The sequence below is a fragment of the Oncorhynchus keta genome, chromosome 30, assembly GCF_023373465.1.
Source record: "Oncorhynchus keta strain PuntledgeMale-10-30-2019 chromosome 30, Oket_V2, whole genome shotgun sequence".
NCBI lineage: Eukaryota > Metazoa > Chordata > Actinopteri > Salmoniformes > Salmonidae > Oncorhynchus > Oncorhynchus keta.
This window is the reverse complement of record NC_068450.1, coordinates 49,945,671-50,016,867: the sequence shown is the minus strand read 5'-3', so window position 1 is coordinate 50,016,867 and position 71,197 is coordinate 49,945,671. Positions and strand designations below refer to the sequence as shown.

General features: G+C 43.2%; 3 protein-coding genes across 3 annotated transcripts; all 3 read right to left on the bottom strand.

Annotated features, from left to right (window-relative positions):
* Nucleotides 1-11,567: 11,567 nt before the first annotated feature.
* On the bottom strand, nt 11,568-26,162 carry LOC118363661 (cysteine and tyrosine-rich protein 1-like). The gene is made up of 4 exons (XM_035744746.2): nt 25,606-26,162; nt 22,218-22,317; nt 20,721-20,881; nt 11,568-11,915 (listed from the first exon to the last, which is right to left on the bottom strand). Exons 1-4 carry the CDS (start codon nt 25,685-25,687, stop codon nt 11,782-11,784), a joined length of 477 nt encoding a protein of 158 aa, XP_035600639.1. The 5' UTR covers nt 25,688-26,162; the 3' UTR covers nt 11,568-11,781.
* Nucleotides 26,163-28,121: 1,959 nt separating this feature from the next.
* Nucleotides 28,122-35,397, bottom strand: LOC118363660 (A disintegrin and metalloproteinase with thrombospondin motifs 1-like). The gene is made up of 8 exons (XM_035744745.2): nt 34,262-35,397; nt 32,827-33,170; nt 32,449-32,581; nt 31,841-32,298; nt 31,160-31,346; nt 30,684-30,862; nt 30,307-30,482; nt 28,122-30,080 (listed from the first exon to the last, which is right to left on the bottom strand). Exons 1-8 carry the CDS (start codon nt 34,884-34,886, stop codon nt 29,342-29,344), a joined length of 2,841 nt encoding a protein of 946 aa, XP_035600638.1. The 5' UTR covers nt 34,887-35,397; the 3' UTR covers nt 28,122-29,341.
* Nucleotides 35,398-38,783: 3,386 nt separating this feature from the next.
* On the bottom strand, nt 38,784-69,289 carry LOC118363659 (A disintegrin and metalloproteinase with thrombospondin motifs 5-like). Its single transcript, XM_035744744.2, has 8 exons — nt 67,963-69,289; nt 57,741-57,873; nt 56,906-57,073; nt 56,236-56,519; nt 49,108-49,291; nt 48,637-48,812; nt 44,942-45,117; nt 38,784-42,067 (listed from the first exon to the last, which is right to left on the bottom strand). Exons 1-8 carry the CDS (start codon nt 69,052-69,054, stop codon nt 41,404-41,406), a joined length of 2,877 nt encoding a protein of 958 aa, XP_035600637.2. The 5' UTR covers nt 69,055-69,289; the 3' UTR covers nt 38,784-41,403.
* Between the last annotated feature and the right edge of the window lie 1,908 nt (nt 69,290-71,197).

Genomic DNA, 71,197 nt, shown 5'->3' with positions numbered 1-71,197 from the left:
TTTGCACACTCTTGGCAATCTCTCAACCAGCTTCACCTGGACTGCTTTTCCAACAGTCCTGAAGGAGTTCCAAGTGCTGAGCACTTGTTGGCTGCTTTTCCTTCACGCAGTGGTCAAACTCATCCCAAACCATCTCAATCCGGTTGAGGTCGGATGATTGTGGAGGACAGGGCATCTGATGCAGCACTCCATCACTCTCCTTCTTAGCCCTTAACAGCCTGGAGGTGTGTTGGGTCATTGTCCTGTTGAAATATATATGATAGTCCCACTAAGCACAAACCAGATGGGATGGCGTATCGCTGCAGAAAACTGTGGTAGCAATGCTGGTTCAGTGTGCCTTGAACACTAAATAAATCACAGACGGTGTCACCAGCAAAGCACCCCCACACCATCACACCTCCTCCTCCATGCTTCATATTGGGGAACCACACATAAGGAGATCATCCATTGACTTACTCTGCGTCTCACAAAGACACGGCAGTTGGAACCAAAAATGTATCATTTGGACTCATCAGACCAAAGGACCGATTTTCACCGGTCTAATGTCCATTGCTCGTGTTTCTTGGCCCAAATCTGTCTCTTCTTCTTACTTCTTCCCCCACATTCTGAAATGGCATTTTTGTCCCCCCCAGTTTTATTATTGGAATGTGATGAGGATGTCTCCGATCGGTAGGGTAGGTTGTTTCGATAAACTTGATAAACACTCCACTTCAACTGGATATCCCCCCACTCTACTCCACTCCACTCTACTCCACTCTACTCAGCAAATTGGATGCAGTTTATCACAGTGCCGTCCGTTTTGTCACTAAAGCACCTTATACTACCCACCACTGCGACTTGTATGCTCTAGTCGGCTGGCCCTCGCTACATATTCGTCGCCAGACCCACTGGCTCCAGGTCATCTACAAGGCCATGCTAGGTAAAGCTCCGCCTTATCTCAGTTCACTGGTCACGATGGCAACACCCATCCGTAGCACGCGCTCCAGCAGGTGTATCTCACTGATCATCCCTAAAGCCAACACCTCATTCAGCCGCCTTTCGTTCCAGTACTCTGCTGCCTGTGACTGGAACGAATTGCAAAAATCGCTGAAGTTGGAGACTTTTATCTCCCTCACCAACTTCAAACATCAGCTATCTGAGCAGCTAACTGATCGCTGCAGCTGTACATAATCTATTGGAAAATAGCCCACCCATTTTCACCTACCTCATCCCCACAGTTTTTATTTATTTACTTTTCTGCTCTTTTGCACACCAATATCTCTCTCTACCTGTACATGATCATCTGATCATTTATCACTCCAGTGTTAATCTGCAATACTGTAATTATTCGCCTACCTCCTCATGCCTTTTGCACACATTGTATATAGACTCCCCCTTTTTTTTAATTATTTTTTTTATACTGTGTTATTGACTTGTTAATTGTTTACTCCATGTGTAACTCTGTGTTGTCTGTTCACACTGCTATGCTTTATCTTGGCCAGGTCGCAGTTGCAAATGAGAACTTGTTCTCAACTAGCCTACCTGGTTAAATAAAGGTGAAATAAAATAAAAAAATAAAAAACTTCTAAAACCAACGTTACACCCCTGATCATTATATTAATTCACAGTAATCTGTTAAATGCTTTTTCAGTCCTTCATCTTGCTTTAATAGTGGGGAAAGGTACAGAAAAAAATGTGTGCGGGAGTTTTCCTGTGTGTGGGAGTGGTGTATCCAGGGAGATAACTAATTTTCTAAAATGTAATTAATTGTGTTTATGCTGCCATCTATTGGAATAAATTATTAATTGCAGTAATACAGAATAAGTGTATATCCTTACTAATGACGTAATTACTAAAAATGACAAATTATATAATGCTGTAGTTCTTTTTATCAGTTAAAAACATAAAATAACCATTTATAGCATAACAATATACAATGAAACTGACAAACCAAAAACACCATACATTTAGTTAATTATATAAAAAATACTGCTCTTAGAACTTTCAGACTAAGAGAAATAAGGGGGAAATAAGAAATAAGAAATAAAAAATAATTTCGCCAAGTATCTCACAATGTGTATATTTAGATTTTTTAAAGTCAGACACCATTTTAATCAGGAAAATCACCTCCTTCTAATGACATACGGTTGGGCAGTGTACTCTGCTGTCATCGATCGCTAGATTAGAAATAGTCAGAAATGGCCTTTTTTCTCTCTACCTCTTTGTTATGCCGACATAAGCACACTTGGCACCATAAAGTCGAGGATGTTTACTTTCTACACAAGTTGTTATTTTTCAGTTTAATCCTAAAAACAGATTGTAGTTGTAAAATAAAAAGGTGGACATTTTTTGGTGCCATTTAGGGAAAATGAAATTCTAAGGATCACTCCAGTCAGTAGAGGATCAGCGATGGTTCGTTTAAATTAATTTGCTATGGCCTCGCGCTGGTGTTGCAGCACAACCAGTTCTTTGGCCATTTTTAAGCCTTGGGTGAGTTTTAACTCGTTCTATTGTCCAGCCTACTAGGACACAAATACATATTGGATGCAGCTATAGTGTTAATAGCTAACTCGTGTCTGACTACAACACTGTACTAACTGGCAGCAACAAACTGAAACCAACCCATGGCCATAGCAAAACATGTCACAGTTGGTTGCATAGTGTAACGGTGTCACCGGTCTAAATCTAATCCAATCTAAAGCCAGTCAATCTTCATCTGTAAATCATAGAATTAGCTTCCAAATGAGATCGTTATTTCTCTAGCTATATTTATTATTGAGGTATGATGACAATCGTTGACCCTGTTTTTCTGTTAGACAAAGTACATAGTTGGGTGCCAGACTTAAACAAAATAAACAATTTAACTTTATTCAACTCGGCAAGTCAATTTACAATGACGACGGCCTACCCCGGCCAAACCCTAACCCGGATGACGCTGGGCCAATTGTCCGCTGCCCTATGGGACTCCCAATCACGGCCAGTTGTGATACAGCCTGGAATCAAACCAGGGTCTGTAGTGCCGCCTCAGGCACTGAGATGCTGTGCCACTTGAGAGCAAAATTGATTGAGCCGACATATGCAGCATTAATCATAAACACACTTCCCGCTAAAGCGGGAACATTGCCTTTAAATTTCAATCACACTTAGCTGAACTTCTTCAAAGTGGATTTAATAAATCTCAAAGCTTCCTCTGGAATCTCACCATACATCTATCTGCCTGTAGAAGTCAACATGCAGGAGATTTGTTTGTTGTGACCGAGTGGGGGGGAAAGGCTGCAGGCAAGGTTCTGACTGATGGGTGTGTCAAACCACATCCCCAAGTCAACTCACGTTTGGTTTCTGTCATGGCTGCCAGCATTTCTTGAGGAGCAAGCCAAAAAAGAGGCCAAATCAGCAGTTGCAGTTCCCCTTTAAGGCTGACATGTTTGAGAGCATATAGAAAATGGACTTAGTGCTTTATGACTAAGTTTTTGAGAAAATTTGGCCACCTGCCTTCTGTCTGCTTCGCTTCCTGTGCCCCTTTGTTTCTTTGGTATAGTTTGTATGTTTTTCTAATGATTTTAAGTAGCATGGTTATTAAGTTAAAAGTAAAGAGGAAATGGTATATGGAAATTAAGCATTCTGACTGAATTGTGAAAATGTTAAACTTGATTACTGAAACAGTGACTTGAAAACCAAGACATGAAAATAAATGTTGAAAACTGTCCTGTTAGTTGTTTGCCTCTGCTTCACTCTGCTTGCTCAATCTAGTCCCTATAAAACCTGTCACTTTTCTACCTTCTGACACTTGGCGTAACAAGTGCAGGGTCTGAGCCATTGAGTGGGCAGTTGTGGAGCAGGGGCCAGTTTTGTTTTCCTTTTACGGTCTTGTGTTTCTGTGTCCTCTCAGGTTCTGCAGTCTCTCCCGTGGTTGTCTGGGCGCAGCTGGGGCAGAAGAGGAACCAATCCCTGCTAGTCTATGAGACTTTGTGCGACCTAACTGGCCTGGCGTGTTAAGGTGCCCTATAAGTGAAGACTGAGCAGCTCTGTGGACATGGCTGAAGGATGTGTGTGGTCTGATGAAGCTGAGGGGGAAGTTCCAGCTAAGAGGACAGGATAACACTGCCATGGGGGCCCACAGAGAGCTTGATGGAATGGTCCACTCAAAGTGGGTGAGCGATGGGGCTGAAGCGACCAAGATGGGGCCACCTGATACCCCAGGTCTACCAGGAGAGAGGAAACAGTGGATGGAGACGACAACAAGAATGGCCCTGGCTGCTCTAGGGCACCATGTGGGAGAGCTGCTAGCTAGAAGGTATTGGAGACCTTTATGTTCAAGGGGACTTTGTTTGTTTTGAGTAAATATGGGGGGTTTATTTAAAAAAGTGCTTTTGCTAACCGGTGTGTGAAACATAATGTGTCATTTTGCAGTGTTTTCACTCACTCTGCGAGGAAACTCTCATTTTAAAGTGGGTGAGAATGTCACAGGAGTCACTACTTTACATGTGTAACAATCAAGCATTCCTATTGGATGGTTAACGTGTCAAGTGATTGAATTGTGTATTTAAATCCCCCTTCCCCACAGGAAGGGGTGTAGTCCAGAGGCATGGTGGATCCTTGTTGCAACAGAGCTTTTGACCTGCCATTGGCATTAAACAAAGCCTGTGTGTACATGCATGCTGATGATTCAACCATATACGTGTTAGCAACCACAGCTAATGAAGTCACTGAAATTCTTAACAAGGAGTTGCAGTCAGTTTTGGAATGGGTGGCGAGTAATAAACTGGGGTTGAACATCCCTAAAACTAAGAGCATTGTATTTGGTACAAATCATTCCCTAAGTTCTAGACCTCAGCTGAATCTGGTAATGGTGTGGCTGTTGAACAAGTTGAGGAGACTAAATACTTGGTGTTGCCTTAGATTGTAAACTGTCATGGTCAAAGAATATAGATTCAATGGTTGTAAAGATGGAGAGGTCTGTCCATACGAAAGCGATGACACCAGACTCAAAAAAGCAAGTCCTGCAGGCTCTAGTTTTTGCTTATCTTGATTATTGTCCAGTCATGTGGTCAAGTGCTGCAAAGAAATACCTGGTTGAGCTGCAGCTGGCCCAGAACATAGTGGCATGTTTTTTTATTTAACTAGGCAAGTCCGTTAAGAACAAATTCTTATTTATAATGACAGCCTACACTAGCCAACTGCACCACCCTACGGGTACTGCCAAACACCACTGGTTGTGTTACAGCCAGATGGCCCAGGGTATCTGCAGTGATGCCTCCAGCATTGAGATGCGGTGCCTTAGACCACTGCACCACTTGGGAGCTCAATATTAGAACAGTTAATTCCCATAACGGGAGTCAAACCTGGGCCACCTGGGTGAAAACCAGGAATCCTAACCGCTAGACCATATGGGAACCAATCATGTCTTGCTCTTCATTGTAATCAGAGGGCTAATATAAATACTATGCATACCAGTCTCTATTGGCTAAGAGTTGACGAGAGACTGACTGTGTCACTTATTTTTATAAGAAACGTGAAAATTGTTTGCATAGTCAACTGAGACACAGCTCTGATACACACATTTACCCCACCAGACATGCCACCAGGGGTCTTTTCACAGACCCCAAATCCAAAACAAATTCAACAAAGCGTACTGTATTATATAAAGCCGTTATTGTATGGAACTCCTTTCCATCTCATATTGCTGAAAAGAACAGCAAACCTAGTTTAAAAAAACAGAAAGCAATTCCTCTCCCCCTTTTGACCTAGAAATTGTGTGTATGTATTGATATATATATCGGCTATGTGTGCCGTTTTTAAATGTATGTAGTTCTGTCGTTGAGCTGTTTTTGTCAATTAATGTTCTGTATAATGCTATGTTTTGTGTGGACCCCAGGAAGAGTAGCTGCTGCTTCCGCAACAGGTAATGGGGATCCTAATAAAATACCAAATTAAGCTTCAATCAACTCTGCCTCACGCCCCACCACTACAGAGTTTAGTTAGCTTCTTAGTTAGCTGTAAAAGGTGTTAGTGTTATTAGCGCTAACCAGCTAATCTGCCAATGCCACAATGGATATCGAAGATGCCGCCAAGCCCAGCAGCAATGATGGTGCTGAGCTCCAGAGCCCCCCCATTCACATATGCCGCCAGGATAATGGCTCCACAGTCCCCTCCACCCCTGACTGTTCCTGACAATCTTGGAAGAGGAGCCAGCCCAGATTAGCCTAGAATCCTACCATAACAACATGTTTTCTGTCCAAAAACATTAATTTAATATCAACTGCTTCATAGGAGGAGAGTGGCTGGAATACTCAGTTACTGCAGATGCTGTATTTTTGTTCCAATGTCGAAAGTTCTGTATTGGGTCCATTGCTAATGCAGACAAGGCCTTCACCCAAAGCGGGTATTCTAACTAGAAGCATGCTTTTGATGAAACCAAGGGATTCGCTAGGCACGCATCAAGCATAGAGCATTTGCAATGCACTGCACTGTGGAAAGAAAAACTAATTGTATTCAGTTGCATTCACATAGGCTGTTTGTAATAGGTGAATTACCCCATCTATCTTGTAGCCTATATTCATTGGCAAATAGGCCTTGCTTTACTGTTTAAGGCGCTGTCCATTGTGCTGATACAGTGCAGCGGAGATGGGTTTATAGATTTTGCGCCAACCTGTCACTTCAAAAGCACTCAATGGTCTCAGAGTTTTGGCATTTTAACTTTGTTTGTGGTATAGCGTGATATAATGAGAATTCAATATATTTCCAATGCAAGAACCCCCCCCCCCCAAAAAAAGTGTGTCCCCTCACCGATTTCAACTGTCCCCTTAGTCACTTTAACTTGCCGCAGGGTCTGTGCTGTATGACTGGGAGAATCTCAATGCCCTTTTCTGAAATAGACTTGGTCAACTCCTGCGTCCTCTCTCCAGTCCTCTCTAGCCTCCTTTTGAAAAAGGTCTAAAGGTAATTGAGGAGGCCGCTAGGAGAGGGATCGTGGACGAAGATGCGGTTGTTTAAAATCAGACTCTCCTTTTCCAATCGCGCGTCATAAATGTATAAAGTGATAGTTGTGCAAGACATTTTATAGATAAAAGGATCATTAGCATATTGTTTTTAAATGGTTGCATGCTTTTCTACTTCGAGTAAACAATGGCTGATTCAAAGGGGGTGTAAAAAGATTTCCAATCTCTTCCGCGAAGGACTCAGGTTGTGCTTCCTCGCCAATAGCAGGCTATTGAGGAGGGGACCGTGTTCTGTTTTTCCACTAATGAACTGAAACATTCCTCGACCACTTATCGGTTTCCGGCTCACTGAGGAGTTTGCCCAAAGGAGAACTCCAATTGCATACTCATGTCCTCTCTCCTCACCTCCTCAAAGAGAAAAAGGGTGTACAGAAATGAAGCATTCTAAGTGAATTGTGAAACGAGTTGAGAATGTGTTGAAACTTGATTACAGAAACGAAACCATGTCTTATGAAAATAAATGTTGAAAACTGTCCTGTTTATTGTCTGCCTCTGCTTCACTCTCCCTGCTCAACCCAGACCAACCCTAGAACCTATTACATTTCCAGGCCTAGCAAAGGCAGATGGTAACCAAATGGTAGCATAGCCTACATTTGGTGACTAGCTGTGTACATTGCCTTGTTATCCAATTTAATTGATTGTTCATTATCTCCTCTGAGAGAAATCTGAGAAAAGTTAGGGGTTGGCTACCTACCATGAAACAAGGACATAGGTCTTTAAAAAAAGTTATCTTTAGGGTTTATACAATTTCGTATAAGTGGGCTATAGATTCCAGTTTCTACGTAATGAATCATTATTTCTTATTACGGATTTACAAATGATCTGTAAACAAACTATTTACACAGGTATTCCCATTTTCAGTACATAAATGCGTATGAGTTAGGGACGGATCAACATTTACAGAATGGTTACCCGGAGGAAAATGGGAGAGGGTCATGCTTTTTAAATGTCAGTCAAGGGGAGGGTTTAGTATGTTTTAAATCTAGTCCAGGGGAGGGTCATGTAATTTGTAATTGATTAGATTTAAATATTTCTCAGTGTTTTAGAATGAGTTGCTTATTCGGCTATATATCGATGTGTGTCTTATCTCTGATTCTCCATTGGGCGTGCAATATCAATTGCGCCTATAGGCTATTTAGTGTGGTCTCAATCCAATTATCCATGGCATATAGTCTATAGGCTAGGATGTGCATGCTCGGAGAAGCACAGAGCAAAGGAGAGCGCGAAGATGAGAATGAGAACCGGAGATCCACTTTGATACTACCATAATTTAATTTATTAAAAAATATATGTTTCTTGCACATGATGTATTTATTAGAGTTATTGACCTCACAATAAGCCAGATTTGAATAAATTACATTGTGGTGCTGAACCTTGAAGCAGCAGACCCTGCACAATCAATGGACAGCTCATTGTGCAAATTCGAGTAGGCACAATTCATTTCAATAGTCTTCATTTTTAATTAGACTTTACTAACAAAAGAGGGATTTGAGTATTTCCATATTGACTGGTGTACTGACTTTAGATGTTTTCTTGGGTATTTATTGAGGCAGAGTAGACAATATGACTTGGAAACTTTAATTTAACTTTAATCCTGCACATGTTCATAGTGACAACATATAAACACTGAAAGATTGTTGAGAAACATCACCATCACAGGATTAATTTCATCATTAACCCATCATTCCCCAGTCTTCCGAGAGCAGGTCAAGACCTGTCTTCACTGTGCACATACAGATAAGATAGCCTTGATCAGAGTAGGGTGAAGTTGCCCCTAGATGCTGATCTGGACAATAGCGCCGGAGGGGGGTGGCTGCCATTTTACGGGCTCCAAACTAAATGTTAGTTTTTTTTGCGTTGTTTCTAACGTTTCTGCGTTATTTTGTGGATAATGTTGCTGCTACCATCTCTTATGACTGAAAATACTTCTGGATATCAGAACAGCGATTACTCACCTCGAACTGGACAAAAATGGAGTGATAGGCTTCCTTCTTCAAGATCCCTTTTACCATGTACAAATCTCCCACCACCAAAGCACCCCCAGACCATCAAATTTCCTCCACCATGCTTGACAGATGGCGTCAAGCACTCCTGCAGCATCTTTTCATTTTTTTATGCGTCTTGTTCTTCTTTGTGGTCTGAACACCTCAAACTTAGATTAGTCTGTCCATAACACTTCTTTCCCCATCTTCCCCATGTCCAGTGTCTGTTCTTTTGCCCATATTAATCTTTTCTTTTTATTGGCCAGTCTGAGAGATGTCTTTTTCTTTGCAACTCAGAAGGCCAGCATCCCGGCGTCGCCTCTTCATTGCTGACGTTGAGATTGATGATTTGCAGGTACTATTTAATGAAGTTGCCAGTTGAGGACTTGTGAAGCATCTCTTTCTCAAACTAGACACTAATGTACTTGTCCTCTTGTTCAGTTGTGCACCGGGGCCTCTCACTGCTCTTTATATTCTGGTTAGAGACAGTTTGCGATCTTCAGTTTCTTGGCAATGTCTTACATGGAAGACATTTGATAAAATTTGATTTGATTTGATTTGGAATAACGTTCATTTCTCAGAACAAGAATAGTGTGACGAGTTTCAGAAGAAAGTTTCTGGCCATTTTGAGCCTGTAATTGAACCCACAAATGCTGATGCTCCAGATACTCACCTAGTCTAAAGAAGGCCAGTTTTATTGCTTCTTTAATCAGAACAATAGTTTTCAGCTGTTCAAACATAATTGCAAAAGGGTTTTCTAATGATCAATTAGCCCTTTAAAATTATAAACTTGGATTAGCTAACACAACATCCCATTGGAACACAAGAGTGATGGTTGCTGATAATGGCCCTTGTACGCCTATGTAGATATTCCATTTAAAAAATCAGCCGTTTCCAGTTACAATAGTCATTTACAACATTACCAATGTCTACACTGTATTTCTGATCAATTTGATGATATTGTAAATGGACAAAAAAAATGTAATTTTCTTTCATAAACAAGAACATTTCTAATTGACCAAAACTTTTGAACCGTAGTGTACATATCCCAACCAGAAGTCAAGGATCCGCATTGAGCTAAACTCTAGAGCTGCCGCTTTCAAATAGTGGGACACCAATCCGACACTTAAGAAATCGCACGATGCCCTCAGACGAATCATCAAACAGGCAAAGCGTCAATACAGGATTAAGATTGAATCCTACTACACTGGCTCTGACACTCGTCGGATGTGGCAGGGCTTGAAAACTATTATGGACTACAAAGGGAAACCTAGCCATGAGCTGCCCAGTAACACAAACCTACCAGACAAGCTAAATCCATTTTATGCTCGCTTCGAGCCAAGCAACAGTGAAGCATGCATGAGAGCACCAGCTGTTCCGGAAGACTGTGTGATAATGCTCTCAGTAGCCGATGTGAGCAAGACATTTAAACAGGTCAACATTCACAAAGCTGAATGTTGGGCCAGACGGATTACGAGGACATGTACTCAAAGCATGCTCGGACCAACTGTCAAGTGTCTTCACTGACGTTTTCAACCTCTCCCTGACCGAGTCTGTAATACCTACATGTTTCAAGCAGACCGCCATAGTCCCTGTGCGCAAGGAAGTGAAGGTAACTTGCCTAAATTATTACCACCTGTAGCGCTCATATCGGTAGCCATGAAGTGCTTTGAAGGCTGGTCATGGCTCACATCAACAGCATCCTCCCAGACACCCTAGAACCACTCCAATTTGCCTACCACCCCAACAGATCCAGCAAAACACAACACCATCATTAAGTTTGCTGATGACACAACAGTGGTAGGCCAGATTACCAACAATTATGAGACTGCCTATAGGAGGTCAGAGGAGGAGGTCAGTACCGGTTCCCCCCATATATAGCCTCGTTATTGTTATTTTATTGTGTTACCTTTTATTATTTTTTACTTTAGTTTATTTGGTAAATATGGTTTTCTTTCTTGAACTGCATTGTTGGTTAAGGGCTTGAAAATAAGCATTTCATGGTAAGGTATAATACCTGTTGTATTCGGCGCATGTGACAAAGTTCGATTTAGATTTTAGATCAGTTTTGTACTATCTCCACTAATAGTTAAGGTTAGGATTGGGGGAGGGGAAGCTGATACGACTGTATATCTGCACCTAGGGGAAACTTCACCCCGGACACGTATGTTTACCATCCTATTTCTATAGTATAATTCATAGTTTTACACAGTTTTCCTAGCCTGGTCCCAGATTTGTTTGTGCTGTCTCGCCATGTCCTCAGGTAATTTCCACATGAAGCAATTGGCAATACAGCACAAACGTATCTAGGACGAGGCTACAGTACTCTCCTTTGCCTTGTAGAAATAAGATAGGGAAGAGCACTGACCTGAAGGAAAGCCAGCTAACAGGCATCTCTACCAGAGAAATGGTACAACAGAGATCCACATCTTCAAATAAAGTTATGTACTTTGTTCCCCCACTCAATTCATTATCATGAGTCAAATACAACTAAAGTGGTATTCACCCCTGAAAAGCTGATCAGTTAGATTGATGTAGGGGTGGTGGTCAAATAGTCAAAAGTGGATCAGTCCACAAAGTCATTTTAAGTGATTGAGGTTCACCCCCCGAAACACCAGTCAGTTCAATTGACCCAATCACACCCACAAGAAGAGGTCAAAGTGGTCCAGTCCACATGCAGTCATTTTAAGTGATCCAGAGGTTCGAAAGGAAATGCTTACAGTCTCATCTTTCTCTGCTAGAACACTGCATAAACTTAATCCAAGATGTGCTCCTTCAGAAGGGCAAGTAGCCTGGGCAGGATTCTCCATTTTGTCTTCAAGTCATTTGCGATTACAGCTCGGATACGGAGGGGGAGGTGAGTAGCTGTCTATCCTGGGTGGGGTGGGGGTGTAGGGAGGGGGGCGCATGGCCGAAGGGTACATCTCATAGTCATAGGTGTAGGGGGGTGGGGGTCCTGGAGAAAGAGAGAGAGGCAGACAGACACAGAGAGAGAAAAGTGTTTATCATCAGTAGTTGCTGGATAAAGAAAGATTATGCACACATACAACATACAAGTACAACAGACCCTGCCATGTCATTGTATCTGTTTTGATGGGCTTTAGAAACCAGTGAAGCCTGCTGAGAAGAGGATAGCTCATAGTAAAGACTGGAATGGAGTCAGAGGAGGCTGGGAGCAGCTATAGGAGTACAGGCTCATTGTAATGGCTGGAATGGAGTTTTTGGAACCGTATGAAACACAAAGACAACACCAGACTCCACTGGAGTCAATGGAATGATTTCAACCAATGGAAACGACGTTTCGATACCATTCCATTGTCTCCATTCCAGCCATTATTATGAGCTGTTCTCCCCTCAGCAGCCTGCATTGGTAGAAACATTCTAGACTTCAGTATGTGTTGGTCATTGGTGGAGGAGCAATGTCCTCTAGTGATGGAATCATTGCACTGCAGGGAAACGGGTCAATTGGTTTTCGGCTCAGCCGGTTAGTGGAGGCGCAGTGGTTAAGGCCAGTATTCATAAAGAGTCTCATAGTAGGAGTGCTGAGCTAGGATCAGTTTGCCCTTTTAGACCATAATGAATAAGATTAGGAAATACACACCAAGCAGTGTCTAAGGAAGGCCTGAAAAATTACCAAAGACTCCAGCCACCCGTTCTCTCTTCTTCCATCCGGCAGGCGGTACCAGAGTATCAGGTCTCGTACCAACAAGCTCCGAGACAGCTTATCCCACCAAGTAATGAGACTTCTACACAGATAGACAATAGCTGCCCACCCCCACCAAGGACTATATCCGCTGAATGTAGAGTACCAGTCAAAAGTTTGGACACACCTACTCATTCAAGGGTTTTTCTTTATTCTTACATTGTAGAATAATAGTATAGACGTCAAATCTACAAAATAACATATGGAATCATGTAGTAACCAAAAAAGTGTTAAACATATCAAAATATATTTTAGATTCTTTAAAGTAGCCACCCTTTTGCATTGATGACAGCTTTGCACACTCTTGGCATTCTCTCAACAAGCCTTACCTGGAATGCTTTTCCAACAGTCCTGAAGGAGTTCTCACATATTCTGAGCACTTGTTGGCTGCTTTTCGTTCACTCTGCAGTCCAACTCATCCCAAACCATCTCAATTGGATTGAGGTCGGGTGATTGTGGAGGCTAGATCATCTGATGCAGCACTCCATCACTCTCCTTCTTGGTAAAATAGCCCTTACACAGCCTGGAGGTGTGTTGGGTCATTGTCCCGTTGAAAAATATATGATAGTCCCACTAAGCACAAACCAGATGGGATGGCGTATCGCTGCAGAATGCTGTGGAATCCATAATGGTTAACTGTGCCTTGAATTCTAAATAAATCGCAGACAGTGTCACCAGCAAAGCACCCCCACACCATCACACCTCCTCCTCCATGCTTCACATTGGGGAACCACACAAATGGAGATAATCCGTTCATTTACTCTGCGTCTCACAAAGACACGGTGGTTGGAACCAAAAATCTCTCATTTGTACTCATCAGAACAAAGAATAGATTTCAACCGGTCTAATGTCCATTGCTCACATTTCTTGACCCAAGCAAGTCTCTTCTTATTTTTGGTATCCTTTAGTAGTGGTTTCTTTGCAGCAATTCAACCATGAAGGCCTGATTCACGCAGTCTCCACTGAACAGTTGATGTTGAGATGTGTCTTTTACTTGAACTCTGTGAAGCATTTATTTGGGCTGCAATTTCTCAAGCTGGTAACTCTAATGAACTTATCCTCTCCAGCAGAGGTAACTCTGGATCTTGCTTTCCTGTGGTGGACATAATGAGATCCAGTTTCATCAGAGAGCTTGATGGTTTTTGTGACTCCACTTGAATAAACTTTTTAAAGTTCTTGAAATGTTCCTATTTGACTGACCTTAATGACTTAAAATAGTGATGGACTGTCATTTCTCTTTGCTTATTTGAGCTGTTCTTGCCATAATATGGACTTGGTCTTTTGCCAAATAGGGCTATGTTCTATATACCAACCCTACCTTGACCCAACACAACTGATTGGATCAAACATTAAGAAGGAAATAAATTCCACAAATAAACTTTTAAGAAGGCACACCTATTAATTGAAATGCATTCCAGGTGACTACCTCATGAAGCTGAGAATGCCAAGAGTGTGAAAAGCTGTCATCAAGGCAAAGGGTGGCTACTTTGAAGAATCTCAAATATAAAATATATTTTGATTTGTTTAACACTGTTTTGGTTACTACATGATTCCATATGTGCTATTTCATAGTTTTGATGTCTTTCCTATTATTCTACAATGTAGAAAATAGTAAAAATAAAGAAAAACCCTTGATACTGTACTGTATGCACACTCACAGGTCTCTACCCACACCCACACACTAACAACCACATTCATACACTCGCAATCACGCACACTTATGCTGTTGCTATATTGGTTACTCTTATTATTATTTATCCTGCTTACAAGTCCCTTTCTCGTAATCCCTGCCTACATGTACATATCTACCTCAACTACTCCATTATCCCTGCACATTGTACATTTGGTACTGGCACTGACCCTGTGTATAGCTTACAGTCTTATGTTTTGTTATTCCTTTATTTCTCTGTTTTTTTTTGTTATAGTATTTTGATACCGAATACTGCACTGGGCTTGCAAGGTAGTAACCCTTCCTACTCACAGCCCCTGTCATCCTGTATACGGGTTGAAAATGGCATTGATAAGCGCCTGCAGTGGCTGTACAGTAACATGCTATACATGATGTCAGAGCTCAGGTTCTCCTCTTCACAGCGTGTATGGGTTTTGACTGACAGCAGTTATAAACTTGAGCACTGACAAGAAGATCCTCCCATTCCTCCCTCTAATTGTGCTACTTTTGCACATTTGTTGTTGTCTGTGTGAGGGAAATGCTGTAAATAGAGAGGAGTGGATGTGTTCTGAAAGATGAGACATTGAGGATTATAATAAATACAGCTTTGATGTCATACAAGGAAACCACAGACCCGTGAGTACAAATGTGCACTTAATTTTTCCATATTTGGAAACTCATGTAATTTTCAGTATCAACGTTTGTGACCACTATGTTTGATTCACAGTTACAAGGATGACATGCATTAAACCCTGGGTTGTCCTGAACAGATTGGGCCTATGTTTGTCATATTATATAAATAAATATCCACAGAACATGCACCTTTTTTAACATTCAATCTACCTGCAGTGAAGCTGCTTAGCATTTACATTACTTTCAGTCATCTCGCAGACATTCTCACCCAGAGCGACCCACAGGAGCAACCAGGGTCAAGCGCCCCGCCCAATAGCACAAGAATAGATCCCTACCCAGTAAAATCGGGGACCCGAACCAGCAACCTCTCGGCCACCGGCCCAAGCTCTCAAATGCCAGGCCTCCAACCATCCAAGATCCCCCCACAGATCCCCTCGAGAGCTTCCCCTCACCATCCAAGAAACCTCCCATAAGTTCCCCTCAAAAAACCTCCCCCCACCCCCCATCTCTATCCCCCCTAAGCCACCATCCCCCTCCAATCCAACCAAAACCACCACCGACCCAATACGCCAACAACAAACAAAAAGAACAAAAGAGAGAAAAGAACTAAAACAAAGAACAACAACAGAAAACAAAAATCATGACAGCAAGGCCAACTGTATGCATTTGTGTGCATGTGTGGCACTATTTACATTTGTGTATGTGTGTGTGTCCGTGCACGTGTGTTCGTTTCAATGCAAGTGTGTGTATGCATGAGTACATGCATACAAGTGCTTGCATGGCATCAGTCTTAGGAAAACAGGCATTTGATGTAACAATGTTGCTTTTTAGTTCCAGTTAAACATGCGCTAATGACTCCATTCTATGTGCATCAAAATTACAATCTGCTTGCCTGAAGTGCCTTTTGAAAGCCTGACATGGTAAGATTGTATTTTATAACTTAGCTAATGACGGGGCACACACTGGTTGAATCAATGTTGTTTCCACGTCATTTCAATGAAAGAAAAGTAAATGTAAATTGCACATAAAATGACCTAGTTTTTTCCCGTGGAATAAATGTTGTGGATCTTAATGTTTTTCCTCATAAACCTGGAGTTAATCCTAATCCATAATCCTAATCGGACCAACATTTTATTATGTTTGCAATCGCAACAAATAATCAAATCAAATGTATTTATGTAGCCCTTCTTACATCAGCTGATATCTCAAAGTGCTGTACAGAAACCCAGCCTAAACCCCCAAACAGCAAGCAATGCAGGCGTAGAAGCACAACCAAGGATCATCAAACGTTGTGCTATAAATTCTCGGACAACCCAAAGATTCCTAGATGCCCTTCCAGACTCCCTCCACCTACCCAAGGACGTCAGAGTACAAAACTCAGTTAAACCCCTAACTGGGGAACTCAATTTAACCTTGCGTAATACCCTAGATGCAGTCGCACCCCTAAAAACATTTGTCATAAGAAACATCTCCCTGGTATACAGAAAATACCCAAGCTCTGAAGCAAACTTCCAGGAAATTGGAACAGAAATGGAGCTACATGAAACGGGAAGTCTTCCGACTAGCTTGGAAAGACAGTACCGTGCCGTATCAAAGAGCCCTCACTGCTGCTCAATCATCTTATTTTTCAAACTTAATTGAGGAAAATAAGAACAATCCCAAATGTATTTTTGATACTGTCGCAAAGCTAACTAAAAAGCAGCATTCCCCAAGAGAGGATGGCTTTCACTTCAGCAGTGATAAATTCATGAACTTCTTTGACAAAAAGATCATGATCATTAGAAATCAAATTACAGACTCCTCCTTAAATCTGTGTATTCCTCCAACACTCAGTTGTCCTGAGTCTGCACAGCACTGCCAAGGGAGACACTCAAGTTTTTAATACTATATCTCTTGACACATTGATGAAAATAATCACGGCCTCTAAACCTTCCAGCTGCATACTGGACCCTATTCCAACTAAACTACTGAAAGAGCTGCTTCCTGTGCTTCGCCCTCCTATGTTGAACATAATAAATGACTTTCTATCCACCGGATGTGTACCAAACTCACTAAAAGTTGCAGTAATAAAGCCTCTCTTGAAAAAGCCAAACCTTGACCCAGAAAATATAAAAAACTATCGGCCTATATCGAATCTCCCATTCCTCTCAAACATTTTAGAAAAAGTTGTTGCGCAGCAACTCAATGCCTTCCTGAAGACAAACAATGTATATACGAAACGCTTCAGTCTGGCTTAGACCCCATCATAGCACTGAGACTGCACTTGTGAATGTGGTAAATTACCTTTTAATGGTGTCAGACTGAGGCTCTGCATCTGTCCTCGTGCTCCTAAACCTTAGTGCTGCTTTTGATACCATCGATCACCACATTCTTTTGGAGAGATTAGAAACCCAAATTCGTCTACATGGACAAGTTCTGGCCTGGTTTACATCTTATCTGTTGGAAAGATATCAGTTTGTCTCTGTAGATGGTTTATCCTCTGACAAATCAACTGTACATTTCGGTGTTCCTCAAGGCTCCGTTTTAGGACCACTATTGTTTTTACTATATATTTTACCTCTTGGTGATGTCATTCGGAAACATAATGTTAACTGCTATGCGGACGACACACAGCTGTACATTTTGATGAAACATGGTGACGCCCCAAAATTGCCCTCCCTGAAAGCTTGTGTTTCAGATATAATAAGGAAGTGGATGGCGGCAAATGTTCTACTTTTAAACTCGGACAAACCAGAGATGCTAGTTCTAGGTCCCAAGAAACAAACACATCTTCTGTTGAATCTGACAATGAATCTTGATCGTTGTACAGTCATCTCAAATAAAACTGTGAATGACCTCTGCGTTACTTTGGGCCCCTGATCTCTCTTTTGAAGAAAATATCAAGACTGTTTGAAAGACAGCTTTTTTCCATCTATGTAATGTGGAAGGACCACTAGAGGGCAGGCAGGGCTCACGGATAGTAGCCCAACAAGGAATGGGAGGCAAGGTAGCCAGAGGCAATTAAGCACAGCTGACGGTACTAATGACATATTCTCCTTCCCCTATAAGAGTGAGTATGGAACCTGCAGAGAGAAGGGGGAAAAAACTATCTCTGGAAGATGGCCACCGAGACAGAGGAGCCATCCATGAAGAACCATTAAGACGGTGGCAATCCTGTGACTTTTATTGTAGTTTAAAGATAATCGTATTGTGTTCCTGTTTGATCTGGAGAAGAAGATGTATGTTTTGTCCTTGGGAGATATTCATTGATTATGTTGGAGTGTTTGTGTTGACCAAATACCCTCAATAGAGAACTGTGTTTATTCAAGAAAACCTACTCCTGACTCGTTTATTCCACCTTCCCGCTTTAGAGTGATGCCCAATTACTTGGTCCGCTCACAGTAACATTGCAAAAATCTGAAACTTTCTGTTCAAAAGTGATGCAGAAAAAGGAATCCATGCTTTTGTTACTTCTAGGTTAGACTACTGCAATGCTCTACTTTCCGGCTACCCGGATAAAGCAGTAAATAAACTTCAGTTAGTGCTAAACATGGCTGCTAGAATCTTGACTGAAACCAAAAAATGTGATCATATTACCCCCGTGCTAGCCTCTCTACACTGGCTTCCTGTTAAGGCAAGGGCCGATTTCAAGGTTTTAATGCTTGCCCCTACCCATCTTTCCAATTTGGTCTTGCCATACATACATACACGTACGCTATGGTCACAAGACGTAGGCCTCCTTACTATTCCTAGAATTTCTAAGCAAACAGCTGGAGGCAGGGCTTTCTCCTATAGAGCTCAATTTTTATGCAAATGATCTGCCTATCCATGTGAGAGACGCAAACTCAGTCTCGACCTTTAAGTCTACATTTTAGACTCATCTCTTCAGTAGGTCATATGATTGAGTGTAGTCTGGCCCAGGAGTGTGAAGGTGAACGGAAAGGCACTGGAGCAATGAACTGCCCCTGCTGTCTCTGCCTGGCCGGTTCCCCTCTCTCCACTGGGATTCTCTGCCTCAAACCCTATTACAGGGGATGAGTCACTGGCTAGGAGGGGTGCGTCACTTGAGTGGGTTGAGTCACTGTGATCTTCCTGTGCGGGTTGCCCCCCCACCTGGGTTTGTGCCGTGGGGGAGATCTTTGTGGGCGATATATCAGCCTTGTCTCAGGATAGTAAGTTGGTGGTTGAAGATATCCCTCTAGTGGTGTGGGCTGTGCTTTGGCAAAGTGGGTGGGGTTATATCCTGCCTGTTTCGCCCTGTCCGGGGGTATCGTCGGACAGGGCCACAGTGTCACCCGACCCCTCCTGTCTCAGTCTCCAGTATTTATGCCGCAATAGTTTGTGTCGGGGGGCTAGGGACAGTTTGTTATATCTGGAGTATTTCTCCTGTCTTATCTGGTGTCCTGTGTGAATTTAAGTAAGCTCTCCCTAATTATCTCTCTTTCATTCTTTCTTTCTCTCTGAGGACCTGAGCCCTTGGACCATGCCTCAGGACTACCTGGCCTGATGACTCCTTGCTGTCCCCAGTCCACCTGGTCATGCTGCTGCTCCGGTTTCAATTGTTCTGCCAGCATATATGGAACCCTGACCTGATCACTGGACGTGCTACCTTGTCCCAGACATGCTGTTTTCAACTCTCTAGAGACAGCAAGAGCGGTAGAGATACTCTGAATGATCAGCTATGAAAAGCCAACTGACATCTACTCCTGTGGTGCTGACCTGTTGCACCCTCTACAATCACTGTGATTATTATTATTTGACCCTGCTGGTCATCTATTAACATTTTAACATCTTGGCCATGTTCTGTTATAATCTCCACCCGGCACAGCCAGAAGAGGCCACCCCTCATAGCCTGGTTCCTCTCTAGGTTTCTTTCTAGGTTCCGGCCTTTTTAGGGAGTTTTTCCTATCCACCGTTCTTCTACACCTACATTGCTTGCTGTTTGGGGTTTTAGGCTGGGTTTCTGTACAGCACTTTGACATCAGCTGATGTAAGAAGGGCTCTATAAATAAATTTGATTGATCAGTCTCGTGTAAGGTGAACTGTTTTGTCCTCACCTTTGGTCTGATAATTTCCCCCTAATCTCCAAAATGTTCTCTTTCAATTGCTATCATGCTAAAGCATATGCTTTTTATAGTTATTCTTAAATAGATATTTATTTGGCCTTATCCATATTGGCCAATTTACACAAGTATAAGGGGTTAAAGGACCAGTGCAGTCAAATGTGATTTTCTTGTTTTATATACTGTATATTTCCACACTATGAGGTTGGAATAATACAATGAAATTGTGAAAATGATGATAATGCCCTTTTAGAGTGACATTTCTGGGATCTTTTAAGAAGAAACATGGGACCAACACTTTACATGTTATGTTTATCTTTTTGTTCCGTGTAGTTAATAGACCAATAAGAAAGAGAGTTCCAAACCTCTCTGACAATAACAGATCGTTTTCAAGTTTCCCCTCCCCACTCAGACCACTCCCAGACAGTCGTAGCAAAATTCTTGCTTGAGATATTGCTCTTTGCTAAGAAGCTAATTTTGTTTATTTTTTTTGCCATTTGAATGGAAAAACAATCACATTAAGGTACTTAATTGTTGATATTGAGATAAAAATGGCTGGATTGGGATTTAAGCATTTCACTGTATTTGTGCATGTGACTAATAAAACTTTAAACCATATGGACTCTGAGAGCTGGCCTAGGATCAGTTTAGCCTTTTGATCATAATGAATAAGATTATATGGACAGGAGGGACCTGATCCTAGATCAGTCTTACCTGGGTAGCCCTGGGACACAGTGTTGATGTAGGAGGTGTTGAACACATCCACCCGGGCCCCGCGCCCATTCTTCACACACATGCACACACACAGGAAGAAGGCCGCCAGCGCTCCCATCAGAAACACCACACCAAACACGATGCCCGAGATCGCCGTGCCCCTAGAAAACGTACACACAAACACACGTTTGTCACTTTGACTGAATACTCCCCTTTTCATTCTAGTTTGTGGCTGCTGGTAAGTCATCTCATCCAATTAATCTTCTCACAAATCAATTCTGCACAGAATTTCAATTCACCTCCCTACCTCCTTAAAGAGTTAAAGAGTATCTTAAATAAACCCCAAGGCCACCCCTCCCCCCAAAAAGGCTATTTTTTTTTAAAACGACTTTGTTGAGGGAAAACGTACTTGCTAAGATTGTGATATGTTGTTGTCTCACCTAGCTATCTTAAGATGAATGCATTAATTTAAGCCGCTCTGGATAAGAGTGTCTTCTAAATTACTCAAATGTAAATGTATGATGTGACTTAATTGAAAAGTGAATTGACCCAAAGTTTGGGTCATATTCACTAGACACCAAATGAAAAAAAAACCTGACTGAAACAGGGAGGGTAGGGTCTACCTGGAAACGTGCAATATGAAACATTTCAGTTTTTATTGCTAAATGTTTTGCTACAGTGTGCTACAATGAATACAAACAACCCTGCTCTATAGAGAAGCAGTGCATTTTGGGATAGGGCCATCTAGGGCTGAGAAAAAGGCTGGGAGCAGCTGCCTGTAACATACACCGGACCAAACATGTCTGTGGGCAACCATGGAGATCTGCTCAACCATCGGATTATATGACTCAGACCTGTGTGTATGTGTGTGAGTATGTGTCTGTGTTAGCGTGAGTGTGTGTGTACATATATGTGTGCTTTTGTGTATGTATGTGGTCAAACTCCATTTAAAAGGCTGTGGAGAAGCTGTAGAAAGAGATGACATATCTCTCCTGAAACAAGGAACCATTATTCCTCCCCGTTACCTTATGACAACCATGGCCTTGAAAGAGCTACATTATATGGATAGAAAAAAACGAGTCGACATTCAATGGGTCTATTCAATAGCACTATTTTTTGTGAAACCTCCACTTATTTAGCATCAACTTTATGAGTCAAACTGTGAATTTGGGAATTTTAACTGTGACATGAATTAACGTTGCATGCCTACACAACACTTTAATATCATGAGTATCTTCATTGGTGGACTGTAGCAGGTAGCATGTGTTATACTCTGGTGAGAAAGAGGACAGAGAAAGTGAGAGGCCAGCTCTCTTGAGCCAAATGACGGTCAAACCTCTCAGAGGGGTCATGCGCTGCATTTGGAAAGGGCAGGTGGTGAAGTGGTAGAGAAGTGATTTTGTGTGTGTGTAGTTGGGGAGTGTGTGTTTATAGATGGAGGGTGACTGAGCATGTGTGTATGTATAGGTGACATTGTGTGTGTGTGTGTTTACTTACGAGAGGACATCTCCCATATAGGCGTAGTAGGAGCAGCAGAAAGGGGGAGAGCCTTCACAGCAGTACTCCACACAGCCATCACACTGGGCCTCACTGTGACCTGCAGGAGAGATGCAATACATTATGTGGAGAGGCCATACACACACACCTACCTCTACTACGGACATATGCACACACTCACTCTCTGCATCTAACATGCTGAGAGAAACGTAGAGTGTGCTCTTTGGAATCAAGATTTCCAAAACCCTTTAAATGGACAAAATCACAATGCTGTGTTCATATTACAAAAGGTTAAAAACATAATGGAAAGCAGCTACGGCAGATACACTTAAAACTTTGTCTTTCGCTTAATTTAACCTTTTCTAAACATGGAAATGTCACTAAAATCAAGGCTTTTTAAAGAGTAACTTAGCTAGAGCAAAACAACCATATTGCACATAAACTCACAAAACAAGAATTTGACTTTAACTTCCTGACTGATGTCTTGAGATGTTGCTTCAATATATCCACATAATTGTCCTACCTCATAATGCCATCTATTTTGTGAAGTGCACCAGTCCCTCCTGCAGCAGAGCACCCCCCACAACATGATGCTGCCATCCCCGTGCATCACGGTTGGGATGGTGTTCTTCGGCTTGCAAGCCTCTTTCCTTTTTCCTCCAAACATAATGATGGTCATCATGGCCAAACAGTTATATTTTTGTTTCATCAGACCAGAGGACATTTCTCCAAAAAGTACGATCTTCGTCCCCATGTGCAGTTTCAAACCGCAGTCTAGCTTTTTTATGGCGGTTTTGGAGCAGTAGCTTCTTCCTTGCTGAACGGCCTTTCAGGTTATTGAGATATAGGAGTCATTTAACTGTGGATATAGATACTTTTGTACCGGTTTCCTCCAGCATCTTCACAAGGTCCTTTGCTCTTATTCTGGGATTGATTTGCACTTTTTGCACAGAAGTACGTTCATCTCTTGGAGACAGAACATGTCTCCTTCCTGAGCGGTATGACGGCTGCGTGGTCCAATGGTGTTTATACTTGCGGACTATTGTTTGTACAGATGAATGTGGTACCTTCAGGCGTTTGGAAATTGCTCCCGAGGATGAACCAGACTTGTGGAGGTCTACAATTGTTTTGCCGAGGGCTTGGCTGATATCTTTTGATTTTCCCATAATGTTAAGCAAAGATGCACTGAGTTTGAAGTTAGGCCTTGAAATACATCCACAGGTACACCTCCAATTGACTCAAATTATGTCAATTAGCCTATCAGAAGCTTCTAAAGCCATTACATAATTTTCTGGAATTTTCCAAGCTGTTTAAAGGCACAGTCAACATAGTGTATGTAAACTTCTGACCCACCTGAATTGTGCTAAAGTGAATTATAAGTGAAATAATCTGTCTGTAAACAATTGTTGTAAAAATGAATTGTGTCATGCACAAAGTAGACTATAGTTTGTGTGGAGTGGTTGAAAAAGGAGTTTTAATGACTCCAACCTAAGTCTATGTAAACTTCCGAATTCAACTGTAAGTGGAAATATATAGTCCTTATAGAGGGTTTATGAAGGCTTCATTAAGCCTTAAAGGGTATTCATCCTGTAGAGTGGGACCTAATCCTAAACCGATAAGCACACAACACCACACATCAAAAAGGGTTATAACAATAAGATGAGTTGTGTGACAACAGGGCTATGTGAATGGAGATCATACAAGAAATTTCCGAAAATATTTTCTTTATATGAAAGCGTATACTTTTAGTCAACTACACTATTCACTAACTTCACCTGTGTTCTTTCTCTCTGCACTAGTCTAAACCTGCAGATACCTCTCTCTCACCAAAGCTTTGCCCTTTTGTATAGCCTGGTTTTCAGTGGTTTAGTCAGCCTTGGTTGGGTGGAGAGTGTGTGTGTGTGTAAATCTTCTCTCTGTGTGTGTATATATATATATATATATATATATATATGTGTGTGTGTGTGTGTGTGTGTAAAAAAAGGCATTTCTCTTTTCTCACTAGAACTGACTTTGCTGATAAATACATTGTTGAGGGAAACTGTACCTGATACGATTGTGATGTGTTGTCTCTCCTAGCTACAGTATCTTAAGGTGAATGCACTCATTGTAAATTGCTCTGGATTGGAGAATCTGCTAAATTACTAAAATGTAATCTAAAAATGTGTAAACCTGTGTATAAACCCTCTGTGTATGTGAGCACGACAAAGATGAAGCACTGAAGGTTACAGCCACTCTGAGGCTTTGGAGAGCTGGTGGTGAGAGTCCTTCAGTGGAGAGACACACGGATATGTGACTTGAAATGAAGGGGATGGCTCGGGGAGAGGGGTCTCAAAATGAGAAAGCACTTGAAATAAAGGACATTTGGAAACACTACTTGTGATTTTGTATTTGATAATTTTTTATATAGTATTTGAACACACACGGTCTGTCTAAAGGATGTGTGTCCTATATCTCACTGTTTGCCCTCCTCAACAACCACATAATTTAACCCAGACACAGCCCTGCTTTTTCTCAATCTTCAAGCATACTGCCACAAATTACTGGTGTGTGTGTGTGTTCAATGATTTTCATCTTCATTCCAGCTTTGTTCAAAAACTGGTGTATTTTCAACAGATCCCTCACAAAAGGATGGCATATTTTGTTTTCCAATCCTGAAAAGGCGTGTGTGGGCCTACAATAGTAATCTTGAAACAGAGTAGACATCATTTGGGTACATCCCTCTTCCCTATATACAGTAGTGCACTACTTGTGACCACAGCCATTTGAGCCGCAAACATATTCCTCCCTGTGAAGTGTGGAGTGTAATCACTTTGATTTGCATGTCATCGATGGTAACGATGGTAGTCTATATGGGTGGTCCCTTGAGGTCTAGCTCCTTACCTCAGGGTCCTGTCGCTTTTTACGCTGGGGACAATGGCAGTATAGTTCTGCGACTAGTGCTGAGCAAGGCCCCCCCCCGCCACACACACACACACACACAAGCTCGCACACACTTTTTCTTCTACTATGTATATCACTTCAGAGTTTTGATATAAGGTTTTATGCATATTGTTTGAGATTCAAACTCAATTTAGCCTTTTTTTATTGTAGGGGTGGCGATACATACGGTAAACTACAGCACTTTTATTTATCGAGGGACTCTTTGAGTACATGAACGCTAGTGTGTCTAAGTTAATGATCGGCTACATTGAGGCAATGTTTTATTTAGATAGCTACCATTCGTTTACGTTGTGAAACCATCCATGCATTGGGTTGATGAGTTCACATTCACAATGAGCCTAATAAAAAAGTAAACCATTGTTAAAGGAACACTTCTGTTGATAATAACACATTTGAAGACGATAAAGCATCCTAGAGAACCAGGGACAAATGAACGAACTCTTACCGGCAAAAACACAAAGTAGGAGAGAGTCCCGTAGGAACTTCCACCCCGCTGCCTCCGTTCTTTCCATATCGACTGATAACATAGGCCTACTTGTTATAAATGTTGCTCACAGTTATTCCCAAACGATAAAGTCCGTGTTTTTCATTAATATGCGCCCACGAAGAAGACTATGGGATATATTCGCTCACCGAAACATCGCTGATATGCGCAATCAATTGAGTTCTCTAAAAAGTTTAATCGAAGAGAGCCATGAACGCAAATTCATGGATCTTTGCTCCAGTCATTAAAATGCTTAAATCAGAATGAAAAGTCTCATTCGTTTTTTCTTTCATGTGTTCGTATCTCTAAAAGTGTTTCCTTCAGTCTTTCCTCGTTGTTTTCTTCTGTTCCCTTTTTCCTTGGAGTGGGTCCTAGCGCTTCCCCTCCCCCCCAGCAGCTATTTTCTCAAATTACTGTTGACTGGGTGGGAAAAGGGATGGAAGTACCTCGATAACATTTGCATCTCTCCGACATAAAGGACGCCACCGCACCCACTATCACGACCACTTTGAAAATGAAAAATAATAATAATAATAATATATTGGTCTATGTCGTGTATACACACATCTCAGGATCAGAGGAAACTAACTTGTTTTAAACACTGTTTACCAACGCCCCTAGTCAGAAACCAAAACATATCCACCCGCCCCTCTCAATATGTCATACAAAACATCCATGAACCTCTATTTTAAATGTCCAAGGAGCAAGAAGTTTGTTTGATATAACTTAGAACTAAACGATTTCATCTCGTAAAATGTAGGCTAAATGGGTTGCTCAAGCTTGTAGGATTGAATGACCTCCCTCTCAAATACCATCTTTAATCAACCTAGGCCTATTTACTCTGTGTGACAGTCAAACATGGTTATGCCTTAATATAGGGCCACTCATTCTGCATAAAATACTAATTGTTTTAGGTGAGAACAGTCTAGCATCTCTTTATTACGAATATATCCTAATTCTAATAAAGACAGAATAAGCTTGAATCGCGGTTTTGGATTTGCCATGATGCATGAAAGGAGAGCTTGGATACATAGATAGATTCATTCTAAAATGTAATGCATTCGTTATAGTTAACGTTTCCTCTAGGTGCAGATCTAGGATCAGCTTCCCCACCCCCAATCATAACCTTAACCGTTAGTGGGGGAAATGCAAAACTGACTCACGACCATAGTCTAGGGGCAACTTCACCCTACACCTCAGAGTGGCATCTTGTCATTCTTAACTTCATAGAGAAACGTGACCTTTTACAGAAACGCCACCCATTCATAATAGTTCACAGATGTCAGGGGTTTTCGGCAGATAATTAATTGAGAGTGGGTTGGTGGGAGTTTTTGGTTTTGTCTTGCAATGGCATGCAGAGATGGGAAAACTAAACAAAAGTACAACAATAGTGTAATTGTATTCTATAAAGAAAGTCCCAGTTCCCAAGGAAATAAGCATTTTCCATTGGCAACAACAGCAACACAACTGTGGTAGGCTAACTCGGTGGCAACTCCACAGTGCTTATGGGAAGAGCACAGCATTTAATATATCTAGTCCTATACAGACTCGGTTGTAGTATATTTTAAATGCTCTTTAAATAAATTCTAAGTCAGTCTTTTCAGTGGTTGAAACGGTATGTCACTGTAATGTGGACAAGTTAGCATTGAGCTTGAAAGGTTTGGGCTTTTCTTTTCATTTCCCTTCTTTGGCTCTTTTTTTCTTATAGTCAGCATAAGCTACATTTAGAGGGAATACCGATCCAGGACATTCTTTTTCTGTTCTGCAAACATGTGCCATTTGAGATGAGAACCATTATGGTGCTACCCAAATTACAGTGATGTTGGAGTCTTGTTCTCCCATAATTACAGCGTAATGACTTCCTTTGAGTCTTGGCCCGTAATCACAAAGCGTCTCAAAGTAGGAGTGCTGATCTAGGATCTGGTCTCTGCTGTCTATATAATCTTATTAATTATGGACAATCTTTTTTGCAAATCCTATATCCAGGGGCCATATTCATAAAACCTCTCAGAATAAGTGTACTGATCTAGGATCAGGTTCCTGCTGTCTATGTTATCTATTAATTCATTATAGACTAAAAGGCTAAACTGATACTACATCAGAGCCTGTATAGGAGTGCTGAGACCATAATGAATAAGATTACATGGACAGGGGGGACTGATTTGAGATTAGCATTCCTATCCTGAGACCCAGAGAAAGTCAGGAGGGGCCACTGAAACACTGCCATCCAGTGGATGATATGTTTATTACACACTGTCCATAAGAGAAATGTGATCAGACAATTAAGTATATATTGGGATTAGGTTTATTACACAAATCCGCCATCTATTTGCTGACGAGGGCCATGTTTGTGAGTGTGTGTGCACGCGCACAGAGTGGAATAAATTGAGGTGTGTGTATAGAGTCCGATATATTGAGGTGTGTGTGTGTGTATAGATGTGTAAGAATACCAAGACACACCACACATGACAACAGTATATAGGTCAACGTGATACTTTATTATTCATAAACCTAGGACCATATATATAATACTGTATAAATACTCTATATACTCTACATCCTTCTGTTATTTCAATATAATAACAAATAAAAATACAACAATAATAATAAAAGCAACAAGATTATACTTAACAACAATAAATAATGTTTGGATATTCTGTACAAAACGTCATCATAAAAAAAAAACCTTCTCGGAAGGCAGGAGAGACTTACTTATGAAGTAGTAGCAGGAGAGAAGCCACACACACAAACGCTTGCTCACACACCTCTTTGGTCTAGGACGGGGCGGAGTGATATGGCTTTGAAGTTGGTTTTGTTCAGTCCAGGATGCATCTTGAATAATAAGTGTATTGGAATGAGTCTATTGGGAGATTCTACTGGAATGTTAGCAGCACATATCAACTTTTTCAGGAATGACCGAAGTTGATTGAAATGAACTGTATTGAGTTAGTTTGGTTGCGTACAAAGTCGTATGGATTAGGAGGGACAATCCGGATTGTCTTTTGTTCAGCACCCTTTGAAACAGGAAGTGCCTCCAGCTGATACAGGAGTGTAATGTGTGGCAGTGAGACCATTCATTTGTTTCTAATACATATACATCCTCACCCCAAGGTAACCAATTCTGTACAGTGATACATATAGTCCCCCCCCCCAAGATGTCTGTCCAGTCCAGCTAGGACAGACTGCCCCCCACCCACACACACACACACGAACACAAGCATGCCATTGGCACCTAAAGCAGCATGCTTTTTCAAAAGAGAAGTGTCCATTAAAACTCTTCCTCCATCTCAGCTCCACTGACATGGGTGGGGGGTGGAGGGAGAAGGGCGCAGTGTGCCTGCAATGTGCCCCCGTGCCAGCCCAGCAGGCAACTGCACCAAGTCTATGCGGTGTTCTAGGGGTGGCAGTGCCACGGAGCAGACCCAAACAACACTAAAGTCTAACCTCAAAGTGGCTGGAGGGAGTTGAGAGAGATGTTGTTGGCTCTGCAGTATCAGTCAATCAGTTGGCCACTTTGGATCCATTGGACCCCAGAAAACACCCACGAAAGCACTCTGCTTGGGATGTAAACATTCTCCTGATAGGTCAATGTGTTTTCAGATGCAAAGTTCATGACGATATGGTTGTTTTAGTCTTTTTCTATCTTTCTTTCATGAGTTGTTCTTTAGGGACGTAATAATGAGGTGGGCTGACAAACTTAGCAGGTGCTCTGGTTGCACAAGTCCAGCAGTGGTCGAGGCCTGTCTTTATGGTCGCAGCTCTCGTGGGCGAGTGTACGCCCGTTGTGTCCCACGCAGCGTAGCGGCCGCTTGCGGAACCCGCGGCCACAGCTCTTGGAGCACACCGACCACTCCCCCAGGAACCACGAAGGACAGGGGTCTGGGGCGCAGGGGCATGAAGCCAACGGGCGCAGCTCTTCCGGGCACTCCCGCGATGGCCGCCCCTGGGGATCCAGACACAGCACCTCCCTCAGTTGAGTACCGCCCCCACAGCTCTGCGAGCATGGGCCCCACTCCCGCAGAGTCCACTCAGCTTCCCCCAGCTCCCGGATGGCATTGATGGACTGGCGGCGTGCCACCGTTCCGCCACTAGGTGACGCCAAAACGGGTCTTGGCGCAAAGTAGCTGTATTTGACACGGGGGCGGGGCGAGTCGCCTACAGACAACACCTGGATGGTCAGGGCCTCGGGGAGGGGCGAGAAGCTGCGTAGACGCTCCAGGGAGGCGGAGCTACCGCTGTATCGTAGCAAGGCCCCCTTGAGGGCGATGTCTGTTTCGAAAGTCATCAGCTTGTAGTCGCCGTTCAGGAGGTAGGTGCCGTCCTGGCGCAACACTGCCAGGTAGCTGTTGTCATGGCGACCCCCGCCGGGGGCACGTTGCTTCACGTCCAGGTGAGTGGCGCCAGCGGGGATGGTCACAACGTTCTGGTAACCAGGCCTGAGGGACAGAAACACACAAGGGTCAAACATAGCCACGGGTAAAAAGTTATGCATAAGTGTAAGAGTTAAGTCTAAGAGTAAGAGACTGTGGCAGTGCTAAGAGGTCTGATAGAGATAGATTCATTAGAGAAAGATAGGATTAAATATATTAAATGGGTTCAACTAGAAAACAGTCATTTAAAGTCAAAGATGGCTGTTTTGAGGTCATAGGTCATTGTTCTCACCTGGCACGCTCCAGGGCACCCGACACTTTCTTGCAGGTGGAGCCGTTGCCTCCGCACACGCTGCACTTGTCGAAGCGACGGCTGGAGCCGATGATTCGGTCACAGCCCGCCTTCACACACTGACCCTGCACACACACTGAGGTGGAGTCCGGGCTGCAGGGAGTACCGTCAGCCACCTGACAGTTGCAGAGAAACAGATGTTAGCCTAGTTAGCCAAGACAGCATTAGCTTAGCCTAGTTAGCCTAGAGACAGTGTTAGCCTAGTTAGCCTAGACAGAATTAGCCGAGTTAGCCTAGAAAGTGTTAGCTGGTCTAGCTAGCCTAGATAGTGTTTGTCTACATTTTTGCAAAAGTGTCTGTGGTGTGACCTGACTAACCTTTGGTTTCAGAATGAAGAAGTAGCCCGTGCCCTTGGCCAGGCAAACCAGCTTGCAGCGGTCTTTGGGTGAGACGCCGGCATATTTGGGAACCCACTCCACGCCCTCTCCCGAACCGAACGACACCTGTGCCGAAATATCGTTGTGGGCCAGACACTGCTCCTCGCGGAACGACAGACCTTTAGAGAAAGAGGGATGAAGAGAGAGAGAGAGAGGTGTGATATTCACTGTTCGTTTAGCTTGAGCATTATGTTTACTTTACAGTAGGCTGTGATATTCAAATATGGCTATTCTCGAATGTGTAGAAAGCATAAGTATGGGTACAATATGCAAGTCAGTGGCCTATGTGCCTAAATAAGGATGTATAATATCAAAGTATAAATATATGAATGTGTGTAATAAGAGTAATTAGTGTATTAGCTATGTAATAAGCATGAACTAAGTATGTAATAAGTGAGGCTAGTAGAGGCTCTTACCGTTGCTCTCAGGGCAGATCTCTGTGTTACAGGAGCGATATTGGATCCTCTTGCCCTCGCAGTACTTGCCCCCGTTTTTGGGCAGGGGGCTATCACAGTCCCTGAAGGAGTACTGCACCCCTCCGTTGCAGGTACGGGAGCAGTCTCCCCATGGTCCCCATACACCCCAGGCACCGTTGACTGAGGTCTGCAACAGGAGAGGACGCCATCGTTATTCATAGTCACAAACACTAGCCCATATAACATTTCAATAGTCCTATAGGTAGTCCTATAGCTAAAAAGCTAATAGTAACCTTCACTTAAGCCCCTATAACAGGGGTACTCAACTCTTACCCTATGAGGTAAGGAGCTTGCTGGTTTTCTGTTCTACCTGATAATGAATTGCACTCTCCTGGTGTCCCTGGTCTAAATCAGTCTCTGATAACAAGGGAACAATGAAAAATGCAGTGGAACTGGCTTCAAAGTCCAGATTTGAGTTTGAGGACCCTATAACATTTCAACACTCTAATAGCTAGCCTGATATTAAAAAATACATAACATTGGACCTAATCCAATGTAGCTAACACTAACCAATCCCAAAGCTGCATTATGCTTCCTTTCCCCCCAATGGACCAATCCCATCACTCCCATTGACTTTAAGACTTTGTCATAGGGCTATGTTATAACAGTCTTAACACCCACCTGGTGACGAGCGGCCTCCGTCTTGCTCAGACACTGTCCTGCCAGGCAGAAGCTGTCATGGCCACACAGCGTCCCATCCGCCCACGGGAAGTTCTTGGTCTGACAGACCAGAAGTCCGTTGGTTGTGGTCACTGTGCACCAGAGTGCCACACATGTGGTACTCAGGTCGGGACAGTGCTGTGACTCCTCCCCGAACGTCAGGCGACATTGGCGGTTGGCGTCGTACACGTTTCCGGGTAGCATGGCAGGGAGCGGCTGGGGCTTGTGGGGCTTGTCCAATAGGCACTGGCCGTGTCCGTTGTCCATGAAGGTGGTGACCATGAGGGCGGAGCATGGCGACCACGGCTGGAGTTGGTCCAGGTTGGACAGGGTGGATGCCATCATGTGCGAGCCCCAATGGTCACCGTTGACGCTGGCACACTGCTTGGAATCGTCGTGGGGCATGTTGAACACGTGGCCTAGAGCGCAAAAGATAGGGAAGAATGGAGAGAGGGGAGACAAGGGTTGGTTTGGGACTGAGAGAGGAGATGTGTACTGTGTGTGGCTAATGACCGAGATGTGAATATATGGCGCACATGTTTCAGCTTGGCATCAGGGTGGCATCTTACCGAGTTCATGTGCCACAGTGAATGCCGCCTGCAGCCCGTCGTCCTCGATGATGGAGCAGCTCCGCTCCGGATCGCACACCGTGCCCACATCCGCCATGCCTAGTGTGTCACAGGAGTGGGCGCCGCACAGGTCCTACAGGGGGTGAGAAGGGACAAAACACATCTGTCAAACTCACTGCTTTCCCACATACAGACACAAAACCGATATCATATAGCAGGACCTTGTTTCAAATCAAAAGTAGCACACTATATAGTGAATAGGGTGCCATTTGGGAAGCAGAATCAACCTTAGTAGTTGTGAAGGTGTTGCCTGTTACCACGGTAAACATTGGTGTAAAAACATTGCGAAAACAGTGCTAAAATGCAAAAGCAACATACCGTTCGCGTGAAGAGCACGGCCGTGTCGTAGTGCTCTGGGTGGCGGTCGCTGGGCGGGTTGTGCTGCCGCTGCCACTGGCAGAAGTTGCGGAGGGTCAGGGCAGCGTTAGACGACACCTGGGGGCCGCTCTCCTCCTCGTAAACCACCAGGAGCTTGACCACGGCTAGGCTGATGGAGTTGTGGATGGTGGGGTGGCGGTAGAGGCGCGATGCCACCGCCATGATGGTCAGCAGGTAGGGCTTGAGGCCGGCACCGTGGAACTCGGCCATGGACTGATCGGCCACGATCATGATCTCCACGAAGCGAGGCGTGGACACAAAGCGCTTTGACCTCTGGTGGTGGGCTGGATGGAAAGAGAGAAGAAGGGAGAGAGGTCAGACAAACTGGCCTAGAATCAGACTTTTAATACTGCTCTCTTGTGAGAGCCTGTTTTCTCTGGTTTAAATTGATGAACTGTTAGACATAAAGATGAAATGTCAAATTGCTTATGGCAAATATCTGGATAGTCACAAGAGGATTTATGTAAGTTGTACCATGTGATACTACAGGCCAATCACGGGTTTGTAGGCTACAAATGTGTATTTTCTAGGGCAGATGAAGAGCTACTGAGCACTGAGCAGATCATCTCTCCAGATGTGTTTGCTGGTTGGGTGACTCAGCAGCCCCTTACAAAAACTCACATGTATTTCACATGTGATTATTACATATGAAGTGTTCCAAAAACACATGTGGAAATTCACGGGATGTCTTACCGTCAGAGGACCTCTTCCTAATGACTACATTCCCAAATTGACTTTCACTATGCGGAAATTATGCGTGAGAGGGGGAAGAAAAAGAATTCTGGGAAAATGTCTTGACAGTGCTGACCTGTAACGTGCAGTACCAGGAGGCGGCGAGACTAGTTTCCACGTATCACCCCCACCAGCCCCCGTCCCAGGCCGGTACCTCCCTCCCTCATTCACTCCCCGCTCACTTCCTCCGAGCCTTACCCTCCCCCCTCTTGCCTGCGTATACTGTCAAAGCTGAGCCCATTCCCCGTTAACCCTCGTTGTGCACCGGTCAAATTATCGACTTATCCACCCTTACCTCAACATTTAAATATATAGCCTGCGCTGTGTAATTATTAGAGTCTCAGATGTTTGCGTAAAAGGGGTATTTTACGGATCACTCCAAGACAGAAGTTGAGGTAGTTTGGATAGACAAATCCTCCGTTCCAGGAATTGAAGCCCCAGGACACCGCGGGTACAGGAAACGGTCCAGAGTCCATTTCGTTTGCCATACATGATGTAGACACATAACACAACTAAGTGACTATGTGGAACAGCTTGGCTTACTGTTTTTCTTACTAAAAGACGTAGGCCTATGAATATGATCTAAAGTCAGCATATTCCGAAATGGATCCAAGTCAAAGGTTTCATAAGAGTTAATGCATACCTGGGTGGTCGGGGTTAGTGGTTCCGTGGTTTACTTTTGTCTCCTGATTCTCTGGCAACCTGTCCTCTTCCTCGTTGACCCCGCACTTTGAGCTGCTCTCCTCTGCAAAATATTCCCGACCTCTCCGGCGAATGAGGTGGAGGTCCCCATCCATAGGCTGGGCATCACTCGATTTATTGGGATGGATGAAGTACTCTTCACCTTGGAGGTAGAATCCGCCCCGCAGTCCGTGACACAGGTTGAGAGCAGCTGCGGAGTCCTCCTCCCCGTTCACCGTGCCCGAGAAGAAGCACTGAGTCTCGGCTGCACTGCTGTCAGATTCCCGCTGCGCCTGCGACTCCGGGCTTCCCACCACATGGAACACAAACCCAGGTGCCAGGAAGGTCTGATCCGGCTCTAGCTTCAAGACCACCCGTTTGCCAAATACGTCCAACCGGTAGACTCGCATCTCCGAGTCCTTTTCTCGCTCCTCTACTGAAAGGGTCCGGCCCTGCTCGGCATCCCTCTCGGGCCGAACCGGGTCGAGTCTGACCGGTACAACTGTACTTTCCTCCCATGTGCCGTGCGCCGCTCTCACGCACAGAGCCGTAATCAAACTGAACGAGACGCAAACGAACGACATCATATTCCGTGTCAAACCCTTCTAAGTGGAAGAGAAAACTATATTGAAGTGTCTGGCGGAAGCAAGTAAAATCCGTAAAAGACTCCACTAATAACTAAAAAACATCAGTCCAAGAACTAAAACACCTCCAGGAAATGAAGTAAGTCTAAAAAAAACTAAAACGGAAACAAATCCAGTGCAAAACCCATTCAAAATAGTCTACAGCTCAGACTTCATATATTGGTGCTTCAAGCTCGAGTCTTATATTATCTTGCTCGAAAAAAGCTCAGCAATAGATCAATTCCAACTCCTCGGAACGTTGGTGTTTCTTTCAGCCCTGTCTTGAATACTCAACAGCTGTTTGAGTTTCTATGTGACTTCGGGGCAGTAAATGTTTTCTACTGTGCCGTCTAGTTTCTGCTCATATTTCGCATTGAAGGTGGACAGACCCCGGCTCCCTATATATCCCCAAACTCGGGACCACCCCTTCCCGAAGCCGCTTTGATCTTTTAGAGGCAAAATATCGTGCGCAACAAAACGCAGACATAGAGACGTGCCATAATAATCAATCAATGTGGAGTGGGACGCGTTTGGCCCAGGAAACTTTTTTTCCCCTGCTCCGCTTGTAGGCGGGACTACAGCCCTCACTCCTCTCCCCATACCCCGTCCTCCCCCTAAATGTTCTCATCATTTACACTAAAAACTCTCATACTTTTCGTCCCTGCTACTTTTACGCGGTGCTCATATAGGCATATAGGCTCATATGGGCTATACCCACACGTTGAATGTAAATTATACTTCATGAGGGTAGAAGTGGTTTGGGTTGTGGCAGGGTTGTGGTGTCTGTGAAACTGGAGATCTGGGGATAGCATGTCAGACATGGCATCTATAGCACCGGGGCTCGATACCCGGAGGTTGGAGTCGTTTGCATCGCCGCAGAGTCAATCGAGCCGTGCGCCGTGGCGGCCTGGTGGGATTCCGTAGCTCTTCGGGGAGAGGGAGCGCAGAGGGGCTGGTGAGTTCTTAAGGTGGAATAGTCCCTTGGACGCATCTCCTCCACTCAACTCTCCGAGTCCGTGGCCCCTCTCCTTGGGCGGACACCCCCTCCCCTCCCAGCCCCCCCCCCCCAAACATATGGTGCAAACCGCATCACTTGTGTAAATCCAGAACTCTGGAACCTTCCCAAAATAATTATCGACGGATTATACTCGCCCCCTCCTAGTGACCGAGTAATTATTTATATAAGTATTATATATCACGTTTGAATAATGATACATGACACACCAATAAAATACAAAACCCAGCCGTGTCTATGTGTAGTAAGTCTATTTACATGTACATTTTAGTCTATTCACCCAGATGACAGGACAGACAAGTGGTACATACCGTATGGGAACAAAACGGGACGTCACAGGTACAGTGCAGGAACACCAATAGCCAAGGGAAAAGATCAAGAGATAAGATGGATAAAGTGCCATTCACGGTGGTCTCACCCTCTTAGTGAACTGCGAGTCTGTTATGAATATGGCCTGGCAAGTAGAGTATATGAGGGAAACATTTATAATCAATTCACTAAATGCGTTTTTAACGCATTAGTTGGAGTCCACATCATGCTAATTTAACTTACCATTTCGAGGGGAGAAGCGTGATGGGCCACCTTAAACGCAACAGGTCGGGGAGAGGGAATTAGTTGTCGTGACATAGTTCTCCAACAGATGTCAGGCGTGAACCGTGGAAAAAGTATCAAAGGACAATGGCTATGGCTCCACTACTGCCATAAATCACATCATGCTAATTTGGACATGGCACATGCTATTTGTGTGCATTGCATGTCACACATGTAAGGGACAAAAATATGAATTGGCTGTATGTAAGATTATAACTTCTATCTTTATTAACCCAGTTATGGAGTCCTTAGGGATTCTAAATCATGCCCAAAAGGGCCACAAAATGAACAGGGCCATGATACCACCCTCAACTGTACACTTCTGTGGCATAGGAGGGCATTTAGTCCCAATTCTTGTTGAAGGGTCATTGATTGCCAAATCCAGTATCGATGAATTCATTATGTATTACGAATAACATCTTGTCCTGTATGCCTCAGTTGGTAGAGCATGGCACTTGCAACAACAGGATTTGGGGTTCAAATCCCGGGGCCACCCACACAAAAAAATGTATACATATGAAACTATAAGTCGCTTTGGATAAAAGAGTCTGCTTGATGGCATATATGGACATGACACCTCTGCTGTCTCTAAATGTCTTATTCTGAGGTCCAATGTTATTTTGGGATCACAAGTGAAGGCAATAGGTTGTTGTTGTTGTTGTTGTTGTTTTTATTGGGTATTACATTTAGGCACAGAAAAGGGTTTGCAAGGCGTAGTCATATAGTATTATTGTGTAATGTGAAGATCATTTCTTGGTTACAAAAGCCCTATAGCCTGCAGATGGCAGCACAACATCACATTTGAATTCAGTGTTCTGACTTCAGTACCACAGGACAATGCAAACACTCGACAGGCCACATAGGGACTTACAGTGACTCTACAGCACTCTTACTAGTCCCTAGAAAGGAGCAATAAATTACACTAGAACATAGTGAACATATCAGCAATAGGGGCAATCTGGGATTGCTACATCAATTTTTCAACTTTTAAATGACTGATCACTGAACCCCATATTGCCCCTGTGAAGGGAGACAGGGCTATTATATAATAGCATATTCAGCTACACCATGATTGTTGTACATATATCAGTTTCTTAAGGGAGTAACAGTTATTACGCTATCTTAGTGGACAAGTCATACGGAGAGATGGAGTTTACTACACAACATTTAGCACGCATATTCATTTATATGAGGGCGTGAAGGTACACTACATCCCCATTGGCTATAAAAAGGAATGAATGTCACTACATTCTAGAGTGTGTGTGTGTGTGTGTGTGTCAAATCTGACGTTTGCACTTTTGCATATCAAACTCCATCCGCCGCTACTCATCATGGAGCAGTTAATACAGTAGTCCCTGTGCCCTTTTGATGTCTTCTTAATAGCAACAGGGTAAACACACGCACGCAAGCCAGCACTGCACACACGCACCACTTCTACTCTCATCTGACCTGGGATTGAGGTACAATGATCTATTATCGTAATCATCATCAATCGCGTAGTGAACAAGTTAAAGACAACACCTTAGTAAATGCAGGTATATGAGGTACAGCCATTGAATAATGAGAAGGGAAGAGCAAGGGTATGGTCTTCCCTGAACTCCATGAGGTGAGGGTGACACTAAACAATAGCCAACTAGGTTTTTATGTTAATTTTCTTAACTGTGACTTATGCTGTGAATTATAATGGTTATACTTTCATCACCTATCAGTAGTTTTCCCTCTTCTTCACAAAGAGTGGAAATGGTCTTTGAGTTCTTCTCTCCTTGAGGTTATACTGTTGCTGTTATACTGTTGTAGATCGGTGTAGTCTGGCTGTCCGTCTCCATCGTCCATTCCAATTCACAAAATGAAAAATGCCATTCATTGTCATTGAAGAGATTATTTAATGTTTGAACTGGGATTTTAAATCAGTTCCTGAATGGACTGATTACCGTACGTTCCATTTGACCCGAGTGCATTGTCACATGCTCTAACAGGAGTAGTTTTGATCACATTGTCATGGGGCACAACTTTCACTGGAACAACTGTATGCATGGTTTCATGACCATAGGCCATAATCTAACAAGACCTGGCAACAAGGCTTTATCCTCTTGTATGTAATGTAAAAAGGCTGAATGAGAGGGAAAGAGAGAGAGAAGATGCTTTTCTACTTTAATTCAAGTCGCCCTTTCAAAAGATGTTTCGTACCCCAAGGGTCTTTCCTAGTAAAATTTTAAAAAGTTCTGAACACGTCCAATAAATGAATGAAACAGACAGAGCTTTTAAAAATATACATTTAATGTACATATATTCATGTAGATGACTAGAAAATACACTTTTCTTAAAAATGATTTATTCTGCACAGTCATATTCTTAGTTAAATAGTAAATATGATACAACATTGCCATTATAATAAATAAATTCATCACGTTTTATTTCACATACCAGTTGTACAAACAATAAATTACAAGTTCAGTGCTGTGTTTCTGTCGTTCAACGAAAGGGTCTTTTCCCATGGGAAGTGTCAAACAGTAATACATATACAGTATGTGTGTGTGTTTGTATGCGTGTGGTTTAATTTTCTTTCCATATTTATGTGTGTGTGCAAAATGTATTCTGTACATATGTGATATTGGTGTTTATATCTAAATGTGTAATTAAGTAATGTGGGGGTGTTGTGTATTCTTTATGTGAATGTGTGTCTGTGCCTGTGTATGAGAAACAGGGAGTTGTGCCTATGTGGCAAGAGCCCATATGTATCCAGTATAATGCATGTCTATCATCACTCTTGAAAAGGTGTGTGATATAGCATTACAAGCTCATGAGGGATAGAGGTATGACGGAGAATGGATGGTAGTGGATGTGAGAGTGAGTGAAAGACTGAGTGTGAGAAATGGTTGTTGTTAAACAAGAAACAAGAATGTGTCAATATGTTGAATGAGAGATGGAGAGGGTGAGCGAGTGAGAGAGAGATAGAGAGAAAGAGCGAGCGAGCTGTAGAAGTGTATTTGGTCAGGTATGACTGGGATAGTTTCCCTCTTGCTGTATTTGCGAGTATCCAGTGCACACATTGTCATACTAGCAATCATTTATTTTTTTCCTAGACAGACAGACAGACAGACAGACAGACAGACAGACAGACAGACAGACAGACAGACAGACAGACAGACAGACAGACAGACAGACATGGAGAGCAAATGGTAGCGACCTTCTAGCACCCGCATAGTGATACAAATGGAACTGAGGGTTAAAGTCCATTAAAAGAGTTTAGGACACTGAATATGACAAAAACACTATATGTCCACACTTGTATGTTTACAACACACACACACACACACACACACACACACACACACACACACACACACACACACACACACACACACACACACACACACACACACACACACACACACACACACACACACACACACACACACACACACACACACACACACACAAATGTCAAGCTTAGCCCCACACATGATGTAATCCCATAAAATTACAACCTTTAACCTCCACAAAGGTCAGAGTTGAAGGGTCACCATGGTCTTTTGGCCCAGGGTCACTCTATAGGTGTCACTGGTCATTGGCAGTTGGTAGTGCTGAGCGATTAGTGCTTTTTGAGGTCGGTTCGGTTTTGGTTCGATTATTAAAATATCAATATTTTACAAATATATTAAATGCACTATGCATTATGTGGGTTTAATGCTGTAACAACATTTATTCACATTACTTTAATAAAATATTTCAGTTGTTTTTATTACATTTGTTTAATTTTATGATGGCTATGATGTCTGACAAAATCAGTATTTTAGTAGTTCTTAAAAGTAAAATATGCTGCTGAATACCAACTATCAACCACTTAGATTATGCATTTTCAGGTAGAGATACTTCGCAAAGTAACTGCTCTCTATCCCTCTCGATCGCACATTCTTCTGTACTAACCTAATGAAGCAGGCATAAAAGAAAGACACAGACCGGACAAGTACGCACGCAATCGATTATCATCATTGTAGTTAATTAGCATATTTTCTGCACTAAATTATTTCGAATATTGGCCTGTTGGAAACTACAACTCCCTACAACTACATCGCATAGTTCAGGATTCAGTTGATTTATTTCTAGAGAAACTGCCCAATGTACGCATTGACTTCAGAGAAAAAAACATAACTAAATAGAATTCAAATAATTGAAACGAAGTCTGTCAATTAGTTGTTTAAAAACCAAAATAATAAACACAATTTAGGTTAATCGCTCAGCACTAGCTGTTGGGCACAACTCTGCCCCAACTCACTCCATCACTGTGTGTCCATTTTCTGACCTGGGATGTTTGCAGTGCGGTTCAACCCCATTTCTGAACTGGTTACAGTACGGATTGGTTGCTCTTGCTTGTGCCCCCAGCCTACTTCCTGGTCCGCAATCCAAACAGGAAATTGGATAGACCAATCGTATGTGGAGAATCGGCCGTGGGAGGAGCAAGAAGAAATAGGGGACCCCGAAGGGAAGTGGAGAAAAAGTACCACGCAACAGACTAGTACGGAGGCCCATTGTCCAGAGGTGTGCAGTCACACAAGACAAAGTGACAAAGCGGACAATCATGAAAAACCCACAGTAGCAAGAACATACAGAAAAGCAAACAAAATGTGTCATTAACAGAGGAATACAAACAAAACCTTCAGATAGAGGAGGGATTTGGCAAGTGGGTGGTTGTTGATTGGGCGGCTGCACTATTCGGAAGTGTCCAAATGTATCCGTCGTATGTCTGTAGCTATGCCAAGCAGGGCCTGGCATAGTAGGTTGGTGGTAAAGGAAGAGGAGGGGTTGACTGTCAATAACCAGTGTCTCTGTCTGTGTGTACCCCCTACTTTCAGGGGAGTCTAGTTTCTGGTCCTTTCAACACTTTTTCACTAGGCATTGTTTGAAGGCGGAGGGGCGGTCGCCCAGAAGGCAACCCTTGGCCAGCTTGGCCTGCGGGTCCTTGCACTGCACCGTGCGGCTCTGCCAGCCCGTGTCACAAGTCCTGGAGCAGATCATCCAGGGGCCAGTCACCCACTGGGGCCCAGAGGCCACCGTCGACACCCCTGGGGCTGTAGAGAGAGCCATGGCCGAAAACGGGGCCGATGTGGTTCTGCTGCTTGATCTTGTAGAGGTGGTTGTTGTAGTAGTGGTGGATGTGGTTGTGGAGGTTTGCGGGGGAGGTGGCGGTGGTGGAGCCAAAACCCGACGGGGCATGAAGAAACTGTAGCGGATATCCAGGGGCCTCTTGGAGTCCGTGGCCAGAATCTGAACTGTAAGGGCCTCTCTGAGGGCCCCAGGGCCCATGCTGTGTAGCCACTCATCCCGCTGGCTCCAGCCACTGTAGTTGAGCACCGAGCCGTTGAGGGGGATGACTGTCTCTGAGGTAGAGATCATGAATTTGCCGTTGAGGAGGTAGTCGCCACCAGGACGACGCAGGGCCAGGTAGGCTGTGTACCGGGGCTGATCCTTGGGCTTGTGCTGGCGGACCTTGATGTGGGTGGAGCCCTCTGGGATCTTCACAACGTCTGTGTAGCCCTTACTGCATGGGGGAGGGAGAGAGGGGAGAAAGCAGATACAGGAGAGTGTTTTACAGGAGATAATTTTACAAACTGACTCATTGGAAAGGTGGCATCCTATGATGGTGCCACGTTGAAAGTCACTGCACTCTTCAGTATGGCCATTCTACTGTCAATGTTTGTCTATGGAGATTGCATAGCTGTGTGCTCAATTTTATAAACTTGTCAGCAACGGGTGTGGTTGAAATAGCAGAATTCACTCATTTGAAGGGGTGTATAATATAGTGTATGTCTATCTTCACCATTAGAAGATGTGATTTAGAATGACAAACTCTTGACGTACAGTGAAAAGAAAAAGTATGAGAACCCTTTGGAATTACCTGGATTTATGCAGAAATTGGTCATCAAATTTGATCTGATCTTCATCTGAGCCACAACTATAGACAAACATAGTGTGCTTAAACTAATAACTCACAAATTATTGTATTTTTTCTTGTCTATAATGTATACATCATTTAAACATTCACAGTGTAGTTTGGAAAAGATATGTGAAACCCAAGGCTAATAACTTCTCCAAAAGCTAATTGGAGTCAGGAGTCAACTAACCCGGAGGCCAATCAATGAGACGAGATTGGAGATCTTGGTTAGGGCTGCCTTGCCCTATAAAAAACACTCAAAAAATTTGAGTTTGCTATTCACAAGAAGCATTGCCTGATGTGAGCCATGCCTCGAGCAAAAGAGATCTCAGAAGATCTAAGATTAAGAATTTTTGACTTGCATAAAGCTGGAAAGGGTTACAAAAGTATCTCTAAAAGCCTTGATGTTCACACGGTAAGTCAAATTGTCTATAAATGGAGAAAGTTCAGCACTGCTGCTGAAGGAGTGGCAGTCCTGCAAAGATGACTACAAGAGCAGAAGAAGAAGAAAATACAAAAAAAGAAGAAAATACACCTTCTGGAGAGGCCCAGTCAAAGTCCTGACCTCAATCCGATTGAGATGCTGTGGCATGACCTCAAGAGAACAGTTCACACCAGACATCCCAAGAATATTGCTGAACTGGAACAGTTTTGTACAGAGGAATGGTCTAAAATTCGTCCTGACTGGTATGCAGGTCTGATCCGCAACTACAGAAAATGTTTGGTTGAGGTTATTACTGCCAAAGGAGGGTCAACCGGTTATTAAATCCAAGTTCACATACCTTTCCCACCCTGCACTGTGAATGTTTACACGGTGTGTTCAATAAGTGTGTTATTAGTTGAAACCGACTGTGTTTGTCTATTGTTGTGACCTAGATGAAGATCAGATCAAATTTTAGGACCAATTTATACAGAAATCCAGGTATTTCCAAAGGGTTCAAACTTTTTCTTGCCACTGTATAGGGAGATGAGGGAGAAGGGTGGATGTGAGAGGGAGTGAAAGAGTGAGTGTGCGAAATGTATATCTGTAAAACCTGTTGGTACTAGGGGGCAGTATTTTCATTTTTGGAAAAAAAAACGTTCCCGTATTAAACAGGATATTTTGTCAGGAAAAGATGCTAGAATATGCATATAATTGACAGCTTTCGATAGAAAACACTCTAACGTTTCCAAAACTGTAAAGATATTGTCTGTGTGTATAACAGAACTGATGTTGCAGGCGAAAGCCTGAGAAAAATCCAATCCGGAAGTGCCCCAGGTTTTGAAAGCGCTGCGTTCCAATGACTCCATATTTGGCTGTGAATGTACCATCAACGAGCTTACGCTTTCTACGTATTCCCCAAGGTGTCTCCAGCATTGTGACGTAGTTTTACGCATTTCTGATGAAGAATAGCCGTAGGCGTCCACATTGCGTAAGTGGTCACATGGTGGCTCCGAGACAGATTCTCACGTAAAATACAGAGGTAGCCATTACTCCAATCGGTTCTAGTGAAAAACGAATTGTCCCGACGGAAATATTATCGAATAGATATTAGAAAAACACCTTGAGGATGGATTCTAAACAACGTTTGCCATGTTTCTGTCGATATTATGGAGCTAATTTGGAATATTTTTTCGGCGTTGTGGTGACCGCAATTTCCGGGCGATTTCTCAGCCAAATGTGAAGAACAAACGGAGCTGTTTCACCTACAAAAATAATATTTTGGGAAAAAATGAACTTTGGCTATCAACCTGGGAGTCTCGTGAGGGAAAACATCCGAAGTTCATCAAAGGTAAGCGATTTAATTTGATTGCTTTTCTGATTTCCGTGACAAGGTTGCCTGCTGCTAGCAAGGCATAATGCTATGCTAGGTTATGATAAACTTACACAAATGCTTGTCTAGCATTGGCTGTAAAGCATATTTTGAAAATCTGAGATGACAGGGTGATTAACAAAAGGCTAAGCTGTGTTCCAATATATTTCACTTGTGATTTTCATGAATAGGAATATTTTCTAGGAAGATTTATGTCCGTTGCGTTATGCTAATTTGTGTCAGGCAATGATTACGCTCCCGGATCCGTGTTTGAGAGTCACAAGAAGTTTTAAGAAGAATGTGTCAATGTGTCGAATGAAAGCTGTCTTTCTCTCCAATCTATAGACCATTCCTTCAAATGTACTAAAGATGTACAGATGTGTTAAAATACAGTTTACTCGCACACTTTCACTTTACAATTGTGTGTAACGGAACGGAATGTTTTTAATTTTCAAAATGGTTTGAACGGCTATTTTTACCTATATGCACCTGCAACTTACTACAGGTGAGAGAAATTACACAATTAACAAGAATCATTGCCTCCAAACAAATTATTTTGAATAATTAAGTAAAGGCCATTTTTGATTTTGATTTGGTATTTTCTTGGTGCTGCGCATCTGACGTGAAGTGAAGTGTTTTTTTCAGAAGTGTTTTTTCAATTTCAGTGTGTGTATGTGTATTCCCTTACCTCATCTTGGTGAAGTTGCCTATCACTCTGATGCAGCCGGTGCTGTCCCCTCCACAGATGCCACACTTGTCAAACTGCAGCTTGGAGCCGATGATGCCATCACAGCCGGTACGTACACACTTGCCCTTCACACACACTGAGCTGCTGTACGGTCGACATTCTGTCCCGTCCACCACCTGGAGAAGGAGATATTAGCATATTGGTTGTTGGTTGAGGCTCGCCTCGTAGGAGATTGTTGCTGATTACTGCCGAGGGGTGGTGGTCTCACAGGCGCTTATAGCTGCAGAAGCATTACCCAGGTGGGTGCTACAGATTTGGTGGTAGATGTTTTAGACTACCTACAAAGGAGGAGTAGCTGTGAACTTCAATGACAAGAGACTGTTATTTTTCTCTCGCTGGCTGTATGATGAACTATCGACGCCACCTGCACTCAACTCTACTTTACTGAACTGCGTCATTATTTATCTGTGGTAGACCATCTCCCTGAAATATATATTTTTAAAGCGACTTTGAGATTCTGTATGAATAGCGGTACATAAAATAAATCTATCATCTTCATCATCATCATCATGGGTATATTATCATGTACAGTGCCTTCAGAAAGTATTCACACCCCTTGACTTTTTACATTTTTTTGTTGTGTTATACAGCCTGATCACACACAATACCCCATAATGTCAAAGTGGAATTTTGTTTGTAGAACATTTTTTAAATTAAAACAATTAAAAGCTGAAATGTCTTGAGTCAATAAATATTCAACCCCTTTGTTATGGCAAGCTGAAATAAGTTCAGGAGTAAAAAATAGCTTAAAACACATAAGTTGCATGGACTCATTCTGTGTTCAATAATAGTGGTTAATATGACTTTTGAATGACTAACCCATCACTGTACCCCACACATACAATTACAGTGCCTTGCGAAAGTATTCGGCCCCCTTGAACTTTGCGACCTTTTGCCACATTTCAGGCTTCAAACATAAAGATATAAAACTGTATTTTTTTGTGAAGAATCAACAACAAGTGGGACACAATCATGAAGTGGAACGACATTTATTGGATATTTCAAACTTTTTTAACAAATCAAAAACTGAAAAATTGGGAGTGCAAAATTATTCAGCCCCCTTAAGTTAATACTTTGTAGCGCCACCTTTTGCTGCGATTACAGCTGTAAGTCGCTTGGGGTATGTCTCTATCTGTTTTGCACATCGAGAGACTGAATTTTTTTCCCATTCCTCCTTGCAAAACAGCTCGAGCTCAGTGAGGTTGGATGGAGAGTATTTGTGAACAGCAGTTTTCAGTTCTTTCCACAGATTCTCGATTGGATTCAGGTCTGGACTTTGACTTGGCCATTCTAACACCTGGATATGTTTATTTTTGAACCATTCCATTGTAGATTTTGCTTTATGTTTAGGATCATTGTCTTGCTGGAAGACAAATCTCCGTCCCAGTCTCAGGTCTTTTGCAGACTCCATCAGGTTTTCTTCCAGAATGGTCCTGTATTTGGCTCCATCCATCTTCCCATCAATTTTAACCATCTTCCCTGTCCCTGCTGAAGAAAAGTAGGCCCAAACCATGATGCTGCCACCACCATGTTTGACAGTGGGGATAGGGTGTTCAGGGTGATGATCTGTGTTGCTTTTAGGCCAAACATATCGTTTTGCATTGTTGCCAAAAAGTTCACTTTTGGTTTCATCTCACCAGAGCACCTTCTTCCACATGTTTGGTGTGTCTCCCAGGTGGCTTGTGGCAAACTTTAAACAACACTTTTTATGGATATCTTTAAGAAATGGCTTTCTTCTTGCCACTCTTCCATGAAGGCCAGATTTGTGCAATATACGACTGATTGTTGTCCTATGGACAGTCTCCCACCTCAGCTGTAGATATCTGCAGTTCATCCAGAGTGATCATGGGCCTCTTGGCTGCATCTCTGATCAGTCTTCTCCTTGTATGAGCTGAAAGTTTAGAGGGACGGCAAGGTCTTGGTAGATTTGCAGTGGTCTGATACTCCTTCCATTTCAATATTATCGCTTGCACAGTGCTCCTTGGGATGTTTAAAGCTTGGGAAATCTTTTTGTATCCAAATCCGGCTTTAAACTTCTTCACAACAGTATCTCGGACCTGCCTGGTGTGTTCCTTGTTCTTCATGATGCTCTCTGCGCTTTTAACGGACCTCTGAGACTATCACAGTGCAGGTGCATTTATACGGAGACTTGATTACACACAGGTGGATTGTATTTATCATCATTAGTCATTTAGGTCAACATTGGATCATTCAGAGATCCTCACCGAACTTCTGGAGAGAGTTTGCTACACTGAAAGTAAAGGGGCTGAATCATTTTGCACGCCCAATTTTTCAGTTTTTGATTTGTTAAAAAAGTTTGAAATATCCAATACATGTCGTTCCACTTCATGATTGTGTCCCACTTGTTGTTGATTCTTCACAAAAAAATACAGTTTTATATCTTTATGTTTGAAGCCTGAAATGTGGCAAAAGGTCGCAAAGTTCAAGGGGGCCGAATACTTTCGCAAGGCACTGTATCTGTTAAGGTCCCTCAATCGAGTAATGAATTTCAAGCAAAAGAAGGGCACCGATTGATAGATGTGCAAAAAAAAAGCAGATGTGGAATAGCCTTTTGAGCATGGTGAAGTTATTAATTACACTTTGGGTGGTGTATCAATACACCCAGTCTCTACAAAGATACAGGCGACCTTTCCAACCCAGTTAAAGGAGAGGAAGGATTTCACCATGCCTGTACACCAAGCATGTACTGAATAAAACATATTGCAAAACATGCATCCTGTTTGCAACAAGGCACTTAAGTAATACTGCAAAAAAATGTGGCTTTACTTTTTGTGCTGAATACAAAGCGTTATGTATGGGGTAAACCAACACAACCCTTCACTTAGTACCATTCTTCATATTTTCAAGCATGGTGGTGGCTGCATTATGTTATGGGTGTGCTTGTCATCGGCAAGGACCAGGGAGTGTTTTTAGGATAAAAATAAATGGAATACAGCTAAGCACAGGCGAAATCCTAGAGGAAAACTTGGTTCAGTCTTCTTTCAGACACTAGGAGACTAATTCACAATTGAGCAGGACAATAACCTAAAACACAAGGCCAAATCTACACTGGAATTGCTTTCCAAGGCGACATTGAATGTTCCTGTGTGGCCTAGTTACCATTTTGACAGAGCTTGAAGAATAAGAAAAATTGGCAAATATTGTCCAATTCAGGTGTGCGGAGCCCTTAGAGAATTACCCAAAAAGCCTCAGCTGTAATTGCTGCCAAATGTGTTTCTAACATGTTTTGTCTCAAGGTGGTGAATACTTATCTAATCAAGATATATGAGTGTTTTTTTATTGTTATATTTTATACATGTTCAAATTTTTCTTCCACTTTACAGACTATTTTGTGTAGATTGTTGACCAAAAATGACAATTAAGTCAATTTCAATCCCACTTTGTAACACAACAAATGTGGGAAAAGTCAAGTGAATTCTTTCTGAAGGCACTGTATGTATATATCATTATCATGGCTATATCAATATCATCATCATCATCATTATCATACTCGCAGAACAGACACTACAAGTCTTGCTAACATAGGTAGTGGACTAGTGGAAGACAGCACTCCAAAGTACTGTACCCTCACTCACACTCTTTCACTCCCCAGTTCCCTTCTCTTATTCACTCACCCTCTGCGAGAACACCACATAGTAGCCTGTGCCCTTAGCCCGGCATGTCAGCTTGCACACATCTTTGGGGAGCACTCCTGCGAACTTGGGTACCCACTCCACAAAGGTCTTCATCCCCTTAGGGTCTGTCTGGGGGCCGTTCCGCACCTCACACTGCTCCTGGCGGAAACTCTTACCTAGAGGAGGAAAGTTCCACCACACGTTAGAGTGGGAACATTAGAGTTTCAGACTGTGTGTGTGTGTGCATGTGTGCATGTGTGCGTGTGTGCGTGTGTGCGTGTGTGTGTGTGTGTGTGTGTGTGTGTGTGTGTGTGTGTGTGTGAAAGAGAGAGTCAAAATATTGACCATTCATTGATCTATTGTAAGCCTGTGTATTTGCCTGAGCAAATGTATACTTGTGTGTGCTTATGCGTGTCTATACCACTATGTGATCACACACGTCAGCTAGTCAATCTGCAGTGCGACACTCACTGGGCGAGGGGCACGGGGTGGCACTGCAGGACCTGTAGATGGCTCTCTTGCCGGTGCAGTAGCGCCCATTGTTTCGGGGTGGCGGGTTGTTACATAGACGCTGGGCGAACTGCACCCCTCCACCACACGTCCTCGAACATGCCCCCCACGGACCCCATGAACTCCAACTACCATGGTTAGATGCCTTGGAGAGGAGAATGAGGAGAGGAGAGCGGGAAGATGAAAGAGAAAGAGGAGATATGAGAGATGGAGGTGATAGGAAAGAGATTGAGAGAGAGATAGAGAGAGAAAGAGAGGAGAGAGATCAGAGGAGGAGAGGGAGGAGAGAGATAAGCGAGTACTGTTAAAGTTGCCGAGTGCGCACATTAAAAGTTGTCAGCCAAGCCACGTGTAAAATGTGTGTCTGTGTGTGTGTGTTATGCATTTGTCTGTGCATGTGTGATGCATGTGTTTATGTGTGTGTGTGTGTGTGTGTGTGATCCATTTGTGTATCTGCATGCAGGTGATGGTCTGTGCAAGTTGAATACATTGAGAGGGTTGTGGGGTGATAGAAATGAAAGTAATGATGATGATAGAAATTAAAGTAATGTTCAAAGGCGACCCAGTACATCAAGGCAATGTCAGACTGTTGCATTGTGCTATGCTAGCTCACATGCTAGCATACAACATCTTGAGGGTATAGGGTGAAGTTGCCCCAAGATGCTGATCTTGGGTCAGTTTAGCATTTTCCCAACTAATGGTTAAGGTTAGGATTGGGGGAGAGAAAGCTGATCTGAACTGTCTAGATTTTTTACGATTTGTCCCTATTCTTCTTTATTTGTTTGTTCTGTGTTTTTAATTTTACATTTGTATTATTACTATAATTGTATATGCTATAGATGTTGATATCATTATTATATAATCTAGAATATTGATATTTGCAATTCCAGAACTGTGATGACATCACAGAGATACATCTATCCTGATTTACCTCTATGACATGACCATTTACCATATATATATGTATATTGTATATTGTATATACTGTATATTGTTTGATTAATGTTTTTTGTATTATTTTAGGTCTTGACGATGAAGGGGAGGTCACGGAGACTGGCAGTCTCTAAAGTGATTGTCAAGTTTCTGTTTTTTACTTTATGTATTTTATGTACTTTGTGTATTTGACTGTTTCTAAACTGTTAGTAAAAACGAATCCATGATATTATTAGACTAATGGTAACAAGTTCCTCATCATGGAAAGATATAATGTTGTTAGTTAGTAGATCTGGGTTCAAATAGGCCTAGTATTCTAATATAATACTTTCAGCATTGCTGTCTGAGGTGCCAGATGGGCAGGGTTCACACTTTTGGGAGTATTCCATTGGTTCCAATGCGCCAGGCAAGCTCAATCAAGCAAAGATTTAAACTCAGGTTCAGTTGTTAGATAGAATAACAATGATTCATTCTACAGGTTCTATTCATTCTAATTCTGAATTCTGTCTTACTACAACTATCAACCCATATAATTAGAATGATTCATTCTATGGGTTCTATTCATTCGAATTCTATCCCATGACAACTATCAACCTATATAATTACAATGATTAATTATAATTCTATATTCTATCACACTACACTTCATTCTATTGTTTTTTGTTAGTTGTTAGTTTTTTGTTAGTTGTAGTGGGTTCAGACCTGGGTTCAGGACCTTGTCCTCAATTGAGCTTTCCTCAGTGGACCAATAGAATAGTCCAAAAACGGTAAACCCCACCCATCTGGCACTCCAAGCAGTATAGAGCAATGATCAAAGTATTTGAAAGATTTCATATAGGTTTTGAATCCAGGTCTGAGTGGGTCATCATGACCAGCGACTGACAGTTGGGCTGAAATAGGCTGTAAAATTAACATTTACTCTCTTACTGCCTTACGGATGATCATTCTTACAGACTAGCCTTCGGAGTCCAACCAGAAAAAGGAGGAGGAGTTAAGGAGGATGGAGGAGGAGTAGGAGGGAGGAAGGAAATGGAGAAGAGGGAGGAGCAGGTGGAGAGGAAGGAGGTGGAGAAGAGGGAGCTGCAGGTGGAGAAGAGGGAGGAGCAGGTGATGGTGGAAAGGAGGGAGGTGGCGGAGGAGAGGAAGGAGGTGGTAGAGGAGAAGAAGGAGGTAGCGGAGTAGAGGAAGAAGGTGGCGGAGCAGAGAAAGGAGGTGGAGGAGGATAGGAAGGAGGTGGCAGAGGTGAGAAAAGAGGTCGAGGTGGCAAGGAGGGAAGTGGAGAAGAGGGAGATGCAAGTGGAGAAGATGGAGAAGACTGCAGGGAGAGAAGAGAAGATTCTGAGAAGAGAGAGGTGACAGATTGTTCTGAAAATCAAGTGGCTGATGGAAGAGAGGATGGCTGTCAGGGAGGAAAAGGAGAATGTTCTGAACTGGGAAGAGGATGTGAAGGTGAAGGTGGAGGTGAAGGGAGAGGAAGTGGAGAGGTTGAAGTGCAGCTGGAGAAAGAGAAAGAGTTGACAGAGGGAAAGACAAGGAAGATGGAGAAGGAGAAGGAGAGGCTGAGGAAGGACAGAGAGGAGGTGGAAGGAAACAGAGTGAGGATGGAGAGGGAGAGGATGAAAATGAATAGACTGGGGCAGGAGTCAATGTTGAAGAGATGGAGAGAGGAGGACTCTGGCAAATCAAGCCAAACTCCTGGACATAAAGAACGGAGAGATAGAGAAGAGAGAAAAGGACAAGGAGTCAAGGAGTGGATGAAGAAGGAGTTGGAGAGGAGGAAGGAGGAGCGAGAGGCGTTGGTGAATGAGAGACAGAGGCTGGTGAGTAGGATGGTCGAGAATGAAAGAGAGATGAAATCCTACAGGGACAGTTGCTATGTAGCATTAAGGTCAGCAGTAGAACATTTTATAGCCCTAACCCAACACATAATCAATAAACTAACAATGGACCCCTCATCTTTGATCCTAGGATTAACCTAACCCCCCTATGTCCTGTTTTTATTCTGTTGCAGCTCTCAATGGGTCGTTGTATCCCCCTCCTCTTCACCCTTAGGCCACCCAGGGGGACCACCCTCCAGCAGGTGTGAAACCTCCTGCCCTCTCCTATGCTCTCCTCACCTATCCTCCAATCCCATCCGCTCCCCTCTCCTCTTCCCATCCAAAATAAACATGCATATTTTCATTGAACATTTTGTTTGTGATTACTTTGAAATAGATCATTGGTCTAGATAGATCTACTGTATATTCTAGTTAGATGTCTAGCAAGTTGGTCTAGATATACAATATAGACTGTGTTTGGGAATCTACTCTGAATATATAGTTTACCAAGCTACACATTTTTATTTATTTTTAATTTTACCTTTATTTAACCAGGCAAGTCAGTTAAGAACACATTCTTATTTTCAATGACAGCCTGGGAACAGTGGGTTTAACTGCCTGTTCAGGGGAAGAACGACAGATTTGTACCTTGTCAGCTCGGGGGTTTGAACTCACAAACTTCCGGTTACTAGTCCAACGCTCTAACCACTAGGCTACGCTGCTGCCCCGGGAAGAAGTTAACCTACACTAAATCTACCCTTAAGAAAAATATAATTTACTTATCTAAAGTTACTAAATCTGAAATTGCAAGAACAGATCACTGGAGTCAGACGTTGACAGAATGTGTAATTTTGCCTATTAAACACAAAAACGATGTATCAAGTGAGAATTAGTCAGGTCTGCTGCTGAAAAAGAAGGGGGAATTCTTGCCAACAACCATATATATTTTTAAGTAGTGTATGTTTCCAGTGATTAGCTACACCACTACATGGCAAAAAAAGTAATTAACTACTGAAAACACAAACAAGCTTCTGTAAAATGTGGTTAAAATACTAGTCGCAAAACATGTAGTTCACGACTCCACAACACTGAATATGTCTAGTTGGTCTAGAACTATATTCTAGTTAGGTGACTATAGCCTGACATATCATTAGTGTCAATAGCCACAAGTCAAAATATGAATGACCAAAGCATATACAGTAGGCTTTGTATATTCTGTTGACAGTGATTCAGGTGGGATGTCTCTTTTAATAATTCAAAATGAAGTTACACTGTAACTCCAATAGAAGGAACATTTTTTGAACGTAATGTTTCAACACAAAGACAACCAGAATGGTGGTTACGATTAAAGTATAGTGAGTTCTCTGCTGCTTGTCATAAGAGTGACTAAAACTCAGGGACTCAGAAGTTGAAAAGACTCAATAGAAACAGCCTGCTAAGAGGACAGTCTGAGAGGAGGGAGACATAGTAAACACACAGGAATGCCCACATACAAAAGAAACATTCTTTCCCTCCTTCTCCGACCTGCCAAAAATACACCCAGTCACTCCTCTGGTAATCTTGTTCCAAATCAAATTCAATGGAATTAGATTAATTGAGAGTATGTGACAGTAAAGCCTAAATAAATGACAACGTTACGGGAACCTTCTAATTCGTTCCAACTCTCTCCTACCCTCCCTCTACCGCTACACTGAGAGTACAAAACATTAAGAACACCTTGTACATGTAAAGACTAGATTCAATCAAGAATAGTCTGATGGGTGACAATATTAGCCTACCAGTTGTGAATGATATATTATTACTTGTGAATGATGCCCAGCTTAAGGCAAAAAACAGTGCCTGCCTTTTTTTTGCGACTTTTTAAAATCATGGTCACACACCTCATGTAGGCCGATATATTTTGACAAGGTTTGTATGAAGACATTAAAGTGGCCAAATAACTTCTTAAAATGAAGCACATTAACTGTCATACATACTCAGAGCGTGAATTTCAAGTTTGGGGAATAACTTTTTCACCATAAAAATGCACCTTTATAATAAAAGCAGTACATGCATAACCGCACTTGCGGGTCACTATTGAGAATGCTGATTTCCAGCTAATGGAACATTCATATTCATACTGCCGTGTGCACATTGCTGAGCTTATAATGTGAAGAAATAGCCTAATAGTTTATCAACATTTAAGCTAAACGTTCTGATCTGTTGTGTCAGGCTCATTGCTTAAAACAGTCTTTTAAAATGCTAGTGGTTGTATTAATTTGGGATCCCACAATTGTCCCAGACTATGTTTGGAATATTTTTTTTATTTCTCAGAATAGGTAAACTTTTGTACTATGGGGAATAGTAGATTGACGTAGGCTAGTGCTTTTGCTGTTCGTTAGGCCTAATCATCTTGTTGGCTGACGAAATGTAAATGTGGACAGTTCTTCCAATATCTTCAATATGCGCCTCGGAATTGGATAAGGATGCGTGCAGTTGCATCCCCAATGTGTCTGTCTTCACATGATGGAGAGCAATGTGAGTGAGAGGTGCTTCGTCACACAGCCAGGAGAAGGGAATTATAATTATTATTTTCAGCCCAAGGGCACAATGGCCACTGGCATGAACTTTTGTAGGGGGAATTACGGCCACACAAAAGGGATGGAGCTGGGAAATTCGAGGCACTATCAAGTGCTTGTCAAATTGTGAATGAGAGACTGATGAAGTGTGTACAGCTTGCTCTAAAAAACAAAGCAGCGCTCATGCCTTTCATGCAACTTTTTTCAAACCATCATTAAAGTCACATCATGAAGCCTGAGAATGTATTAAAAATCAAAACATGTAGCCCAACATTGGTATCACAACTAAAGTTACATAAATAGCTCTAAATTAAGCATATAGGAGTACCGGTTTCTTTGTTAACAGCTACACACAGATTAGGCGCAGAATATTCTTTCTACTATATTCAGTTATTTTCAATTCTATTCTTCATACTATACAATAATATAAAATACTGCCACGGAATTCTAAGCAAATCTTGTCAACTAAATGAACTAGCGTAGCCCACAGCCATATGGCATAGCCAGATCAGGGCCGAACATAAGGACAACTCAGAGTGTGCTATTCTGTTCTTCGGAAATAGACTACATTTTCTTCAAATCATGTTTCCTTAGACCTGTCTAAAATAAATAATGGATTTACTGTGATGGTGTAGCCTATATTACATGGAATTATTAGACTTAAAATGTAGATGTTCCAAAGGTCTGCATCAGTGGCTTGTAGGCTATGCGTGGAAGCTAAATGTGTTTATGGTAATTAGGGTCAATTACCGTAAGACGGGCAGTTATTTGCTTGAGAATCACAGGCTGACAAAATTTCAGGACCGCCACAGCCCTACACCTGGCCCCTACTAACATACCCCGTTCAAAGGCACTTAAATCTTTTGTCTTGCCCATTCACGCTCTGAATGACACATGTACGCAATCCACGTCTCAACTGTCTCAAGGCTTAGAAAATCCTTCTTTAACCCGTCTCCTCCCCTTCATCTACACTGATTGAAGTCGATTTAACAAGTGACATAAATAAGGGATCAAAGCTTTCATTTGGTCAATCAATGTCATTGAAAGAGCAGGTGTCCTTAATGTTTTGTACACTCAGTGTATATTTTCTGTGGAACTTGTCCACACTTTCACCTAACTCCATCCCTGCCTCTCATTCTCTCTGTCCCTCTCTCTATGCTCCCTCCCTCATTCCTCCTCTCCTTGTTTTATAGTGTCTCTCAATGCTATTGTTGGCACTCTCACCCTACTCACCCTACTCCGCAGTCCACCCGCCCCCCTCTACTACCACTCTCCCTACACTCCTCCCTCTCTCCCACCTTCATTCCTCTCACCAAGTAGTATAATTTGAGATGTTGTCACCCTATTGGGCAGGAGGTAGCCTAGAGGTTATAGCGCTGGGTGAGTAATCGAAAGGTTGCTGGTTGGAATACCGAGCCGACAAGGTGAAAATCTGTTAATGTGCCCTTGAGCAAGGTACTTAACCCTAATGTGCTCCAGGGGTGCCATACTACTATGGCTGATCCTGTAAAACAACACATTTCACTGCACCTATCTGGTGTTTGTGACAATACATTTTATTTATAATTTTTGCATTGTTGCCTCCCGTTCGCTCTCTCAACACTCTTCCTCTCCTTCCCATCCCCTCCTTTCCTCCCTCCCTCCCTCTCTATATAATAATACATCATAATAAAGTAGCACTCATTTCTTTCACTACCTTCCACCCTGTCTATGCTGTCAGACTATTGCGTTGTTGCTTCCGATTCCCTCTCCTCCCCTCCCGCCCTCCGCCCTGTCCTTACCGAGTAGTGTCTCTTGCGGGTCTTGTCCACGCACTTGCCCTGGAGGCAGATGCGACCCTTGCCACACGGCGTGCCCTCCACGGCGGGCAGCTTCTTGGTCAGGCACACCATCTGGCCCTGGCGTATCACTGCACACCATAGGCGGGCGCACACATCCATGCCCGGGCAGACCGTGTACTCAGGCCCAAACGCCAGGCGGCACTGGCGCACGGCATCGTAGCTCTGGCCGGGCAGCTCCTCTGAGCCGAGCATGGGCTGGCGAGGAGAGTCCAGGAGACAGTCGGCTGTAGAGGGGGAGAGAGGTAGACATGGTGTCCAATGCCAAAGGTTGTTTGTCTGTCTGGTTTGTCAAACCTTTGATCATTCTACTCTGCCACTCGATAGTTGTGAAGGGACATTGGATTACATTTGGCAAAGACAACAGCACATTAACTATGTACAGTAGGTGAGTCCATTGTTTAACCAAGTAAGTCATTCTCCTGACATTTACAATAAAGACTTGGTTAACTCCCTAACCATTAGTTCAGGGATAGTCAACTCTAGGCCTGGAGTGCCAAAATACTACTGGATTTCATTCTCTCCTCTCCTCTCTCCTCTTCTCATCCCCCCTCTATCCTATCCTGCCATTCTTCCCTGCTCTCCTTCACTCATCTCCCTCTTCATGTCTTACCGTTGCCATCGTCAAAGAAGTCCGTGATGGTAGCTGAGGTGCAGCGGCTCCAGGGTTTGGAGGCGTCGATGGAGGTCAGGATGGACGACATGAGACGCTTGTCCGCGCTGGCGCCGAAACGCTCTTCGCAGAACTTGGAGTCGTCGTGGGACAGGCCTAGCAAGTGGCCTTTGGTTCACAGACAGAGAGACGGACAGGCAGGCAGACAGAAATACAAATCATTTTGGGGGGGTGTTTATTACACAGTGAGCATTGTGTTCTTGAGTGTGTATTTGTATTTACTAAGAATCCCCATACTCTTCCTGGAGTCCAAACATGATTAAGGCAACTACATCACAACAACAAAAAAAAACAGTACAACACATTATTACACCACTACTCTACCATTACATATCTACAATACAAAATGCATAATACCACAATACAACAATATTACAACATTACAATGTACGTGTGTTAGCGTGTGTCTGCGCATGCGTGTGTGTGCCTGTGTTTATGTCTCTTCACAGTCTGCTTCATTCCATAACCTGTAGTTGTATCTGTTTTTTTTTCATCAGATTTTACTGCTCGCTTGAGTTACTTGGTGTGGAAATAGAGTTCCATGTAGTCATGGGTCTATGTAATATTGTGTTTTCCAGAGTCTGTTCTGGATTTGGGGACTATGAAGAGACCCCTGGTGACAGTGATAGCAATAGAGTTTGGATGTGTGTTTGCATGTGCTTACGTACATAAACAAATGTGTGGGAATGTGAGTGTGTATGTATGTATTGGCAGGTAATTGAGTGTGTGTGTGTGTGTGTGTATGTTTGTATGCAGGTGTGTGAGCGGTGCCCACCTATCTCGTGTGCCACGGTGAAGGCGGCATGGAGTCCGTCGTCCTCTATGACGGCACAGCTTCTCTCTGGTGAGCAGATGGTGCCAACGTCGGCCATGCCCAGTGTGTCACACGAGTGGTGCCCACAGAGATCCTATACAGGGGGCACAAGCAAGTGGAAAGGGTGATATTACATAAAAATACCTTCCTTCCCCTTTCTTTACATATGGCTTTACTTTGTCCATCACCTGAGATTGAATGTATGTGTCATGTTAAATGTTGATTTTAAGTGTAAAGTTAGGGCACACATATATACTGCAGGACTCACACACACACACCAAAACACAGACAATGCAAGGCCAAGCTGGAAAGATTACAGATGAGAAATGAGAGGAGATCAGAAGTCAATAGACCTCATTTGGCCCATAATTGTTGATTCACTATATTACTGCTCTTTCTTCAACCAACCAATCAATCAATCAATATCTCTCTTTCTCTCTCTCTCTCTCATAGGGCACTGTGTATTGCCCAGTGTTCCAGCTCCCACACAGATCTACACAGATGGTGCCCAGAGGGCTTGAAGCTACTCTGCTGTGTAGAAGAATCAATCAGTCAATCAAACACTGTGTCCCTATGCCATCGACTGTCTCGTTCTCCGAAACACAGACACACATGCACGCACGTGGACACACACACGGAGACACAAGTATGCATGCACACACAGACACACATAGGCATGCACACACATAAACACACACACTCTCACAGTATACATACAAGTGTGTACATTATTAACTGTAAAAGTGCACGTGTCATGTATGAATGAGATAAGGGCACACACACACTCCTCTCCACTCCACCCACCAACCCAGGCCCCCTCCCACACACATCCTGTGGACAGGATGAATCCCTTGATAAGTGGTGTTGACAGGCCCGTTGTGCCCTTTGTGAGAGACTCTCTGGGGTGTGTATTTACTTGTCTCAGATGGAGCACTTTAGGAACAAACCCGTCTATGTTCTGTTCTGGGCTCTCCAACACATGACCAACAGGGGGGAACGCCTCATACACATACTCTAGACACAAACTCTGGCTGTGTCCGAAATGGCACCCAATTCCCTACATAGTGCACTATTTTTGACCAGGGTCTATAGGGCCATTAGAGCCATTTCGGCCGTAGCCCTAGTGTGGTACCCTATTTACCCTATATACTGAATATCTTAGGGCTCTGGTCAAAAGTAATGCACTATGTAGGGAATAGGGTGCCATTTCAGACACACTCTTGCTTTAGACAGAAACTCTTAAAAGAGAAAGTCCCCTACTTACTAAAGGAAAAATAAAAACAATGTCAAATACAGTCCAGTCCGATTCCATTTCACTAAATGCGTTGTGTTGGTCATTGTTAAGATTTTGACCCCTGATGTGCAGATGGAGAGAATAGACATGACATGTTTTCAACTCCTTGTTGTCACTATCAGATGAACTAGCCAATCGGGAGGGACATTGTAGAAACCAACATGTTCACCATAGATGTGCTGGTTTTCCTGTTTCTTACTTACTAGCTTGTCCCTGTCTCTCTTTCTCTCTCCCTTTCACTCTCTTTTGTTTACTTGAACTTGTTGTCCCCAACTCGCTCTGCCTCCCACTCCCCCTTACACTCTGTCCCTGTCTCTCTCATGTTCCCTCTGTGTCTTTCTCACTTTCACTCTGTCTGTCTGTCTCTCTTCTTTTTTTCTCCTCTCCCTCCCGCTCTTCAGTGTGTTTCCAGCTTGGTATTTTCCTTTTTATCCTACGGGGCTTTCACAGACATAGAGGGGGGACGAGAGAAAATTAGAGGGAGGGTGAGAAAGAGAGAGCAAGAGAAATAAAGTTATGGAATCAGACACCTGGGGAAAGGGATGGGAGGATGGAGGAAATTAAAAGAGAGGAGGAAAGAATGGAGGGAATGGGATGTTATGGAAATATTGAGGAAAAAAAACTCAGCACCGGTGGTAAGGTATTTAGGTCAGTAGACAATCATATAAGAAGGCTGAGGGTGTGTGTGAGAAAGAAAGTTAGGGTGTGTTTGTATGTACGTGTGTGTGTGTGTGTGTGTGTGTGTGTGTGTGTGTGTGTGTGTGTGTGTGTGTGTGTGTGTGTGTGTGTGTGTGTGTGTGTGTGTGTGTGTGTGTGTGTGTGTCAACTAACCGTGAAATTAATGGCCTGCCAATCATCGGTGAGAGTGACATTAGCCTATTAAATGGCAATTGTACTAGGTTAGATCCCGCCCTTCAAAGTTTTTCCTGGTCAGGCCCTGACAAAACTCCTTGCCCAGTGACCTATGACACACATCTAAGCGGCTACTTTCATCCAATAACATGACAGTATCCTTAATATTCAACCATATCAGCCAATCAGATTGTCATTCCAGAGGTAGGATATAAAAAGGCAAAATCCTAGAGCAGCAGTTCTACTCTGAGATGCTTTGTGAATATCATCCCTGACCTTAACTGCTAGTTGAACATTTAACTTCATGGCATTGTTTTGTCTACTAAACAAATCAGATAGCAACAGACAGACCCCCTTCCAAAACATCCATATGTCCATTCTATCATTCCAACTCCAGTGCACATGCACACACTCTATCATATGTGCTGTGAAGAATTGAATATATACGGAAGTGTATTATTTGACTTGAACAGAGTGTGTCCTGTGTGCTCTCCTGTCTCTTCTCCTGGCTCATGTTTGTTTTGAGTGTGTATGTCTGACTGTGTGTCGGCTTACAGTGTTTCTGCTTACAGTGTGTGTGTGTGTGTGTGTGTGTGTGCTTTTAGATTGTGTGTGTGTGTACAGTGTGTGTCTGCTTAAAGTGTGTGTGTGTGTGTATGCGTGTGTGTGAACATGCGCACATGTGTTTAAGGTGGGTGAGTTTCCCAGTCCTCTCCTCCTAATAGGTAGGCCTATATCTCCTCTGTTTGTTATGAGACTGGGGTATTTCACAGGTCCTATATTTAATGCCTATATAAACTCTGCCATTCAACTTTCGACCTATCACTCGGTCCACATGATTGGTCAGGAACATCTTGTTATATGCCATAGCTGCCTGGTAAGAGTGTGTGATAGGCTACTCTGCATCACAGATTATGAATGAACTTTTCAGACCCGGCACCTGCATAAGGTGATTGTGTGTTTTGTGTATACATTGACAATAACCTGTCTGGGAACGGGGTTCCGCTAGCGGTGAAATTGCAGGGCGCCAAATTCAAACAACAGAAATCAAATTTCTCAAACATACAAGTATTAGGCACCATTTTAAAGAAAACATTCTCGTTAATCCAGCCATAGTGTCTGATTTCAAAAAGGCTTTACAGCGAAAGCTCCACAAACGATTATGTTAGGTCACCACCAAGTCACAGAAAATCACAGCCATTTTTCCTGCCAAAGAGAGTTGTCACAAAAAGCAGAAATATAGATAAAATTAATCACTAACCTTTGATGATCTTCATTAGATGACACTCATAGGACTTCATGTTACACAATACATGTGTTTTGTTCGATAAAGTGAATATTGATATCCAAAAATCTAATTTTACATTGGCGTGTTATGTTCAGTAGTTCCAAAACATGCAGTGATTTTGCAGAGAGCCACATCAATTCACAGAAATACTCATCATAAACATTAATAATAGATACAACTACTATACATGGAACTTTAGATCAACTTCTCCTTAATGCAACCGCTGTGTCAGATTTTAAAAAAATTTAACGGAAAAAGCATACCATGCAATAATCTGAGTACGGCGCTCAGAGCCCATAGCACTATCCACCATGATGTGTAGTCAACATTAGTCAGAAATAGTATTATAAATATTCACTTACCTTTGATGATCTTCATCAGAATGCACTCCCAGGAATCCCAGTTCCACAGTAAATGTTTGATTTGTTCGATAAAGTTCATAATTTATGTCCAAACACCTCCTTCTGTTACCGCGTTTAGTAAACAAATCAAAACTCACGAGGTTGACGAAAATTCCAAAAAGTTATATTACTGGTCGTAGAAACATATCAAATGATGTATAGAATCAATATTTAGGATGTTTTTATAATAAATCATCAATATTGTCCCAACCGGAGCATTCATTTGTCTGTAGAAAAGCAATGGAACGAGAGGTAACTTTCTCATGACCGAGCGTCTCGAGCCCATGGCTCTCTGCCAGACCTCTGACTCATTCCCCTCTCATTCAGCCCCCCTTCACAGTAGAAGCCTGAAACAACGTTCTAAAGACCGTTGACATCTAGTGGAAGCCTTAGGAAGTGCAACATGACCAATATCCCACTGTATCTTCAATAGGGACTGAGTTGAAAAACTACTAACCTCAGATTTCCCACTTCCAGGTTTGTGTAAAAAAAAGGTTTTTGCCTGCCATATGTGTTCTGTAATGCTCACAGACATCATTCAAACAGTTTTAGAAACTTGAGAGTGTTTTCTATCCAATACTACTAATAATATGCATATATTAGCATCTGGGACTGAGCAGGAGGCAGTTTACTCTGGGTACGCTTTTCATCCAAAAGTGAAAATGCTGCCCCCTAGCCCAAACAGGATAACCTAAGTGTTATTGCTTTGAGCAAAGCCACTGGGCTGTGCACCACTGGGGTGACATGTCTGTCTGTCTGGTGAAACTACCAGGGACATCTGCAGGGTACTGTTCTTTAACATAGAAACAACAGTAATTGAACTTCTCAATAATGAATAAGAGGGCAGATCTGATCCTAGATCAGTAGTCCTACTTTGGGACGTTTTGCGAATACGTGCCCTTAACCTTCAACAGATACGTAACCTTCAACAAAAAGGAGATGTAGCCTAACATTTCTATGCTTTCTTTGCTCTCTGCATACACACTCTCTCGTTCTCAGAGTCCTCCCTCTGTCCCTCTTTCTCTCCCTGTCTCTTTCTCAAAGTCCACACACACTCTCGCTCCTTCTCTCTCTCTCTGTGTCCTCTCTCTATCACTCTAGCCCCCTCTATCTTTCTCTCTCTACCTCTCTCTCTGGCAACAAGGAAACCTTAAACACTTATGCCCTAGTGCACGGGGGAACAATCAAAGAGGCTACAATAAACATCTCAATTGACAAACAGTACAGTGTAATGAGAGAAGGTGATATTGACCTAGTTATGAATCACTGTTCATGACTCTGAATGATCGGCTATAAAAAGCCAACTGACAATTACTCCTAAGGTGCTGACCTGTTGCACCCTCTACAACCACTGTGATTATTATTATCTGACCCTGTTGGTCATTTATGAACGTTTGAACATCTTGGCCATGTTCTGTTATAACACCCAGCACAGCCAGAAGAGGACTGGCCACTCCTCAGAGCCTGGTTCCTCTCTAGGTTTCTTCCTAGGTTCTGGCCTTTCTAGGGAGTTTTTCCTAGCCACCGTGATTCTACATCTGCATTGCTTGCTGTTTGGGGTTTTAGGCTGGGTTTCTGTACAGCACTTTGTGACCCTGGTTAATGTAAAAAGGGTGTTATAAATACATTTGATTGATTGAGGATGTAATATTTATGGGGAATATTTCCATGCTGCATATTCATGTAATTATGTTTTCTTGGTTATTTCAAGTTGATTATTTCTGGGCTCTTTGTTTCTCTCTATGTCAGGGTTCCTAACTGGCGGCCCGACTAGTGTTTTTTTAAAATTACTTTTGATATTGTTGGACATAGACCGTAAAAACACCAACAAATCAACTCCAAGTGATTGTAATTTTGGAAATCTGTTTCCAAGTATTCTCACACATAATAGAGAGATACATGTGATCATATACAAATGTAAGCAATGTTTGAAAGGCTTATGTTTTAGTCAAATATTATATCCATTTGGCCTTCTTGTTAAGTTAAGAAGTTAAATTGCAGTCTACAAATTATTTATAATTATGTCCCGGCCCCCTGACCATCCGCTCAAGAAAGAAAATAGGCCTGCGGCAGAATCTAGTCTATGATCCCTGCTCTATGTTCTGTCAGTAGAGAGCTCTTCTCCTCACAGTCAGGCTTTGTTTAATGTCCCGGTCCCCGGCGAGAGCAGTCATGCGTCCGGTCACACTGTGATGTAACCCCCAATAATCACACACAGGCACGCACATACACACGCGCATGCCGACACGTGCAATCCCACAAATGCACACACATACAAATTACAAATGCATACACACACAGAGTCCCCACAATGTGTCTCTTGTTCGGTCCTGGTGCGGCATGTACAGAGCCCGGTGACACAGGCACAGGGTCAGCTCACTCAGGACACGGGGGTGTTGGAACCGGAGTAATTGGACCCATGCATGAATAACCTCATGTTCCAATAAACTCCCCCCCTCTACATCTCCAAAGAATGGATAGGTCTTGTCTCTGACTGCGAGAATGTAATATAATGATGGATTTTACTTATTTTGAATGAGCGTGACTCACCCAAGCTACGACACTTACTTCTTTGATGACAAGCTACAGCAATGAGGGATGGAATGGAAGGGTTGTGTTTTAAAGATACAGTGATCTAACACTACAGCCAATCACGGAATCAGAGTTCCTCACTGAGCTCGAGCTGTTTTGCAAGGAGGAATGGGAAGAAATGTCAGTCTCTCGATGTGCAAAAGTGATAGAGACATACCCCAAGCGACTTACATCTGTAATCGCAGCAAAAGGTGGCGTTACAAAGTATTAACTTAAGGGGGCTGAATAATTTTGCACGCCCAATTTTTCAGTTTTTGATTTGTTAAAAAAGTTTGAAATATCCAATAAATGTCGTTCCACTTCATGATTGTGTCCCACTTGTTGTTGATTCTTCACAAAAAAATACAGTTTTATATCTTTATGTTTGAAGCCTGAAATGTGGCAAAAGGTCGCAAAGTTCAAGGGGGCCGAATACTTTCGCAAGGCACTGTACTGTATGGGCAGGATACAACAGCAGCGTCTGGTAAGACAAGGGGTGGCGGACAATGCATATATGTAAACAACAGCTGGTGCATGATATCTAAGGAATTCTCGAGGTTTTGCTTGCCTGAGGTAGAGTATCTCATGATAAGCTGTAGACCACACTTATCTACCTTGAGAATTTTCATCTGTATTTTCATACCAGTAGTCTGCCATAAGCAAACAGGAAAACGCTCATCCAGAGGTGGCACTCCTAGTGGCCGGGGACCTAATGCAGGGAAACTTAAATCTGTTTTTACCAAATTTCTATCAGCATGATAAATGTGCAAGCAGTGGGGATAAAAACTCAAGACCACCTTTACTCCACACACAAGCGATGCGTACAAAGCCCTCCCTCGCCCTCGCTCTCCATTTAGCAAATCTGACCATAATTTTACAAGCTAAAATTTAATCAGGAAGCCCCATTGACTCGGTCAATAAAAAAGTGGTCAGATGAAGCAGATGCTAAGCTACAGGACTGTTTTGCTATCACAGACATGAATATGTTCTGGTATTGTTCCTAAGGCATTGAGCAGTACACCACATCAGTCATTGGCTTCATCAATAAGTGCACGGATGACGTTGTAACCACAGTGACTGTATGTACATATCCCAACCAGAAAGAATGGATTACAGGCAACACTGAGCTAAAGGCTAGAGCTGCCACTTTCAAGGAGCAGGACTCCAACCTGGAGGCTACTAAGAAATCCCGCTATGCCTTCCAACGAACCATCAAACAGGCAAAGTATCAATACAGGACTAAGATCGAATCGTACTACACCGGCGCTGATGCTTGTTGGATGTGGCAGGGCTTGCAAACCATTACACACTACAAAGGGAAGCACAGCAGGGAGCTGCCCAGTGACACTAGCCTACCAGACTAGCTAAGCTGGTCATGGCTCACATCAACACCATTATTCCAGAAAACCTAGCATTTAACTATGCTCACTTCGAGGCAAATAACACTGAAACATGCATGAGAGTGCCAGCTGTTTGGACAACTGTGTGATCACGCTCTACGCAGCCAATGTGAGTAACAGGTCAACATTTACAAGGCCGCAGGGCCAGACGGATTACCAGGACTTGTACTGCGAGCATGAGCAGACCAACTGGCAAGTGTCTGTAATACCAACATTTTTTAAGCAGACCACCATAGTTCCTGTGCCAAAGTACACTAAGGTAACCTGCCTAAATGACTACCGACCCGTAGCACTCATGTCTGTAGCCATGAAGTGCTTTGAAAGGCTGGTCATGGCTCACATCAACACCATTATTCCAGAAAACCTAGACCCACCCTAATTTTCATACCGCCCTAACAGATACACAGATGATGCGATCTCCATTGCACTCCACACTGCCCTTTCCCACCTGGACAAAAGGAACACCTATGTGAGAATGCTATTAATTGACTAGAGCTCAGAGTTCAACACCATTGTGCCCTCAAAGCTCATTAATAAGCTAAGGACCCTGGGACTAAACACCTCCCTCTGCAACTGGATCCTGGACTTCATGACAGGCCACACCCAGGTGGTAAGGGTAGGTAACAACACATCTGCCACACTGATCCTCAACACAGGGGCTCCTCAGGGGTGCGTGGTCAGTCCCCTCCTGTACTCTCTGTTCACTCATGACTGCACGGCCAGGCATGACTCCAACACGACTCATTAAGTTTGCCGATGACACAACAGTGGTAGGCCTGATCACCAACAACGATGAGACAGCCTATAGGGAGGGGTGATGGTCGGATTTGCGTTTATTGTCTAAGGTATGGGCGTTACACTGAGGCTTGTACTCTGGAGTGGGATCGATTTGGAGGTGGAGGGTCTGTCATGGTCTGGGGCGGTGTGTCACAGTATCACAGGACTGATCTTGTTGTCATTGCAGGCAATCTCAACACTGTGCGTTACAGGGAAGACATCCCCCTCCCTCATGTGGTACCCTTCCTGCAGGCTCATCCTGACATGACCCCCCAGCATGACAATGCCACCAGCCATACTGCTTGTTCTGTGTGTGATTTTCTCCAAGACAGGAATGTCAGTGTTCTGCCATGGCCAGCTAAGAGCCTGGATCTCATCTCAATCCTATTGAGCACGTCAGGGACCTGTTGGATCGGAGGGTGAGGGATAGATAGGGCCATTTCGGAGGGTGAGGCCCCTCCCCCAGAAATATCTGGGAACTTGCAGGTGTCTTGGTGGAAGAGTGGAATAACATCTCACAGCAAGAACTGGCAAATCTTGTGCAGTCCATGAGGAGGAGATGCACTGCAGTACTTAATGCAGCTGGTGGCCACACTGTTCATTTTGATTTTGACCCCCCTTTGTTCAGGGACACATTATTCCATTTCTGTTAGTCACATGTCTGTGGAACTTGTTCAGTTTATGTCTCAGTTGTTGAGTCTTGTTATGTTCATACAAATATTTACACATGTTAAGTTTGCTGAAAATAAACGCAGTTGACAGTAAGAGGATGTTTCTTTTTTTTGCTGAGTTTAGTCTCGCTATTGCTATTTACTGCTGCTCTTTAAAACGACTTATTTGATTTCTTATCCGTATTTTGTAAACTGCATTGTTGGTTAGGGGCTTGTAAGTAAGCATTTAACTGTAAGGTCTACCTACACCTTTGACTGAAAAAATGCGATTTTAGTTGATATGTGTTTGAGCTTTTGACAGTCCCAGCTCTGCTCAGAAAAAAAAATGTAGAAGTAAAATAATGTAATAATAATAAAATAAATGTAATAATGTAAAATAAAACTGGAAGGAAAAAAAACATAGGGCTGAAGGTCGGCTGCAGTTTCTGGTTGAGAGAAATATTCTGAACACTAACCTTCAGCTGATTTCAAGTTCATCCCTTCAACCCTGGAAGAATGTGCGTGCGCAGCGGGTGCGAGAGATCACATGGGCTCGAGACATTGGTTGTCAGGGAACTGGGAGATTCGGAGGAAACGCTCTTTTTTTAGGTTTGTTATAAGACACGCGCGAGAGCCCACACAGAGGAGGGAGGGTGTGCAAGACAGACAGAGAGAAATAGAGAGAGAGACGCACACTCACTCAATTTGGAAACACTAAACCGATGCAGATTTCTGCTTGATAACAACAATGTAATAAACATATTATGAGCCAAATAACTCTTGAATAACAGGTAAGAGTACATAAACGGTCTGTCACGCAAGCAGTACCATACCGTAACACCTCATTATAAAATGCTCTAGTCCAGTGAGTGGGAAGGGATGGAGCTGGCGCGCTGTGGTATGTGTTTTGTCTGGGGGGTCGAACCCTGTGGTTTTGTTTGTTTGTTTACCTGCCTGGTGAAGAGGATGGCGGCGTCGTGGTGGTGCTGGTTGTCGTCGTCCAGTGGGTTCTGCTGGTTCTGCCACTTGCAGAAGCTCTTGAGCGTGGCGGCTGCGTTCTTGGACACCTCCAACCCCTCCTTCTCCGTGACCATGGTCACCTTCACAACGGACAGACGGATGGGGTTCTCGATGCTGGCATGGCCGTACAACTTGGAAGCGATGGAGGCCAGCGTGAGCAGGTAGTGGTGCAGGTCCTTGCCGTACTTCTTGGACATGGACTCGTCAGCGACCAGCAGAAGTTCCACGTGCCTGGCGCGCGAAACTGACCTCTTGCGCCGACTTCCCAGTGAGGGCGGAGAGACAGGTTTGGAGAACTGCTTCCACCATCTTCTGCCGTGCGCTCTGCTTCGCTCCTCGCCCCTGTCCAGGGTGACACCGTGCGTGTTGCGTTCCCCGTTCCCTCTGCCCGTACGCCGGTGTTTCCTCGATGCATCCATGCGCCCGCGCCCTTCCTTGGTCCCACAGCTCTCGCTCACAGGCATGGCTTCGAATCTGAAGCTCTCCTGCGTGAAGTAGTGGAGCGCGCTCTCCGCATCCTTGTCATCCAGCAAACGCAAGTCGCTATCGTGTCCCTTGGCTCGGATGAGGGGTGTGATTGTGTAGCGTGCGTGTTTCAAAGCGAAAAAACCCTCTAGACCCCCACCACAGAGGCTGAAAACCGCCAGGGACTTGGGGTTGGAGTCCACGGTTCCCCGGTACACACACTCCCGGTGCAGAGGCGAGGCGCTTTCTCCCGCTCCCATCAGGGCCATCACATATTTCGGACTGAAGTGATGTGACAAAATTGACTCATCCCTCTCCATATCTAACTGAAACCTTCTCCCGTCCATGTAGAGTAGGTAACCAACCTTCCCATCTCCATGGTAAATCCGATCGACTGTCCGCACAACACCCTCTTTTGCAGGTGGAGCGAAAGCCCTGAAAGTGGTGAGACCGGCGGCGAGCACCGCATCGCAACCCGTATGCAACTCCACGATGCACAGCAAAAGAATCCTAAACACCAACATGACTCCAGCAAAAGCACAAAACACACGGGTCATCTTTACTCCAAAACAAGCAGTGCACTGCTAAACATTTATATTCCAACTAAAACAGCAATGGAAACGAAGAACAAACGATTTTCAGAACAGGTCCCGTTTGAATGCGCATGGTCTCGATATCCAGAATCCCCATGAAAAGTGTAAAAACACAGAAAAATTATGGCATCCGAGGGAATGGAATTAAAAGACGCCGCGGAGATGTAAGAAAAGAGCAGCGGAGAACAGGGCTTGATGACCGAGCTGAACTTGGAGAACAAAACACAAAAGTTCCCTCTTAATAGAGGAGAGAAAAAAAGTCCTGCCCCTTTGCACTCACTCGCCACTCTACCCCCCTTCTCTCTCTCTGCTGCGTTCTCGTGTCTGCCGAAATCAAAGCAAAGTCAAGTGCTGGAGGCCTCCGAGTTTGCCGTCCCACTCAACTCCATTTTTTTGGCCCTATCCCCGGCGCCGAGACCCACCAAACACAAGAGTAAAGGAGCACTATAACAAAGCATTTTTCAATACTGTCACCCATATCTTCAGCATTCCCACTAGTGGGGACAACAAGAGCGTGACAGTCTATCTGTGTGCGTTTTTAAGCGCACGAGATTGTGTGTAGGCTAGATATGAGCGCGCGCAAGGGCTCAATTCGGGGTGTCATCCGTCAAAAAGGGGTCATCCCTCAAAATCTTCTTCCTTTGTGAGTTATAAAAAAATACACTCGTGTTTTGGAAGGCAATATAAAAAAAACGTGCCGTCATTTACAGTAACAGGGCGTGCTATGTCATTTACAGTCACTATGTACTGCTATGGAAAGCCAGCGCTATAATACAACGCTCCAGCTTCCCCAGACGCCCGCGGAGTTAGCCTACTCACTGTACAGAATAAAGGCTATTGTGCGATGCGAGCAGGGGCATTCACTCTGGTGATGTGTGGGTCTATTGGAGATCATTTCATCATCACTACTACCAGCCACACAATGTCAACAATAGCAACAACACTCAGTCACCACCACAACTTATAAGCTTCTGCTCTTGTTTTAGTCGGCCAAATAGAAAATAGCACTCTTTATCTCAGCATTTGAATGGGTGTATTTAACACTTGTCTGTTATTTTTACACTTCCTAAGTGTGTCTCTTTTAATAATTGAAGGGGCAATTGTAACAGTGGCCTGTAGAGTGTCTGAAGTCAGAATTATGCAACTGTAGAGATGGATAATTTATGGCATTTTCAGAATAGAAGTTCTCACAGTTCAACTGTCTCAAAAAGTGTCTGTGTGTGTCCTGTCTTATATTCACAATGATGAGAACACATCTTTCTCTTTGTGTGCGGGAGGAATTTCTTCAACATCCTGACCTTGAAGAGTTGCTGTTGTGTCTTCTTCACCACGGTGTCCAGGTGTTTTGACCATTTCCGCTCCTCTGAGATGTGCATGCTGAGGAACTTGAAGTTTTTGACCGCCTCCACGGCGGCGCCATTGATGAGGATGGGGGCGTGCCCAGCCTGGTTCCTCAAGTACACAATCAGTTCCTTTGTTTTACTGATGTTGAGGGAGAGGTGGTTTACCTGGCACCCCGCCATCAGAGTGCCTACCTCATCCCTGTATGCCGTCTCGTTGTTGGCAATCAGGCCTACTACTCTCGTGTGGTTGCTGGTAATCAGGCCTACTACTCTCGTGTCGTCAGCGAACTTGATAATGGAGTGGGAACTGTGTAAGGCCACGCAGTCGTGGGTATGCAAGGAGTACAGGAGGGGACAGAGGATGCACTCTTGTGGGGCACCCGTGTTTAAGAATCAGAGTCAAAATCAAATCAAATCAAATGTTATTGGTTACATTCACGTGTTTAGCAGATGTTATTTTGGGTGTAGCGAAATGCTTGTGCTTCCAGTTCCGACAGTGCAGCAGTAATATATAACAATTTAACAACATATACCCAATACACACAAATCTAAGTAAAGGAATGTAATTAAGAATACATAAATATCTGGATGAGCAATGTCAGAGACAGTAGACTAAGATTTTGTAGACTAGTATAGAATACAGTATATACATATGAGATGGGTAATGCAAGATATATAAACATTATTGAAGTGACATTATTTAAAGTGACTTGTGTTCCATTAATTAAAGTGGCCAATGATTTCAAGTCTGTCTATACAGGCAG

Coding starts and splice junctions, on each gene's coding strand:
- LOC118363661 (XM_035744746.2), bottom strand. CDS start 25,687: ATGTTATCAGTCGATATGGAAAGAACGGAGGCAGCGGGGTGGAAGTTC. Junction 22,318..25,605: donor CCTACTTTGTGTTTTTGCCG/GTAAGAGTTCGT, acceptor TCTCTCCTGCAG/GTCACAGTGAGGCCCAGTGT. Junction 20,882..22,217: donor TATATGGGAGATGTCCTCTC/GTAAGTAAACAC, acceptor TACGTTTTCTAG/GGGCACGGCGATCTCGGGCA.
- LOC118363660 (XM_035744745.2), bottom strand. CDS start 34,886: ATGATGTCGTTCGTTTGCGTCTCGTTCAGTTTGATTACGGCTCTGTGC. Junction 32,582..32,826: donor CCGTGCTCTTCACGCGAACG/GTATGTTGCTTT, acceptor CACCCCCTGTAG/GACCTGTGCGGCGCCCACTC. Junction 32,299..32,448: donor CACTGTGGCACATGAACTCG/GTAAGATGCCAC, acceptor TTTGCGCTCTAG/GCCACGTGTTCAACATGCCC.
- LOC118363659 (XM_035744744.2), bottom strand. CDS start 69,054: ATGACCCGTGTGTTTTGTGCTTTTGCTGGAGTCATGTTGGTGTTTAGG. Junction 57,874..67,962: donor CCATCCTCTTCACCAGGCAG/GTAAACAAACAA, acceptor CCCCCTGTATAG/GATCTCTGTGGGCACCACTC. Junction 48,813..49,107: donor CACCCCGTGCCCCTCGCCCA/GTGAGTGTCGCA, acceptor TTCCTCCTCTAG/GTAAGAGTTTCCGCCAGGAG.